Genomic DNA, 72089 nt, shown 5'->3' with positions numbered 1-72089 from the left:
TTAATAGGACATTATGTAATTATTATGAAATAATAATTCAATAATCTCATTAAACTAATTCGATCTTAATTATTTTTTTCTCAAACTCTTATTTCAATTTTGTGTTTGGGAAGCCCCAAGTGTATACATTATAAAAATTTGGTATTTATTAGGAAATATTTAAAATTGAGGGAGAAATTGCCAAATAATTATATAAATACATGCATGAGTTGAAAATAAAGCTGACTCTATTCATAATTTATTTTACAACTAATCCTTTTTTAAAAACTAAAAGAATTCCTTTTTTCCTCCCTTTTTTCTGTAATTATAATATTTTAATTTCAAATTATGTATTTATATTTATGTTATAGTATTAATTTATTTTTAATATATAGAACCCAATGTAAATAATATAAAGATATATAGATTTTTTTTTAGTTTATTTAAAAAATAATAAAAGTGTCACATTGTAAATTAAAAAATGTTCTTTGATGCATTTCAAAATAGTAATAGCGGTTACATTTTTTTAACTGCGTTTAAAAGAATATTTAATAAGTACTATAAGTTAATTATAAAACAAGAAATATTTCCTAGAAATTAGGTTTTCATAATTACGATGGTTAGTTATTAATTATTAAACGATTAGCTTATTACAATATGTTAGAATATGAAATTCAAAGCAAAATAGAAAAAATCATGCATGAATCGTATAAAATTTGTATCATCTCTTTTTAGAACTATCTTTTATGAACGAAGAAAATATATATATATATATATAATTTATACGAGTCTAAAATTACAGTCACCGCGCATCGCGCGGGAGATACACTAGTATACATATAAAAGTAAAAGAACTTGCTTTTCTTAAATACAAAATATAGGAAAAAAATTATTTGGGGTGAAAAATAGTTACAAATAGCACTATAAAAATCTCAATAAAAGCGAACATGTTACATATTAAAATCTTAATACACGGACACATAGCAGAACTTTGTTTGTAGATGTTACTATATGCTAATTGGACTTTTAATCATTTTAATTCCAGGGGCAATTTCGAAAAAGAGAGAATAAGAGAAGCTCTCTCGGAAAATATTGTGTTTATTTCGCAAAAAGAGAAGGAATAATTGATTTATTTTGTTGCCTTGTAATGATTAATATTACCAGAATCGTATGCACATCTCTCAATCTGATTCACTGAATTAAAGGTCATGAAAAAAGCAAACTGACATTCAACTGTTTAACTGTTCATCACATTTGGACTAACTGATTACTCTATACCTCGCGTTGACTCGTCTACGGATCTAACCTTCGCATTTTATTACCCCAATAAAATAATTTCCACATATCTATGTTTTAGTAGTATATACTTACTTGCATATATAAATATATATATATATATATATATATATATATATATATATATATATATATATACATACTTACATCCCGTCATCCGTCCTTAAAATATGGAGTATTTTTTTTTTCGTTTATTTCCAAAACATGCATCTTTCTAATTTAAAAACAATTATACTTACTCAGTTACTCTTACTACTATAATTGTAAAATTCGTTCTCCAATAAATAAATACATAATTAAATTTCATTAAAATTTATGCCGCCTTCCTTTAACAAAATGTTACAGGGACGGGGAAGTACTATTAAAAAGATATAAAAATAAAAATAAAAAAAGATAAAAAATTCATTTTTAACTTAAAATTCTGTTTTCCCTAAATTCATTGGAATTAGTCTTAATTTATTCACAATTAAAATTTAAAACTCTTTATAGCCGTAAATTTTAGTTAAAATATAGTCAATTAACTATTAATAAGGATAAAATTGTAATAATAACTATTATATATATCTTAGTTATAACTTTTTTATCTTTAAAATAATAAAATAATTGTTTTATTAGTTCATTCGTTCTCTATATTACAACCAGGTTAGTTGTATACATCAACTAATTACAGTTTTTTTAGAGCATCGACTGATAGCATTAATAGTATACAAACAATATATATGTGATGCGCGAAGAGGATGCAAGCTTTTGATAATAGGGTTAATGGTTGAAAATACCCTTTTTTATAGATAAAACCTAAAATGTACCCACCTATTTTAAAACATACAAAATGTATCCACTTTAGACAATTTTGCCCTTCAGCTATTTCCACCCTTTGTTTTGCTATGACCAAGAATTCTCTTTAATTCATTATATGCATTAAAATTGGGGTTGAATGGTATATAGGCTGGAAACTTTCCTCGTGCCCGATAGATTACCTGGTAATCTGGGTCTGGACTGTGAGACAACGCCACGTACCTTTAAGCAAAAAACAGTATTAAAGATCCTTGTTTAAAATGGTATCAGAGCGGGTTTTTATAGAGGAATTATATAATTTTTAGTTTATTTTATTATTAACCCATGTGGGAGGAGACTCCAATTTAAGTTTATGGATCCGGACGAGTGTCCGAGATGTGTACACTACAGGAACTCTCTCCAAAATTTGGAGATAGAAACCAGTCGCTTCATAAGCGATCTCAAATGGAACAATCGAGTCCTCGTTACCAACCTACGACGAGGAGCAGATATCGAGCTTATTCGCGATATCATCGCGAGTATCCAATTCTATCATGAGCATCTCATGAGAATGGCCACTGCCAGAACGGCCATTGAACGAAGGAGAGACGTGGCCCATCAGTCACACAATTGATGGAACCAAAAAACAAAGCAGAAGTAGTCTATCCGGGCTACCAAAAGATCGAGCCAAGCTCTTCCAACAACGTCAACTAGCGGGAGATTCAGAAAACGGTGGAATATTACGGCAACAAGCTGTACGATCTACCAATGGAGCTAAGCAGAATATCACTCAAACAAGAGGAAATATTAACCCTCTTGCGTGATATCCAGAGAAGAATGGAGGAGATCGAAAGGCGAAAACCATGTTCCGGAAAAATTCGGAATCAATGGTCCAAAGACCCGACGTCTACATCTCTATTCGATGCAACACCCAAAGAGTTGCAGCCGGAGGACATAATCCGAATCATGAAAGGCAAATATCATGGATAACCTTGACAGGATCGGATTAGAAGATCTACAAGAGTTAGCAGAATCTTTTGCTAACCTCAATATGGTTGATCTAAAGATGAACCAAGGAGATGAAGGCCCCAAAATTGAGCCTCAAAAAGAAGAATCGTCAGGAAAAGGGTCAGCCCAAGACGATGCAAGCCAGTTCCAGCGAACCCGACGACAGAGGCCTCAGATGCAGAATACTCCGGTGGGAAAGGTCACACTGGAACCAGTCCATCCATATGGATTGATCCTCAACCTTGACGAAGCCAGCTTCAAAGAATGGGAGGGTCTCATCGACGAATGGGCTTCATCACTAAAAGTCGTAATTGCTACAATTGATTACGACAAAAAGGAATTTGCCAGAGTCTTCGAAGCCAGTTTGGCAGGCATGGCAAAACAATACTGGGACAAACTTGAGATCCTAGTAAGAGAAGAAATGTTTAGTAGTACATCCATGTATGACATCATCAAGGAGATTACTAAGCAGATTAAAATCCATTTCTTGGGAATGGGTTTTTTCGAAGGATCCGCGGAGGAGAAGCGCAAGAAATATCAACAGGCACTTCACAATCTGAGATTGATGGTGCTGGAGCCAAAAGCTCTCGATGAATTTCTGCGCCTTTATACCCTATATGTCCATATGGGGGAAGTGGAAGATCAGACGGCCATGGACCTCTTTTTCCCAAAGTTTCCAAGTCCATGGAGAGAAATGCTCATCAAGGAGTATGTCTCACCCGGAGGATATCCCCTCGACAGCGCTTCAAGGAGGATGTCTTATGTTCACAAAAAGCTGTCCGAATGGTGCCAGAAGGCAGCGGACCAGAGGAATCTCAAGAGATTGAGGAGACTCAACAAGAAATCTCCATTGATGTGCGACAACATTGATCTTCCAACAGAGATTGGTGCTGAGTTGCTGTATCAAAAGAGGAGCCGGAAGAAACATAGGTACCAACCCTATGAAAGAAAGTCCAGAAGGAGTTCTTGGAAGCCAAGAACCATGTGGACGAGACAAAAGGCACGCTCCTACAAGTCAGGCCAACGGAGCGGACCATCCAGAAACCGATTCTCAAATCAAAAGAGAATCCCGGCGAGAAAAACTTTCAGGCGCACTCAGGCCAAAGCAAATGAAAGTTTCAAAGATTGCAATTGCTGGACATGCGGTGCAAAGGGGCATATCTCTACAAATTGCCCAGACAACAAGATGAGGAAATTCGAATCCACGCCGGATATCGAAGACGCCATCTACCACCAGGATTTGATACCCGTGTATCAATTCGAAAATATATCCTCTGATGAGAGTATATATGAGCAAGAGGAAATCTTTAGTTCTGAAGATTCGGAGATGTCCGATGGAACAACCGGAGCCGAGTCAGACTAAAGAAGAGCACGAGGTTCACCACACCCAGCAGGAGGATCAGAATGGATTTACTAGCCATTTCCTGATTCCACAAAAAGAAGTGGTGAAGCAGCTCGTGAAAAAACTCAAGAAGGAAACCGAAGAGGTTCAAACCTACCAAGGGTTTTCTAATGGAAGATTGAATCGAGTTTTAAATAGCTTGATTCCAACCAAGAGGAAGCATCATGTCTATTTTGGCGTCACAAGCCAAGAAACGGCGCTTCCAATTGAGATCACAAGTAACCAGGTGGAAATTCAGCTGGTTCCGGCCGAAGATATTAGGCAGGATCTCAAGAAAATGAAGCCAGAAGTCGCAAGTACGATGAAATGGATTCATATTGGAGCAATTCAATTGGTACTCAAATCTTCCCTTTTCCCAGGGACAGACCAACCAATTGACGTCGCACTTTGCGATAAAAGGGTCAGAGATGCCAGAGAATCAGTTATTGGAGCTTTTTCGGGCAATCTCTATGCCAAGAAGATTATAACCGAGTTCTACCCACAGATCGCTTATAATCTACAAGATTCATCCTTCAGCCGAGCTCTGACTCTCTATCAGGACTACAAAAAGAAGGAGTACATGACAGATGGAAATAGGCCATACTCACTGACTTATCAAGTCTCGTATGCCTTATCAAATTCCCATCATACGGAGTTATTTCTGGGAAAGGAATTTATTGAAATTCCAGAAATATTCAAAGAAGTTGCCAAGGCAGCCCTTCCAAACCGAGTGGAAATTCCCCAAGTCAGGGAAATCGACATCGATGTGGGAGACAAACCGGTGCTTAGCCATACCCAGAGTCTCAGACTGGGAACACCCAGGCTATCATTTCAAGGAAATAGGCTAACTTCAGGGCCTATAACAAGAAGTTTCTCTCACTCCTATGAGAGAAAGGCGATCCAGGAAACACCAGTCCCAGACATGAGGGTCAAATTCAAATGTCCCGAAGGATGGAGACAGGTTTCCACAAGAATTGATACAACAAGTATGGAAAATAAGTTTCCTTGCAGTATGTTGTATTATCTGGCGAATCCAGGCGACAACCGATACATCGGAACTCTGGAGGTTGGAGGTTTTGAAATTCAGACCGAAGGCCAAGCCGGACAAGAAGTAGACGTCCTGATCTTAGGACGCAATTTCCTTGACAAATATAAACCATGGTCATGGAAATCAGGAGGAATGGAGATCACCATTGGACGCCAAAGAGTGACGATCCAATGACCAGCCCATTCTCGATATACATCTCTGTAGGGATGTTATACGAGAAATACAAAGCAGAATATTTTGCTGCTTATGTGGATTCAGGAGCAGGAATCTGTACAGCAAAGCGAGGAGTCTTTCCAACAGAAGTGGAAGAAGATCTACCTCGAATTGCAGGAAGGGATTTCTCCAAGAAGATTTTACTCTTATCAAAGGGAGTAAAACAGACGGAAATATTGATCGGCGGAGCAGGTCAGACACCTTGGTACATGGTCAAGACTCCACCAATTTATTTCCATGATACCGGAGCAGATATATTATTCGGAAATAATTTTTTGCAAAGCTTCAAGCGATACATACAAGACAATGAAGCCAGGAGGCTAGTGTTCACAACCCATTGTGATCACAAGATCATTGTGCAAAGGCTCAATAGAGCTTTTCATCGCTCGATGCCAATCAACTTTCGCAGCAAGCGTGGTGATGATGGCAGACTCCGGAGACCTCAAATGAAGGATCAAAGGAGATTCGGAGAAGTTTTGCTCAAATGCAGAACTGAGGGATTCCCAAATCTCTCTGAGGAAGAAACTCAAATCCTCAAAGTATCCCTGATATCACACAAAGATATCAGAGAAGAAGAACAGGTGTCCATAGCCGACGTCAAAAGGAGAATCCAGAAGTGTTACCACGAGGATCCTTTGGCATGGTGGGACAAGAACCAGCTCAGAGCAACCTTGAAAGTTAAAACTGGAAAGGAGTATGAGTTCGTAAGATTCAAACCTATCCTGATGAACCCTCAAGATCAACAGGATATGATGAGTATAATCAAGGAACACCTTGATTTAAAGCTGATTGAAGAAGGAAGATCACCCTACAGCAGTCCGGGATTTCTGGTGAGAAATCATGGGGAGATCAAGCGAGGAAAGCCAAGATTAGTCATTAATTATAAAGGGATTAATGACATTCTTGAGTTTGACGGATACTTTATCCCAAGCAGAGAACACCTCATCAACTGCATCAGAAGTGCAAAGGTATTCTCAAAGTTTGATTGCAAATCAGGTTTCTACCAGATTCGCATGGAGGAAGGAAGTAAGAAGTTCACAGCCTTCTCTACTCCACAAGGACATTATGTCTGGAATGTCATGCCAATGGGGTTGGCCAACGCGCCTCAGATATTCCAAAGAAAGATGGATAATCTCTTCAAAGATTATTCTTCGTTTATGTTTGTTTACATTGATGACATTCTTATTGCATCAAAAAACATTCATGAACATGTCAGACATCTGGAGATCTTCGCGGATGTTTGCCAACAAGAAGGACTAGTGCTGTCAGAAAAGAAGGCAGTCATAGCCACCCAGAAGATGGAGTTTCTGGGGATCGAGATCGATGAATCTGGAATTATTCTACAAGATCATATTGTAGAAAAAGTCCAGGGATTCCCGGAGGATCTCAAGGAGAAAAAACAGCTCCAAAGCTTTCTCGGAGTTGTCAACTTTGCAGGGATGTTTATCAAAAATCTTGCAGAGCACCGGAAAATCTTCAGTCCTTTACTGAAGAATGATGTTCCATTCATTTGGAAGGAGGAACATCGGGAGGGTATGAAAAAGTTGAAAGAGATTTGTAAAAATCTCCCGAAACTTTCAATACCACAAGACGAGGATGACTTGGTCCTCTACACCGACGCGAGTGATTTCTGGTGGGCAGCAGTGCTTACAAAGATCACCCCTTTTGGAGAAGAACCTTGCAGATACTGTAGCGGTCTTTTCTCCGACGACGAAGCTGTGCGATGGCACATCAACGAAAAGGAATTCTTTGCAGTGCGAAAGGCGTTTAAAAAATGGCCGCTTTTCTTACTTGCTAAGAAATTTGTTTTGAAAGTAGATAACACTAACGTTAAAGCTTTCTTAACAAAAAAGATTGAATCTAAGCCTGAAAAATCTAGATTGCTTAGATGGCAAGCCGAATGTCAATATTATGATTATGATATTGTCGTTTTGAAATCTGATCAGAATGTTCTTGCAGATTTCCTTACAAGGGATGGAGCTCCCTGAAGTGGAGGCCATCGAGGCAATACAGGGGCAGCTCTTTGCAAGTCTAGAGCTACTACAACAAGAATGGCAGAAGTGTGTACTACACACTAAACAAGCTGGAAAGATACAAGCGGCTAACGAAGCCCAAGTATCCAACCAAATCGATGATTGCTTCATGAAGATGTTCAATCTTCAGGAAGTACTCAGCAAGCCGCTCTTGCGCGTTGTCCGTGAAAACCGGGCTAAAGCAATGCTTTCCGTACAGGGCGGATTACCTGTAGCAGGGGATTCAAGTACCCCTAGCACAAGTCCTGAGAGAATGGCTTTACAGCCGGACGCTCGAGGAAAAGATGTTGTTAAGGGGTCACTCCCTGAATCAACATGTCAACCCACTACCTCTGGGGTAAAAGAGGGAGAGATCAATCTTAGGCCGAGGACTGGCCAACTTAAGATTGATACTAATTTTGTTGATATTTCTCCTTCTTGGCAGATTTATCAAGACAGATGGGAGAAACTCATCACGAGAAAGGGCATTAATCCGGGAAATTGCCGGGTTGATGTTGCAGGGAGATACCCTAGGATCTGGACAACTCCGGGAGCTAATCCAGACCACATCAAAGAATGGTATGAGTTTGGGGCTTTAGCCTCAGTTTATACCACTGCTCCAGCCTTCAACGAAATCAAGGGTCTACCCAAATGGATCCAGAGAACGGTGTTTGAAGCCTGGGAGAACAACGAGTCCCTTAAACGGGGAGACGTTCTGGAACTGTACTTCTTCAGCGCAGCACCAGAACCAGTCGGAAAAGGAGTCTATGAAGCTTTTCATTTCATTAAGCTTCGGAGACCAGATACAGGAGCCTTGAACCGGATCAAAGTTCCTGATTTTCATGTCCCAATCGCCTCAACATTTACGGAGGAACAAATCTCCACGAGACGAGCATGGGGTCTTTGGGTCTGTCTCACAGAGATGGACAAAATGAAGTCCAGATTTAAATTCTTTCAGAGTTCAGATCTGGGAACGTTCCTGGTAAACACGATGACAGGAACAACAACCGAGTTTGCCGAAAAATCTTTCGAGAAAAAGAGGCAAACGATATGGGACAACAAGATGGCGGGGAGCAAAGAGACTCGTCGCAAATTCTGCAACATGGCTCATTCGGGCCAATGGATCGAGAAAATCTGCGATCAATGTTCGTCGCAGAAGGAGCCAGAATTTGGAAAAGGTTTCTTCCCGAAACCTGACAGAAGGAGGTTCCGGTCTGATGAGCACGACAAGCATCAGACTCCAAAGGGGAGGACCCCTCGGGCACCAAAAAAGTAAGGTGGCCGACAAATCAAAGTGAATCATGTGATTCACAGCAAGGATCGCACCCACAAAAGAAACGACAAAAGTGGGTGGAAGAACAGGAGGACCACTCACCAAAAGCTCCAGGACAAAAGTGAGTGGAGAAAGAAAGCAGCCGGCCCCAACCAGCATTATCACAAAGCGATAAAGCAAGGGCCCAGCACATGTGACAACACCAACAAGTGTCGGCAATAATGGCCAACAAAAGAAGGTGGCTGTCAATTTCAAGCAAGCTGGCCACGAAGATAGCATCCGAGGCCAACTACCAAGCAATAATAGAGGGTATCAGACCTCTATAAAATCACAAGTGCTGGAGAGAAGAAGGATCATCCGAAAATCACCACATCTTCACACACCACTTCCTCTCTCTAGAAAATTATCTTTGTAATTTTTATTTTTTGTTTTCAAATTTTTTTATTTTATTTTAGTTTCCTTTTTATTTTATGTACACAAGTATTAGCTACTATGAGTAGCTAAACAAGTTAGTCTCCTCCCTTGGGGAGTTTTTATGAAATAAAATTAATTATTATATAATTCCTCTATAAACGCTTTGTTTTTGTCCAACTATTCCGGGTTGAGTAAAAATATTTTCTTTTCATTTTTCAACAAAAATATTTGGCGTCGAGACACAGTGAAGGAGGGAAACTGATTCCTGAAGGTGACCATTCGGCGAAAGCCGGAACACAGTGAAGGAAGAAGGTTGCAACCATCACTTGCGAGTGTGTGGTTGGACGAAGGCCGAGGAGGCAAGAAGTCCGTAAAACGCGATAAAAGCTCCTGAAGGTGACCAATCGACAAAAGGTATACTGTTGATTTATGATTTGAATTATTTCGAAGTGTTACGGAAGCATGTTGGGCCTGTTTACTGTTTAAAAACATAAATGATTATAATGAATTTTAGAGAATCATTTGTTCAAAGGTTGAAGTGTATATTGCTCGACGCAATCGACGTGCTCGTTTGTTTGTTGGCGAGCAATACACCAGAATGTGCATAGGGGTATTATCGTCTTAAATGGGTAGATTTTATATGTTTGGTAAAGGGTGGGTACATTTTTGTTTTTGTCTTTGAAAAGGGGTACTTTCCATTTTGCCTCTTGATAATATTTAGTTTTCGAACTGTAGTTAATACTATTGTAATGTTTAACTTTTGGTTCAACCGATCAACATCACCGACGGCGAGGGATTACCGGCAGTGTTTTAGTGCCGTCGCTGATGACATCACTGACGAGAGAATTACCGCGCCGCCGGTAACGCCGTCGGCACAGTACTTTCCGGCAGCTTTCGGGGGATTATCGACGGCAAATGCCGTCGGTAAAGTCCGTATTTTTTGTAGTATTCTCTGCAAAAAGTTGAAGCTCTTAATTAGCAAATGAGACCCTCTGTCCCAAATGTAGTGTGTACCATTGTATACCACTCTTAATTTCTTTATAATTTTAAATTATTTGTTATTCAATTTTAATTTATTATGCTTTAATATAATATAAAAATAATTAACAAGGGTTCACTCATCCAATTAGGGTTTATAATTATTTTTTATATTTATTTGAATTAATAATAGATTATTTGGGTTCATTAATTCAAAGTTAGGATATATAATTTTTTAGATTCCAATTTTTAGTGATAAATATTAATTAGACTTCATAATATATAATAATTTTTATTTTTATAAAAAATAATTATAAAATAAATAAATTAAGAGTATAAGTTATTTTGAAGCTTATAAGCTCCTTCAAAGTGTTTGGCAAAATATATTGCTAAAGAGCTTATAAGCTGTAAAATTAAGCTATAAGAACTTATATATAAGCTCCCCAAAAAATAAGTTCTTATACTCCAACTTATTTTTTCATTTTCATATAAGCAACAACTCATTTTACAAAAATAACTCAACTATGATTTTTTATTTTCATTATATATCATTCTAATTAATTTAATCTATTTTCCATTTTCTCACTCTCTAACTAAAAATTCTATTTCTAGCTTATAAGCTCAATTATCCAAACACTTTGACAACTTATAAGATCTTCAAAAAAAATACATCTTATAAGCTCTTGAAACATCTTATAAGCTCTAAGAGCTTTGGAGCTAATTATAAGCTCTTTAAAATAGGGTTAGCCAAACACCCTCTAAATGACTTCAATATGTGTAAATTTGTTATATTCTAGTGGGTATTGGTGTGAGTGGAGTTTGCGTCCCACTATAAATACGTGGAGGAAAATAAAGTGTTATGTGGACCCTACTGCTATAAATAGAAGTACGGAGGGAAATAAACTATTATGTGGGATATGATATTGTGGACGGACTAAAATGACAAAAGTGGAAACGATATCATTGACGGAGGGAGTACAATTTATTGATATTTATAAATTTAAAATAGAAAAAATGAACAAAATAGGAAAAAATATATTTTAAATTCTGAAATAACATAGATGACAATTTTTTAACCGTCATATATATACATATGGTACTTAAATATGACAAATTTTTGCCCAAAGTTGAGGTTGAAAAGTGTCAAGTATATATATATATATATATATATATATATATATATATATATACACACGCCATGAAAGCCTACATGCATGATGGTTACAAAATATCAAATATAATATCAAGAACCGTCATATTTTATATTATATGCGATGGTAAGAAAGCGTCAATAAAAAATAGTAAGAGTGTCATGTATTATATAATATTTGATGGTTTCAAATCGTCTAATACACATGTATAATCGTCAAGAAAAGTGAGTATACACGATGATTTATAATCGTCATCTGTACTAAGAACTATACACGATATCATTATATTTGACGATTCGTGAAAGATATAAATGACGGTTAAAATCCATTGTATATGAGCGAATTTGTTGTACTGTGAATTTCCAACTAATTTATCTTTCATTCTGGAGAGAGAGAGAGAGAGCGCGCGCTAGTCAAATTATGCGGACTGCATGAAAAAGAATAGGCTGCATTATGTTTTGGTGTTTTATTTTGTGTTTCAGTTTCAAGTTTCAATAATTTTGACCATTTTTTTTATAATTTAAACTTATTAATATTTCAGCATAATTTGGAGCTAATTAATTAGGATATATTAATTCAATTAGAACTTAATTATATTTATTTTGAAAATTTAAAATTAATTATAATTTGAAATTAGGGTACATATAATTAATTTTTGTAAAAATTTCAATAATATTCAATGATAAGTATCCATTAATAATAAAGTGAGTGACATAATAAACTATACACGTGACATGTATATATATAAGATCCGATTCATTTATATATAAACTTAGTGCATGGAAAAGAATGGGTATAGTATAAGATATGTTCTCTCTCTGTTTTCCCGGTCCCCAGTGCTTATATATATAGGTGAGCCCTCTCGACATTGTATCAGAATCAGACACACAATCTGATACTATTATCGATCAAGTTTATTTGAGAGAGAGAGAGAGATATCAATCGTAATCATCATCATCATCATCATAAATCCGAGGCCAATTCTGGAGAATCTCTCTCCCATCACTTTCTAAAATTTTCTTTGTTCCACTTCCAAAGCAAGCAGAGAAAAACATGGCAGCCTTTTCATCAACATCATTTCACCACCACCATCCTTTTCTCCTCGACTCTCTTTTCCACCCAAACGCAACCACCATTGATGCTATTGCCAACAACAATCATCTCTCCTCTCACAACTTCAATCCTTCTTTTCTCCCAAACATGGATAACAATTCCTCTTCCATTGTGACTGATCATAAGCATGAAAGCAATGACCAAATCACTCAAAACTTCGTCACTCCCATGGACAATAAGAAGAGGAAATGCAAATCCCGCTCTTCTGCAAATTCTGCTCAATCCAAGGTTACTATTTATATTTCTCCTTTTTTCCATTTCCTCTTTTACACTAATATTCTGAATAAATTATTTTTTGCAATATTCTAGGATAAGAGAGAAGTGAAGGGAAAGAAGCAGAAGAAAATAAAAGATGATGAAGAAAAGAAGAATAACTCCAAAGAAATTAAAGCTGCAGAAGCAGCAGGCTACATACATGTAAGGGCTAGGAGGGGCCAAGCTACTGATAGTCACAGTCTTGCTGAGAGGGTATATACTTTCTATTTTTTTTCAAAACTATTCATTTTACTCAATTATAATGTTATTTTAATTTATTTGGAAAAATTATACTACATGTTTCTCACTGTGTGTGTGTGCCAGGTAAGGAGAGAGAGAATAAGTGAAAGAATGAAGCTGCTACAGACTCTTGTTCCTGGTTGTGACAAGGTGACTATATTGTTCAAGTTCAAGAATTTAATTTGTCTCAATATTATTGGCTAGTTTGGTTTGCTTTGGGAACAATATTAATATTAATTTTGTATGTTTAGATGTGTTTTGGTGACAGCTTCATGTGGTTTTGTGTGACATACAGGTAACTGGGAAGGCCCTCATGTTGGACGAAATTATTAATTATGTTCAATCCCTCCAAAATCAAGTTGAGGTGCTTATTTATTTTTATTTTTTTAATTTCCCCGTGAATTTCTGAGAATTAATTAATGCATTACCATCCTAACTATGAATTTCCTTTCCTACAGTTTCTCTCAATGAAGCTTGCTTCTGTGAATCCCATGTTCTATGACTTTGGGGTGGACTTGGAATCATTCATGGTTAGGCCTGATCAGGTACAGATAAAGATTTTCTTTAATCAAGAACTACTGAGTTTATTTTACTTTTTATAATAGTAATATTTTTTTTTTTACTTTTGTTTGTCACAGTTGTTGCTAATTAAATCTAAATCTGAAAATTAAATTTGCATGCAGGATCTTAGTGACTTGCCATCCCCAACAAGCCCACATGCAGAATCATTAATGGTTGCCAACAACTATAATTTTCTTGAAAATCCTCTTCTGTTTCAACAAGCTCAACTTCCATGTGTCCTCCCATACCCACAGGTAAATTATATTTTCTTTCCTTTTCTCTTTCAAAATCATTGATCTTTTACTTGTATCATAATTAATTTTTGACGTACATATATATATTTGTATATTTTAATGTAAGATGGACAAATTATATCATATTCAGGGAAGCAGACAGACCTTGTGGGAAGTGGATGAGCATAGACAAAAAAATTTCAATCAGTCAGGATTCAACAACAGCCTGTTTTCATTCCATTAATATAAACTCCAGCATCTAGCCCTACACCATCTGGTTAGCACTCATTCACTGTCTCTAAATATTATTAATGATTTGTTAATTAAGTAAAAAAATTGAAATTATACAGTGGATTTGAAAGATTTTATTAATAATGAACTAAACATTTAGTATGTCTTTTCTACTTGCTATTGAGCTACTTTTTTTTTGCTTTACCTTTTCAAAGAATCATGCTTAATTACCATTGGTAAAGAATAGAAATTAATTACTCACTAACGGTTTGCCATTTTGACTTGAACTTAATCTGCAGATTAATTAACATAACACAAAACCGATTAAGAGTTTTTATTTATTGAATATATGAAAGGTGACACGAAAACATGACTTGCCCTTAATTTGGATCTTATTAATTCATCTTTCTATGTTAACCGTGTGGTTTAAATGAGTCCAAATATATTTTTTATAAATAAAAATATCATCCTCATTCCGTTCAATAGAAATCAATCTAGTTTGTAGATCTTGATTAGTGGATGGTGAAAATTGATTTCAAATAGAGTTGTGTTTTTATTAACAAAATAATGCCTTCGTTGTGATATTATGCTTTTTTAAACAAAAATGATGATTTCTATGTTTTTATGCCTTTCAAGCATAGTACTATGTTTTATACAATTACAATCATGTTATATAGAATAATATTGATTTTTACCGAATCTCAACTCTATTTATATATTATACAATTAATTTTCCAAGCTAGTCGTGGTTAATAATAAGAATGGGCATAAATTATAATCTTTTAGTTTAATATTTCTTTAATCATGCTAAATTTAAAGAATTGTACTCCATATTGTTTAATTATTTTACTCGATATAACAACTTGTTTTGTCTCCCATGAATATTTTCAGGTACGTTATAAGAATTTGATTGATCGAGGAAAAATACAGTGGCAAATGAAAGCAAATGCTCATAATATTTCTAATTAAAGAAGGGGAAAAAATCAAGTCGCATTGATAGATTTGATGAGTATCAAAAAGGGCTAAAAAAGTCGGTGGATATAATCTATGGACAGATTATATGATCTTTATCAGATCCCTTTATTCCTCTTCAGAATTTGACTCTCAATTATGGCCGCACATTTTCCCGTGCTTGTAAATTTAGGCACAAATTATGTAAAGGGAAATTAAGATTAATTAATTAGCATTTCTATGCGTTGAGGATATATTGTATTGAATGTTGTGAACTAGCATTTGCAATTTCATTATATCTTATTCTTACTATTACTATACCGACATTTCTTCTGTTATTTCAGTTAATTCTACAGTTGACTTACTTTCTTGTCCATGTCGACTAACTGATTTAACCTTTTAACTATGATTTGATATTTTACTATACTACAACTGACATCATGACTTGATAGGTTATATCTGAGAGGTTTTTTTTTAATAATATAATAAATAAAAAAAACCCTCACTTTTAGTTTATTTTGTAGCGTTGCCACTTACCATACTTATAATCTAGTGATAAGCTCTCAATTTGATGAAACATGCACGACACGAGTCCTAATTCTGGTGCATTTTTGTTTAATTAAATTTAATTTGAGATTTATAATCCATGGCCATTGAATAGTAGCATATATAAAGTAAATCTTCCTATTATTACTAGCTAGCAGCTAATGTATTGATATTTCTTGTCGGAAAGCGACTTCACCATTCATTTTTATCGTTTGCCTTTTATTTATTTATTTTGTATTCGAGACGCCGCTGGAAATCAAATTGAGTGTAGATTTTGAAATAAAATTAATTGAAACTTTCTTTTCAAAGGTCAAGGGGGGAAAAAAGGATTTTTGACCATAGAGTAATGTAATTTAATTTTCTTTGCACTTTCCAATTGATAGTATAGAAACTTTCGGTATATCTCACTTACTGTTATAAACTAGAGAGAAGCGAGAGAATATAGTAGAGAATACAAATATCGTTATCATGAAGTTCACAACACACCCATATTTATAGGTGTTAAACCAAGTGTGAACGTCCGGTGTGAACGTTCACACACGTCCGGTGTGAACGTTCATACACGTCCGGTGTGAACGGAGGACAGTCAACTCCGGTGGCTTGAAGATATCAAGTGTTATTCTCCCTCTAGGTTTCTTGGTCAACACACATAAGATATATCTAGAAGATATATTTACAACACTTCCCCTTGATTGACCAATCCCTAAAAAATGTTGCCTCATTAAAACCTTGCTAGGAAAACCCAATGGGACAAAACCTAGTCGAAGGAAAAAGAGTACAACTGCTTCCCCTGAACTTGAGATCATTGAATATCTTTGAGTCGACGTATGCCGATCTCGTGTACCAACTTTCTGAATGTCGATGTTGGTAATGCCTTGGTGAATAAGTCCGCCAGATTTTCACTTGAGCGAATTTGTTGCACGTCGATATCGTAACCCTTTTGAAGGTTGTGTGTGTAGAAGAGCTTTTGGAAAAATATGTTTCGTCCTATCTCCTTTGATGTATCCTTCCTTGAGTTGCGCGATGCAATCAGCATTGTCTTCATATAAAACAGTTGGTTTGGCCTTTGATGAAGCTAACCCGCACGACTCTTGGATATGACTCGTCACATTTCTCAACCATACACATTCTCGACTTGTTTCGTGGATTGCAAGGATTTCAGAATGATTTGAGGATGTTGCAGTCAAGGTTTGTTTCACAGACTTCCATGATATAGCAGTTCCACCACATGTGAAAATATATCCAGTTTGTGACTTAGCTTCATGTGGATCGGATAAAAATCCTGCATCCGAATACCCCACTAGAGTATTATCAGAATTTTCTTGATAATATAATCCAAGGTCAATGGTACCCTTTAGATAACGTAGAATGTGCTTAACACCATTCCAATGTCTCAAAGTGGGTGCAGAGCTAAATCTTTCTAGAAGATTAACAGAAAAAGCTATATCTGGTCTAGTATTATTAGCCAGATAAGTCAATGCTCCAATTGCACTTAGATATGGTACTTCAGGACCAAGTATCGTTTCACCCTCTTCAATTGGTCGAAATGGATCTTTCTTAGTATCAAGAGATCTAACGACCATTGGTGATGCTAATGGATGTGCATTATCCATATAGAAGCGTTTAACACTTTTTCTGTATATGTGGATTGATGGATAAACGTACCTCCACGGATACGTTCCATTTGCAAACCAAGACAAAACTTTGTCTTTCCCACATCTTTCATCTCAAATTCTTTCTTCAAATATTCAGCAGTTTTATTGAGCTCTTCAGGAGTCCCAATTAAATTTAAATCATCAACATAAACTGCTATGATTGCAAATCCACTTTCGGTTTTCTTAATGAAAACACAAGGGCGGATATCATCATTCTTGTATCCTTCTTTCAAAAGATACTCGCTCAGTCTATTGTACCACATACGACCAGACTGTTTCAACCTATACAACGATTTTTGCAGTTTAATTGAATACATGCTTTTGGGTTTTGACTGCAATCCTTCAGGCATTTTAAATCCTTCGGGAATTTTCATAAATATGTCATTATCTAATGACCCATATAGATAAGCAGTCATTACATCCATAAGGCGCATATCAAGCCTTTGTGACACAGCCAGACTAATCAAAAATCTAAAAGTAATAGCGTCCATTACTGGAGAGTATGTTTCCTCATAATCAATTCCTGGTTTTTGTGAGAAACCTTGTGCTACGAGTCTTGCTCTATATCTCGTAACTTCATTTTTCTCGTTTCTCTTTCTAACAAAAATCCATCTATATCCAACAGGGATTTTAGATTCCGGAGTTAAGGCTATAGGCCCAAATACTTTCCGGTTATCACAGGAATTTAATTCCCTTTCTATAGCTTCTTTCCACTTTGGCCAATCAAGTCTATGTTTGCATTCTGCAACAGACTTTAGTTGAGGATCCTCATTTAAAACATGAAGAGCTATATGAAAGGCAAATATATCATCAACAATGATATTTTCTCTCTCTAGTATCTGATGTAAATAATTTATTGAGATCTCATGATTTTCAGATACTTGTAATTCTTCAGGAATTACATCACTTTCATTTGATTGATTAGTCGTTTTCGTCATTGTTTGGTTTCCATCTTGCCCCTTTCTTTTTCTAGGCATAGAATCTTTGGAACCAACTGGTCGACCACGTTTTTGACGAATTTTGGACTCATTTGCTGCCAAAGCTATTTGTCCTTCAGGGACATCAATTTTAGCTGGAGTATTTGCAGCATGTATGTGAGATTGTGTCACTTTTCTTGTATCTACAAAAGCATCAGGAATTTGATTTGCAATCTTTTGCAAATGAATGATCTTTTCAATTTCTTGTTCACATTGATTTGTTCTAGAATCAAAATGTGATAAGTTTTTCTCATTCCAAGAGATTTCCTTGTGCTTTTCTGGATGTAGATTTATTCCTCCTAATGTTGGAAATGTCATTTCATCTAAATGACAATCTGCAAAACGTGCAGTAAATAAATCACCTGTTAAAGGTTCTATATACCTTATAATCGATGGTGAATCAAATCCAACATATATCCCAAGTCTTCGTTGGGGACCCATTTTTGTACGTTGTGGGAGTGCAATTGTGACTTGAACCGCGCAACCAAAAGTTCGTAAGTGAGAAACATCAGGTTCTCGGCCAAATATAATTTGCATTGGGGAGTATTCATGATTTGCTGATGGCCTTAGTCGAACTAATGTTGCAGCATGTAATATGGCATGACCCCAAACAGTAGTTGGTAGTTTTGATTTCATAAGTAATGGTCTAGCAATAATTTGAAGACGTTTAATAAATGATTCCGCTAAACCATTTTGAGTATGGACATGAGCTACTGGATGTTCAATCTCAATTCCAATAGCCATACAATAGTTATCAAATGCTTGAGATGTAAACTCACCAGCATTATCAAGACGAATTCTTTTAATTGAATTGTCTGGGAATTGAGCTCTTAATTTTATGATTTGAGCAAGTAGTCTAGCAAATGTTGCATTTCTAGTAGAAAGCAAGCATACATGGGACCATCTATAAAAGGCATTAATTAATACCATAAATTATCGAAAAGGTCCACAAGGTGGATGTATAGGTCCATAAATGTCTCCTTCAATTCTTTCTAAGAAATATGGAGATTTAGTATTATCCTTCGTATATGAAGGTCTAATGACTAACTTGCCTTGCGCACAAGCATCACATGAGAATTCATTTGTAGAAAGAACCTTTTGATTCTTTATGTTGTGCCCATATGAATTATTGATTATTCGGCGCATCATAGTCGCTCCAGGATGTCCAAACCTATCATGACAAAGCTTAAAGCTTTTTGTATCATTGAACTTTACGTTCATGAAATGGTTTGTCTCAATTGCTTTTATGAATGTGTAATACATTCCAGAAGGTAGTGTTGCTAATTTTTCTTTTGTCAGCTTATAGCCTGAAACAAAAGAATTTATGCAAAGATATTCATTTCTACCTTTCACATAATTGTCTCGATGTGGTATCCATTATTTCGGATATCCTTGAAACTTAGTAAGTTACTTACTAAAGTGCAGGGCATTTTCAATATCTAATTTAGTATCATTTGGCAAAATGATACAAGCTCTTCCGGAGCCTTCAATGATTTTTGATGCACCTGATATTATGTTAACATTATTCTCATCTAATGTCAACTTAAGGAAATACTTCTTCTTTTGAAGAATAATATGTGTATTTATTTACCAAGACAAATATCACAAGATTTCATATGATATTAATATATATATATATATATTCATGCCTTGTTAAAAACCTCTCCGTAAAAACCCCATGGGAAAAATTTGGTAGAGGAAAATAGTACAAGACATATATATTTACTCATATATTACACTAGTTGCCTCGTTAAAAACCTTAACTAAGAAAACCTCGTAGGAAAAAAACTTAGTAAGGGAAAAAGAGTACAACCATTTGGCCTTTAGGGCCGTTTGACCTTCAAGGTCTAATTTTCAAAAGCATATAATATGGATTGCTCTTGAAGAGTATGTAATATCCTTCATGGAATATTGATTGTGCTACATCGGGAGCAACAATATGAATCAAATAGATAAAGATTCAAGGATATGTTATCCAAATATTTAATTTACTTGCTCTTAGAGCATGTAATATTCTTCAGGAATATTACTTGTGCTACTTTAATAGCATCAATTTAAGATCTTGAATGTAATATTCTTCAGGAATACTACTTGTGCTATTTGAATAGCATCAATGAGTTTTTCAAGATTATTTTAAAAAAATACGTTGTATATATATAATATACAAAGTATATATCCACTATGAATTAAAAAATTTCCCAATACATGATAATATCAATAGTGATTCAAGTAGTAGAACATTGAAGTTTACTGATTATATAAAATAATACGAAACAAGAATTGCCACGTAGTAGTAAATCATATTCAAGATTTTGTAGAATAAGATCCAATCAAATATTGCACTCTTAACAAACAAAATAAATTAAAACTCAATTATATATGTTTGTCATCTCACCGAAAGGGTGCACAAAAATATTGAGATTAAATCTATTGGCATCATATCTTTTTAACATAATCGGGCGAATCTATTATGTCTCCAATTATCAAAATAGTCTTCTATTTTGCGTGAACTTTTCATATTTTTCTTTATTATTTTTCTAAAATCTACTATTTCACATTGACTTTTTATACCACATCAAATACAAGTTTACATAAAATGACATATTCCGTCTAAGTACAGATCAAAAATTTACTTTATATCCTCCAAATTCCAATCAAAATTCACTTTTGTTTGGTGGAATGATTAAGATCAATATCATTCGAAATGCATCACTAATTTAATATGCTCAAACAAATGCTATTTTAATAGCATCAAAATATAACTTTTAGGATTATTTGTATTTCTTCAAGAATAACGAAAATTATATCATTCGTAATAAACAAATATAACATATTTGCATCAAACCACAAATATAAGGGGAATTTGCACAAATTTCAATAACAATCTCTTTTATGCAAAGCATATATGTTACTATGATTCCGTTTTCTGGTTATTTCCAAGCCAATTTATTGATATAAACATATTAAACAGTATAATATTCTAATACTTCAAAGTTTCTTTCGTCTGGATTTAGATGATTACTAAAATTATACGGATTGAAATTCAGATGAAAAGAAAATTAGTCGTACCTTATTGGAAAGACACAATTCTTTCCTAGGGCATACCTCCAATCCTTTTACGATCGAAGGAAGATGAGAGGATTAGAGCATCGTGCTGATAACGTGTTATAAACTAGAGAGAAGCGAGAGAATATAGTAGAGAATACAAATATCGTTATCATGAAGTTCACAACACACCCATATTTATAGGTGTTAAACCAAGTGTGAACGTCCGGTGTGAACGTTCACACACGTCCGGTGTGAACGTTCATACACGTCCGGTGTGAACGGAGGACAGTCAACTCCGGTGGCTTGAAGATGTCAAGTGTTATTCTCCCTCTAGGTTTCTTGGTCAACACACATAAGATATATCTAGAAGATATATTTACAACACTTACCAATTTTTATTTATCACGAAAAATAGTCTCATTTCACTTTTTCAACAATCACATCATCTATTTTCTCCTATATTTACCTATAAATTAATGGTACCTTTATTCCAATTTGTACATAATAATATTAACATTATCCCTACAAATTGTACATTTATTTCATTAACAACAGTTTTATTAAAATTCATATCTAGCATATAATAAAACTCTTTTCGTAGACCGAAAGAGTACATAACAAATTAATTTTAATGAATCTATTTCTCCATTTTATAGGATTGATTATATACCGTTAGATTATGTTAATTGAGTGGATGAAATTGTTTCTCCTTTCTAACAAAATTTACATTTCTTTATTAAACCTTTTCCTATATATACATACATATATATATATATATATATAATGAGAATGATCCTTAAAATTATGAGATTAAATCTAAAACGTCATATATTAAAATTCTACAGTTAAAATTAATTATGTGAATTGAGATTAATGAACAAGATAATAAAACACACGAACAACATTTAAATTTGCATGGGATTTGAATTCTAAAATGGGCGAAACTTCACCATAATTATTTAATACAACAATATTCTCACTTAATTTGATTCTGAAAAGGGCCAGATTAACGAACAAGGTAATAAAACGTACGAACTTGATTATGCACGGGTTTAAATTTTTATTGACTCTATTCATTAAATATATTTTTCGTAGATCTTAAATCTAGACCGTAAATTTAATGGTTCTATAATTATAAATCATCTCATTTTTTAAGATAATGTATACCCACTCTATCCAATATTTATATATTGGGTGAAATTGTGTCTAATAAAAGACTTCGAAATTATGAAGAAACATGATGTCTTCAAAACCTGATCCAAATGGGATTTTGGGCAAGAAGAATTAAATTAAATATTCAGCTCCAAGTTCTTGGAAAAAAAAAGAGTAATGTTTGGTTGCATTCATGTGGAGGCATGGCATGTGGCATTTATTAAGAAATTTCTCTATTTTTAATTATTACTTATCACTTATAATCTAAATTCATAAATGTCACCCTATGTATCTATCTACAAGTCTAATCTAACCCATGAAGTACTACTTAACAGATAACAGATAACCCTTTGAATTATGATTTGTTTAATCAAATAGGAGCCTCCTTTAATTATATTTGACCCCAAGCTTTGATTATTGGCCTATCTTGCTCCTTCATCTGCTAACACTTTAATTTAGTCCAATCGACTTTGCCAAAAAGAGAAAGAAAAGACAATCGGTGACATGGCCCACAAATTCTATTTTATTCATATTTAATTTTGGACACTAAATTATGTAAATTTGTACCGGCTGCTTGCTCCAGAAGTGGACACTTTCATCTTTATGTCCATATATATGTGTTCCACAAATTTATATAAATGTCAGACTACATGCACAATAATTTTGTAAAAAAAGATTTACAAATTAGGTATATTGTATAATTAGTTAGGTTGATATACGAGTTTCTTGTACGTAATTAGACTAAAGATATATAGCTAGATTGGGACTTTATAAATTCAACAAATTTGAGAATAGTCGTCAAAGTTAAATTTGATTATTTTTTACAAGATATATTGAATCGAAATAATTTCTCTGATAAAATGAGGAATTTGTCTGTTTTCTTGTTTCGATTTTTATAGAAAGACATGGGATGACTCAATCAAAACCTAGTCGTCCAACCGCCACCAAACATGACAAAATGCAGAATTATATAATTTTAAAGAAAATTGAAGTGGATAAGGCACGTTGAGCTTTATCCATATGTAATTGCACACCATACCAACAGATTAATGGCGAAATAGGGCTCCAATTCTTGTAATATTTTCTTTACTTTAATTGAAGGTTAATAAGTCCAACAATACTCTAAGAAAAAGTTAGCAAATTGTTTGCAATATCTATATAATAAGCTCTTTAAAAAGTATATGTTCTCTTAAATTTTATAAGAGATTTAATATGCATGGTCCTTTGATTTGTCGGAAATAAATTATATTGTTTCAAATACGAAGTCGGTGTACTAGTAAAATAAATTAAATTGTTTTATTTGTCTACAAAAAAAAACCCATAAAGATGCAGACAATTTTGTGAACATAACCCTTCTAAAAGTCTAAAAATAAACTCTCAACATAAAAACTGTATGGAAATAATGTCGGTTATTAAAAGATGCGATTCAATAATACATGATCTGCGACTGTTAGGTAAATACGCACTTGCCACAGTAAAATATGATGGACTTTAATTTTGTTTTTGTTATCCTCTGTTGCTATTAATTAGTTTGTGATGACACACTTTATGTCGAGGGACTTGAACTGCAAATAGCAGAGTTTGAAGGCCATGCATGCAATTAATCAAAAGGCAGCTCCTAATCTGTTATAACTGAATGTAGAGAAGATTCATTTGCATGCTCTGGATATATTGAGCTGTTGGTGTTTAATGGTTATGATTATCTCACTCGGTGATATATATATATGTAAGTTGTATTTTAGTGTAGTTTCATCATCTTTTACGTGAATTATGTTCAGAGAGGAAAGGTGTGGAGAGATTGAGAGATTAGAACAGTAGTTGCACTTCATGGGCAATTTGTTTTGCTTGATCTTGTATTTGTATGTTTTCTTAGCAAATTCACATCAATTGACTTCCCGTGGATGTAGGCCTTATGGCTGAACCACAATTCTTGTGTTCCTTTATTATCTTTCTTTGATTTTCGTTTGTTTTTGGTTATTGTGTTGTTGCGTTTTGTTGCTTCTCTTGCCGAGTTCTTGAGTGTCTTGCACATTTTGATCTCAAATTTACATTTGGGCCATTTGTGGGAATTGAAGAATTTGAGGACGAACAAATCTGAACATGAATGACGACCAGGGGCGGATGCAGAGTGGGGCGGTGGGGGTACGACTGTACCCCCAAATTTTTTTAAGTAATACTATTATGTGTTATAACAAAAATCTCGTGTATTATGTATTCCATAAAGTTCTCCAACAGTAGGTGAGAGAAAATTTCTTTAATTTTATTTTGATTTTGGTGGGCCTCAATTCTACTTTAAAATGACGGCCGAATTGGGTTATATTGGGAATAGGCCAGAATGGTTAATTAATAGAAATATTTCAAAAAAAATGAATAAAAATAATATTACTAACTAAATTAAAACTACAAAACTATCACTTGCCTGAGTCCACGTGATAAATTAGATAATTATATAATATTTTTTATTTTTGTAATTTTGAACAATATTTTGAAATGTACTATTTTTAATATTAAAGTATCGTTTATATTTATGTTTATTAGATTATTTTTTGAGAAAAATTTTGAGGTAGCCAAAATGAAGCATAAAACACAAATTTTGGCCACTAATTGAAAATACTTAAATTTTGTCATTTTTTTGTGATTTCGGACGATTTTACCCTTAAGGGGCGGACCGGGTATCGGGTCGCGTGCGGGTAGGGTTTAGGGTCGCGGGCGGGTTATAGGGTTTGAACAAAACTAATTATTTACCATTTGTGCACCAATTTTTCACCGCCATTTACCGTTCTCTCTCGGCCCTTTTACCCTAAACCGCCCTCAACCACGCCGCCGGAAATCTCGTGGAAAACCGCCGTGAACTACTGTCAACCGTCGTCAACCACCCACCTTCATCTTCTCCACCTGCATATTATCCGTTTATCCACTCAAATCCACTCCAAAAAATGACCAAGCGCAAGGCTTCACAAACCGGCTCGACCTCCAAGCGCCAGCGCGCTGCAGAATCCGGCGAGGAAAAAGCCGGATCTAGAGTTCCTGGAAGCGTCATAGATATTTGCAAAGAAATCAATGCAGATGAGAGTTCCGGATCTGAGGAACAACAATCACCGATCCGGGTGGTGACTCTTCCAACCACGGCCGAAGAAGCCGGCGAGAAAGACGAAGCCGCCGAGGAAGAAGATTCTGGAGAGGAAGAAGAAGCCATCGAGGAAGAAGAATCCGGAGAGGAAGAAGAAGCCGGCGAGGAAGAAGAATCCGGAGCGGAAGAAGAAGCCAGCGAGGAAGAAAACTCCGAAGAGTCCGCCGGTGAAGATGAGGATGATTTGTCAACTACAGTAATTCCTTGAAAACCCTAATTTACTTGATGATTTGCATGTTGGAATTACTCAGTTTTTTTGGGATTTCCTCTCGGCACTTATGGCACTATTAGTGCCATAAGTACCAAGAGAAACATTGATTACTCTGGTTTATTTTGGATTACTTGGTTTATTTTGGATTACTTGGCTTCATTTTGGGATTTCCGTTTGTAGATCTGACGCTTATAACCATTTAACCTGTCCTCTTAGGCTTAGTTGAAGCTGTTAACATTTTTATATATTGACATGTTTCATTGTTCATTTGAATTATGTAATGTTGACCTTTTATAGGTGTTTGTCATTGTTGGAATCTGTTATTGTTGGGATTTCCGTTTGTAGATCTGATGAAATCTGTCATTTTACTTGATGTGTTTTTAATTTAGATTTCCTTTGGCACTTATGGCACTATTAGTGCCATAAGTGCCAACTGTGTATTTAAGATCTCATTATAATACATTTCATTCATTTTGGCATGCTTTTATTTTCGGAATGAAGGTACAATGGAAATACCTACGAAAAGGTATGGAGCAAATAAAACACAAGGTCAACATTACGGGCAAGGAGAACATTATTGAAATCATAAACGATGTTTTAAAGGGTGACAATGTATACCGTGAGCTGCAAGAGTCTGTTTTCAGCGATTTCCTAAAACTGCCATCCCGCATATCACGATCAGGCCAATGCCTGCATTTCATGATATCAAGACAGATAGCAGGACAATCAAATCCGGATGAGACGGCGTTGTTTTTTATCGTGGATGACTATGTGACGAGGTTTTCCAGGATTGAGTTTTTTTTTTATGACAGGATTGAAATTTGGGTCAAGCAACTTTAACCCCTATGCAGATCACATCATACTTGAGAATTCTTTTTATCAGAGAGTTCTTGGCGGTAGGGAAATTTCCCCCAACAAATTGAGGGAGATGTTTATGACCCGAGGTTTGGGTGAGCATAAAGCGGACTACGTTAAGGCAGCAAAGATGCTACTAGTGACGGATCTGATATTTGGCTATGATGGTACGAATTCCAGAATTCCGGATTGGCTCTGGGTGCTTTTGGAGGACACAACAGCATGGGAGGAATTCCCATGGGGCAGCATGTCATTTCAGATGACAATTCATGCAATCAACAAGGTGAGAAGCACTCCAGCAGCAAATGCATCATATCATCTAACCGGGAACACTCTTGCCTTCTTGGTAAGTATCATTAAATATTGTTCAATTCACATTGTTTTCCCAATAAAAACTAAATTACCTCATTTGATTCTGTGTTGTCAGGCTTGGATGTATTGTGCTCTCCCAAAGCTGGGAAAGGATATCGGAGAAAGAAAACCCTCAAAAGTATTCCCTCGGATGCTGAGGTTCACCTACACTAACAATCGCAGGAAACCGGAAGCTGGCGAACAGGTAAAAATACTTAATAAGTGCCATGTTGTTCTGCTCCTGTTGGCACTTATGGCACTATTAGTGCTATAAGTGCCAAAGGAAATCCAAAAAAACATGAAGTAAAATGGTCCTTGTGCAGGTTCATTTTTCACTGAAACCAACAGAAGAGGAAAAGCAACATAAACACTGAGCATCTATTGAAGAAGAAGGAACACCATTCATTTTGCAGTACAGTCCCACTGCGGATGGCAGCAAGAAGAGAGCAAAGAAAATGGCCGCGAGGTATGAGGGGGTCAGAATGATTCAAGAACAAAGGATAGAGAGCGAAGGAGAAGGAAGAAACCAGCAACAGCAAGAGCATCAACAACAGCAACATCAACAACAACAGCAGGGAGAGGCTGTGATGACATTCACAGCCTCGGAAATGAAGCAATTTATTGAAAAAGTGGGAGAAAGCGCAGCAAAGAGAGCGCGCATTGAATTTGTTGAACATTTCAATCGGGAAGAGCTGATAAATGACATAGCTGACTGCGTCGTTAGCAAATTGCGTCAAAGACAGCAATATAGGCCACCACAAGAGGTTAAAATTTCTTAGTGCTTAATATTGTATTCCTCACACTAATCATTGTTTTCAAACCAGGTTGCAAGCACAGCAGAATGGATGGCGCACTGTGAAACTGAGGAGAGATTTTACCGCCAAGTATGGGGAACACCGGCTTCTATGCCAACACCAACACCAACACCCACACCACCAGCAATGCAGACATTGAAGCCGGAATATCAGCCGCAGCGGCAGCACTAGCAACCGCACAACATGAAGCAGGAACATCTGCAGCAGTGGCAGCAGCAACAGCATCCCCGCCTCAACAATTGGGGCAAATCAGACCAACCAGGATGAGGATGCCATCTGCAGCATGTAAAAGTCCATTCCGGCGTGATGATGTCAGAGGAACAAATTTTCTTAGGTACCTGAGGAGCAAAGAAGCTGAACAGTAAGTAATTAAGTAGCATTGAATAGATTTGCCTAATGTATGCCTAATGTATCATCATTCCAATTAACATTCTCATATGCATTGATATGTCCAGGAGGAATGTGGGTTTGCCATATCTGGTGGACAAAAATTGGTTTGGTCTGATAAAGAAGACTACCGAAAAGCTAGACAGTCAAAGCATAGACTCTTACCTTGCCGTGCTAGCAGCAAAACCAGAGTTGGCTGGTTTTGAAGGAATTGAATTCCCTGCAAACATTGCCATCACAGGCACAATGTTCTCGGTAATTACTTAATAATTTCTTATTGTAATATATATATATTTCATAATAATATGCTCATCTTGGCACTTATGGCACTATTAGTGCCATAAGTGCCTTGAGGAACATCGATTACTTGGTTACATTTTGGATTTCGGTTGGCACTTATGGCACTAATAGTACCATAAGTGCCTTGAGGAACATCGATTACTTGGTTACATTTTGGATTTCGGTTGGCACTTATGGCACTAATAGTGCCATAAGTGCCAAGAGGAACGATTACTTGTTACATTTTGGATTTTGGTTGGCACTTATGGCACTAATAGTGCCATAAGTGCCAAGAGAAACGATTACTTGTTACATTTTGGATTTCGGTTGGCACTTATGGCACTATTAGTGCCATAAGTGCCAACTGAAATTACAATATAAAGCATATAACAACTCAAATATAATAATGCACAGGCTACCATAGACCAAGTATGGAATGAATTACATGGAAAAGATCCGAAAGGCACAACATATGACCCAAAAAGCGAAGAGATCATACAAGAGGAACAAATGAAGAGGCTATGCTTGTTTGCAGTGGGGAAAGAGCCACGATGGGGGGAGTATGTCAAGAAATGGAACGATGTTGAGAAGGTTAGTGTGTCAATACCCAAGTGAGTTAAGTGTAAGTCGTATTGTTTATTTTTTTGACTAATGTATGTTATTTAATGTCAGCTCATCATGATTGTTCACTTCAACGATCACTGGGCCACCTGTTTGGTGAATTTCACGGACCATGAGTTGACGATATATGACTCCAATCAGCACAAGTTCGATGATATCCATCTCGATATACGTCAATGTGCTTTCTTGCCAATCTGCAGGATTATACCACAGATCCTCAAGAAGATTGGCTATTATGAGAAGCGCAATGTGGATGGGAAATACACAGAATGGATATATTCCTACCCATACGATGGATCGAACAATCTGAAACAACTGGATAGCGTAAGTTGTGGGGTTCTGTTTATTAAGTATGTCGAGATGATGCTTACTGGAAAGTTCGTTGAAAAGAACATGAGCAAGGCGGGGCTTAAAACATTCCGTGAAAAGATAGCAGAAAGCATCTACAAATTCAGCACGGATGCAAGTACCTTTGAGCCCTTGGAAGATGAAGATGAACAAGAGGATGCCGGTGAAGGCGAAGATGACGGTGAAGGCGTTGCGGCAGCCAATCTTCGTGAATGAACAATCAGTTTATATTTGTAAAACAATCAGTTAGTTTATTTTGATTGTCAATCAGTTTAGGCTTGATAAAGAACTTGGTGATCAGTTAGTTTATTTTGATTATGTGATATATATGGTATGTTTTAGTCAGAACCCTAAAGGTTTGGATTGTCAAGTACATAGCAGGTTTGGCACTTATGGCACTATTAGTGCCAGAAGTGCTTAAGGATATCCAAAATAAGTGCTTGCGGAAACGCAAAATAAAACAAAGTAAAATGGCCCTCTTGGCACTTATAGCACTAATAAAGGATATCCCAAAAAACATAAGTGTTTTCGGAAATAAAATACAAAATAAAATGACCCTCTTGGCACTTATGGCACTATTAGTGCCATAAGTGCTAAAGGATATTCCAAAACTCAATGGTTCTCTTGGCACTTATGACACTAATAGTGTCACAAGTGTCTTCGGAAAACATAAACAAGTAAAATGGCCCAAATGGCACTTATGGCACTAATAGTGCCATAAGTGCCAAGTGGGACTTGCAAGCATCTGACAGATTCGATAACAGATTCCAACAATGACAAACACCTATAAAAGGTCAACATTATATAATTCAAATGAACAATGAAACATGTCAATATATAAAAATTTTAAAAGCTTCAACTAAGCCTAAGAGGACAGGTTACACGGTTATGATCGTCAGATCTACAAAGGCTGCATCGTCTCTTTTTTGTACCACTAACACATGACTCACTGCTGCTGACTTCTTCCTGCACTGTAAGTTTCATGACTGCAGTGCACGTAGATTGATAATGTCCTTTCTCATGGCATCGAGAACAAAAACGACGGCTCGATGAGCCGGAACCACCACTCTTCATCATCTTCTCACGCGGCCTCCCAGATTGTTGAACATCACCTGGTGTTAGCACAACCCTCGAAGCAATATCCTCGGGAATGCGCCAATCTTCAGGATTCGGTAGTGGCATCACCTCGCCAGAATATATTTCACGGAGAGTAGCAGTTGAAAAGTAATTATTCACATAAGACGACGGGTTCTGGTTCACCTTTCTGCATCAAAAGAAGAATCAAATAAATTTCATTATTGTAAATATAATGAATAAACAAGCATAAAGATCGTGCAGAACTATATGGCACTTATGGCACTAATAGTGCCATAAGTGTCATTCGTGCAGCAAAAATGCACTTAATCACATGGCCATAAAAAACAGAAATAAATCAAATAACAAACAAAGAATCAATACTGACCCTATTGCAGTTGCAGCATGAGGACATGGTATCCTTTGGAACTGGAACACAAGACACGTGCATGTGTGACTGCCAAGATCAACAACATAACTCTTGTTATCAGATGTAACCTCAAACTTTGTTGGATTGATTGGCTGGACAGACATCCTCAATCCCAAATCAACTGATTTAGCCAATCTCATAGATGCCCAATCTGTCAGCTCGAGAGGTCTTTCCATAGCAAGAACCCGTCGTTCATAGAACCAAGTTCCAATCCTTGATCGGATAGTCTCCAAAAGGGTGCAAACAGGCAACCTTCTAGACCATCGGAGACAATTGTTCAAACTCTCAGCAGGATTAGAGGTCATGAGCATATAGCGACGGACCGGGCAGTGTGAACGAGCCCATCTACTTGGACCAATGTTCATCAACTTCTCATGTGCACGAGGTTTAACAGACTTCAAATTCTCCATGTGTTGCTCAAAATCCTCAATCTTGTACGCCCTTGCAGCTAACTTGAAAAGAGTAACAACATGACTTCCCCAATGCTTTAGATTGCTCTGTATGTGAAAGGAACAAAGTGCCTGCGGGGTTCCTGGAAAGATATGCTCTATTGCTTTTCTGATACTCACATGCTGATCAGAAACAAACAGTAACTCATCACGGACACCAAAAGTATGCCGTAGCCGCTTAAGAAACCAAATCCACGATGCATCACGCTCTTTATCCGCAATCCCAAAAGCTAAAGGCAATATCTGTTCATTTGCATCTTTTGCAACAGCAACAAACAAGATACCTTTGTATTTGCCCTTCAAATGAGTGCCATCAATAACTATCATAGGACGACACGACTTAAAGGCTTTAATACAAGCAGAAAGAGCAATAAAAGCATACTCGAACACATTATTTTCATTAGTCTGTACATCTACCACAGAACCAGGATTTGCCTGCTGTAGCATGTGTAAGTACTTCGGCATGATGTGAAAGGAAGTATCCGGGTCACCATACGTCATCTTCAAAGCCAAGTTCCTCGCAGCAAGTGCAGTGCTATACATGACAGAAATACCATATTTATGCTGTAACAATGCCTGAATAGTTCTTGGTGTAAGGGTAACACCTTTAGCCATCACATCGGGAAGGAAATACGATGCCAACACCTTAGAAGACACTTTTGGGGCAGCATGGTACCTCAGGTCAATTGCGCAGTCATGAGGAACAAATTCAGTAATAGTCCACATTTTTCCCAAAGCCTTCCCACGAATCACAAACGGGCAACCACCTCCAAATTTGCAAACAACATAGTATCTAGACAGTGAGGAACGAACTGTAGTGAACGATGCATGGTTAATAAGATGATAAACACCACAAGCTACAACCATCTTATCCTTGCTTTGAAAAATACCACCAACAGAGAATGTATCGCTGCTCGAATCATCCTCCTCTATGCCTAGTTCTTGAAAAGGGACCGAAGCTTGATAAGCAGCACCTGGGATAACCCACTGACTAGTAGGGTGATGATAATTTCCTATCTCTTCATCAGAATCATCACGCGGTGGCATATTCTGACAATCTCTACCACAGTAGTCATCAAAATCCTCATCATCATCAGACCCATAATCACCTTGCCCAACTAAACGATCATCACCCTCATCCTCCTCATCAACATCATCAGCAACTTCACAACAATTCTCAAGACCATTCATCTGATTGTCACTAGAATTAAAATTGCTAGAAGCTGAAACTTCAACAACAGGATTATGTAAAACATGCTTCGCCAAATCATTACTTCTAAGAGAAACAGTCACATGTAAAATCGGCATTTGAACAGAATTCAACAAATGTGACAGTTCAAAATCATCAGTAATCTTCATCCTCATCACCTCACATCCAGGAGACTGAAACAATGCATCAATTTCATACATATAGACAGTCCTATTCTTCATTAAACGAAGTTCAATCTTACCAAGTAGATCAATGAATGTTATACCATTAGACGGTATAGGCATATATTCCCTCCGTCCACCCTCATAAACATTGTTAACCCAAGTTCCTCCATGAGCAATAATAATAGATGTTGCACCCATCTACATAAAACAAGGCAGTGTATGGTCATTAGTACAATTTCATACAGCACAAATATTGTAAATGTGATAAATAAACAAGCATACAAACAAGAAAAATAAAACCAAGTGATCTGGTCCTCTTAGCACTTATGGCACTAATAGTGCCATAAGTGCCTACGCAGATCCAAAATACAGAAATAACAGCAATCAAATCTAAATCCCTAAATGGAACATCTAAACCCTAAATGGATAATCTAAACCCTAAATGGAACATCTAAACCCTAATTGGATAATCTAAACCCTAATTGGAACATCTAAACCCCCCTAATTGGATAATCTAAACCGTAAATGGATCTGCATAGGCACTTATGGCACTAATAGTGCCATAAGTGCCTACGCAGATCCAAAATACAGACATAACAGCAATCAAATTTAAATCCCTAAATGGAACATCTAAACCCTAAATGGATAATCTAAACCCTAAATGGATAATCTAAACCCTAAATGGAACATCTAAACCCTAATTGGAACATCTAAACCCCCCTAATTGGATAATCTAAACCGTAAATGGATCTGCATAGGCACTTATGGCACTAATAGTGCCATAAGTGCCTACGCAGATCCAAAATACAGACATAACAGCAATAAAATCTAAATCCCTAAATGGAACATTTAAACCCTAAATGGATAATCTAAACCCTAAATGGAACATGTAAACCCTAATTGGATAATCTAAACCCTAATTGGAACATCTAAACCCCCATAATTGGATAATCTAAACCGTAAATGGATCTGCATAGGCACTTATGGCACTAATAGTGCCATAAGTGCCTACGCAGATCCAAAATACAGACATAACAACAATCAAATCTAAATCCCTAAATGGAACATCTAAACCCTAAATGGATAATCTAAACCCTAAATGGAACATCTAAACCCTAATTGGAACATCTAAACCCCCCTAATTGGATAATCTAAACCGTAAATGGATCTGCATAGGCACTTATGGCACTAATAGTGCCATAAGTGCCTACGCAGATCCAAAATACAGACATAACAGCAATCAAATCTAAATCCCTAAATGGAACATCTAAACCCTAAATGGATAATCTAAACCCTAAATGGAACATCTAAACCCTAATTGGATAATCTAAACCCTAATTGGAACATCTAAACCCCCCTAATTGGATAATCTAAACCGTAAATGGATCTGCATAGGCACTTATGGCACTAATAGTGCCATAAGTGCCTACGCAGATCCAAAATACAGACATAACAGCAATCAAATCTAAATCCCTAAATGGAACATCTAAACCCTAAATGGATAATCTAAACCTTAATTGGCCAAATGACTGCACCACCCAGCTACATGATATCAGAACACAATTGTATGGCACTAATAGTGCCATAAGTGCCTACCATTGACAGCTACACATACAAAAACAACAGCAATATAATATACGTGCCAAATCTCGTACAAAAATACAGAAATCACAGAAATAGAAGAACTAGAAGAAATCATAATGTGAATAAGATGAAACAGATCAAACAAACAAAAAACTAACAATCTCATACCAAATCTCGTCGGATCACTGCAGATTTGTCGAAAGTGGTGAGAGAGGAGGAAGATGAAGAGGAGAGGATAATCGTCTCTCTAGTCTCTTCGTCGGCGCCGGCGAGAGAGAGATAGATGCGGAGAGGACAATCAGAGAGAGAATTCAGATACGTCGAGGGCGGTGAGAGAGAGCTGGAGGAGGAGAGGACAAATCGTCTCTCTAATCTCTTCGTCGGGGAAAATCACAACGAGAGAGGTGGAGAATTGCCTTCATTCATCATCATCGCAGAAACAATATGGCGCAGATAGAGGTGAGAGAGGTGGATCGCAGGCGAGATAGAGAATCACAGCAAGAGAGGTGGAGAATTGGCTTCATTCATCATCATCGCAGAAACAATATGGCGCAGATAGAGGTGAAAGAGGTGGATCGCAGGCGAGAGAGAGAGAGAGAGAGAGATCACGTGTATGTGCTGATCTCTGCATGGGTTAATCCCTGGAGAAACCTGAATCTCCATGAATCCGGATCCGGGTCAAACGAAGGTATTAGATTAATTGGGTTAAGGGGTATATTAGGTAAGACACATAAAAAATGGCTAAATATTGTTATTTATCATTTGGTGGACAAAATTTAAGTTTCATTCATCAATAGGGCCATCCGGCCCTATTGTTTCTTATTTTTTCGTACCTCCGATTTAAAAATCCTGGATCCGCTACTGATGACGACTACCAAGTATGATACTGAGAAGTTCACGAGTAAGAATGATTTTGAACTTTGGAGGATTAAAATGAAAGCTATTTTGATCCAGCTAGCAAGGGTTAGCAGATGCACTGAAAGATGAGAATAATCTACCTGATATGATTAGCAAAGAGAGAAGGCTGGAATTGTTGGAGAAGGCTCACAACACCATCATCTTGTGCCTTGGTGATAAGGTTCAAGCCTGAAATGGAGTTCTCCATATTATGAAAGACTGTGGTTATCATGAAAGGAATAAAAAATAAGAGCCTATATTATCTAGAAGTTGAGACCATTATTGGAGCGGCATATGTTAGCTTCGTAGATGAGTCAAAGATATGACATGCAATGCTTGGTCATGTGAAGAATGCATTTTAGGCAAAAGTATACCCTTATATAATTCGAGTAAAATGGTTGCAACTCATGTTTTGGATTATGTTCACTGTGATCTCTAGGGCCCTTCAAGAATAGAGATAATATGTTGAGGCAGATATTATATGGCATTAATAGATGATTACTTAAGAAAGCTCTTAGTGTATATTTTGAAGGCTAAGTCTGAAACCTTTCAAAGGTTTTTTGAATTGCCTAGTGTTGTAGGGAAAGAGAAACGTACAAAGCTGAAGTGCCTTAGAACTGATAATGGCTTGGAGTTTTTTTCAGATGAATTCCAGAAGTTCTGCAAGGAGAAAGATACTAAAAGGTACCTGACAATGCCAGGAAATCCACATCAAAATGGGCTTGTGGAGAGAATGAATAGGACTATAAATTATACTCCAATCGTCCTGCTAAAAATGGCTTGTTTTCCATTTTAGTTTATTTTGCTAAAAGTTATCCAACCTATAAAAGACAATAACTCTCGGAAAGATGTGAGTCCTATCATTTTTATTCAATTTACATTTTATTCTTAATCTACGTGTAAAAAAAAAAGAGTTAGAACTTTTTAGCAGGACAGAAAGAGTAATAAATATTATTAGTCAATTATACGGGTATATCCGTTAGTTTTACTAGTTTACCCGATACTCAAATACCCATAAAACTCCTTAGCTTTAACTGAGTTGTTAACCAGCGAATGTGGTTAATTGGTAACTGAATATCGAACGGTATTGGGTAGGTTTGCAGGTAATCGAATATCTGACACCATTTAAATACCCCCACCAAAGTCCTTAATAATTTCTATCATTTAAGCTATTTATATTTGATGGAATGATATTTTAGTAACGAGGATAAAAATACTTAATCATATATCTTATCAATCATGAAAAATAGACGTCTCTCTAAAGTATGTACAATTACTAGTTGTGAATAACTTAATGAGAGTTGAAAACATGAAACTAGTAAAGTATATATAAAGATGATCTGATCCGATTATATTATAATTAGACATTGAGGATGTTTGACTGAGCTTAATTATAAGCTCTTTCAAATAACTTATAAATTTTTCAAAAATGTTTGACAAAGCTCTTAAATTGCTTATAAGTTGTGAAAATAAGCTTCAACACCTTATAAGTTCCAAAAAATAAGTTCTTCAACCCTATCTTATTTTTTCATGATTTTATAAGCAACAATTAATTTATAAAAATAATCATATTATAATTTATTATTTCGATATATATACTTCACATTTCGTCATTTTTCTTTCTCTCACTCAAAATTCTCTCCCTCCCCTTATAAGCTTAGTTATCTAAACGTTTTGGCAACTTATAAGTTATTAGAGCATCCACAGTGGGGATGACTTGATAGCTGACTTGATAGAGGGGGGGACCACATTGGGTCAAGGAGGCTGCAGTGGGATGACATGATAGCTGACCTGATTTTTTTAGTTTTGATTTTTGTATTTTTCATTTAATTTTAATTGTACAAATTTAAATAACACAATTTACTTCAAATTTAAATTGCATTAATTTTAAAATCCTAAAAATTACATAAAAAAATTACATAAATCTTAAAAATTTAAAGACATATCCTAAAATAACTATTCCGGCTCTAGATGTCCGAAATGTGCCCAAATATGCTCAATCAAATCACGTTGAAGCTGAGCATGTATCTGTCTATTTCGAAGAATTGCATCTCTTTGCACGTATTTCTCGAAGCAAACCGGTGTTACTCGAGCACTCTCGGACGAGTCACTGCTAGACACCCCGTGTCCTGCGTCGTCATCTCTCCAATGGGCAGCTCTTTCACCTTCGTTCTCAACAATCATGTTGTGGAGAATGATGCAACACATCATGATTTCCTTGAGATTGTCGAAGTACCAACCTCGCGCCGAACTTTGAATGATTCCCCGTCGAGCTTGAAGCACTCCAAAAGCACGTTCGACATCCTTTCGTGCCGATTCTTGCATCTTCTTGAACCTTGCCTCCTTTGGATTGGTCGCCATCGGCGAACTCTTGACGAAGCAGCGCCACTACAGATATATGTCGTCGCACAAGTAGTAGCTCATTTGGTAGTAGTGTCGGTTGGCCTCAAAGATCACTGGCGCCGCCGTTCCATCCAACACGTCAGAGAATAGAGGCGGCTGGTTCAGAACGTTGATGTCGTTGTTCAAACCAGCGACACCGAAGAAGGCAAGCCAAATCCACAAATCGTGGGATGCAACGGCCTCCAAGATCAAGGTGGGCTCCCCTTGATCACCGTGTGTATATGCGCCGTACCACGCCTTTGGGCAATTCTTCCATGCCAATGCATACAATAAGGACTCTCGAGCATCCCGGGAAATCCATGTCGCGCCTCGTGCATCTGAAGAAGGCGTTGGACTTGGATGTCCGCTTGCGTCAGACGTCGAAGATACTCGCCTGAGTAAGCCCAGATGACAGCCTTGCAGAATCTCTTGAGGCATAGACGCCCCGTCATGTCGGCGACCTTGAGATACTCGTCGAAAGTATCCGCACCGACGCCGGTGGCTAATTGGCGGATAGCTGCCGTGCATTTCTATAAAGACGTGAGAGAGTCCTGACCTCGTGCATCATGGCTCATCTGGAAATAAGTATCTTCACCTTGAACAACTCTTTCTGCATTCGAAAACGACATCGAAAAAATGTAGGCCCGTACGTCGGATTGTCATTGAAGTAGTCTTGCATAAGACGTAAATGAGCAGCCTCGCGATCACGGTGGACGTATTTTCGGTGATGAACAACACGTTCCGGCGCCGGTTGGGAGTACATTTGAGCAAGCAATTGTTTTTGCTCCTGTATCTCATCGATGATCGCCTGCGCTACCTCGTCGGAGGAAGACGACGAATTATCATCGAATCATTTCATTTTTTGAAGATTTATAGAAAGTAAAAAATAAAAAATAAAAAATAAAAAATAAAAAATGAAGAAAAAAGGAGAAAACGACATTGAATCCATTGGGAAAAAAAGAAAAAGGGAGAAAACGGCTATATTACCGTTAAATTTTGAAATTTATTTATATATATATATAGGGAGAGGGTCATGTGAGAATGTCATATTTTTGTGACACCTAAGAGTTGATCCTAGCCCTTTATTTTGTGAATCTAATGGCTGTGAGATAATTACATGATGAGCCTATATATGAGGTGTTAAGGGTATTGTTGTATTTCATCAATTTTTATAATCCGTTACTTTCCTATAATCATGCTATCATGATATCTTTTATTTAAGGCAATTAAGATTTTATATGTCACGTATAATTGTGTATATTTTTTTCATGTTTTACATTGGAACATTAAATGCAAATATTCGTCATCTGATTTTGTTAATAGCTCAATGTTTAATTATGCCATTATTCATATATATGTTGTTCGTGCGAATACAATGTCACATGAATATTGTCTTGTTCAATGTATGTTGTTCGTGCGAACATAATGTCACATTCATGTGTGTTGTTCATTAACACATTGTTCATGTATGTTTTCACATGAATAAAACGAATGAACATTTATTCGATCATTACCTTAGTTTGTGGTTTGAAAAATTTTGACCTTAACTTTTATTCATGATTGTATTAAATTATGAACAAACATTTTTCAATCAAGAACATGTTTTTTGTTCATGTATATTTTTCATATATTCAACAATATATTATGTCATGTTTCGAATTTCATTCACTCATTGTGTTATTACAAATTTAGAACATGGCACATCATTTATAAAACCTTAAAAAAAATTACTTATCAAGTAATTGATATTGTTGAACAACGGTGCATAACCAAATTTTTGCACATATTTTTTCATAAGCATATGTAAGCAAAGTAGAACAATGAAAATGAATAAACTTCAATTTTAATTACCAAATGTAATCATGAGTCTGTGCTCTATTGAAATATGGCATAAAACATAATATTTGTTGAAAGTCTATAACTTGTTCATATTCCTGAATTGTCTCATCCAAGAAAGACATAGTTAGTATTGAAGTTACTACTCTTGCATAACTCGCGATAATGTGTAGATCTCCAACTCCCCAGTTTCATAGTTGAAATGATCAATTAAGTACCCAATAAATCATTCGTCCTGATATCTCTCTAATGGTAATAATGTCGAATTCCATCCTCTTCACATACTCCTTCTGTGCATTGTTCATCAAAGACAGGTTGTCATAGTAAAAGACAACCATGAAAAAATCCATCACAGATTCAACCATTTCATATTCATATTAAAGTTCAAACATGAACAAGGCTAATTCATATTCACGATATACTCATAGTATATTCGAGATACGAACAAAATAATTTTATTTTCACACTCATTTTATTCATATCTGAATTTAGTCATGAACAAATACACCTCACATTCAAACCCATTATATTCATAGCATCACATGAACAACCAAATCTACACATGAACAACATCACTTATATTAACAATCACAATGTTCATATCCAGATTCACAATATTAACAACCCCAACACATAAGAATCCCAAATAGGAAAATGTCGTATTGTTCAAAACGTTCAATGTTCATGAATAAAAAAATTACCCTAACAAAACTAAATTAGCCTTGAACTTTGGATCCATGCATAGTTCACGATAATGCACATATGTGGACTACATGACATTTTCTTTGACACAGTTGTAGTCACAAAATAGAATCGATGTACAAGGTTGTAATCTCATAGCTCTCTTCCACGTGAATCCAGATGTGGTCTTCATATTCAGGCGAATTGTTCAATGCTCTATAAGTTGAAAACTATACCTTCAATCTCGAATTCCAGCCGAACGAGGCAGATGACCATGAACAAGAAAGGTTGCTTCAATGGAGGTTTCTCTAATGGAGCCTAAAATGAGGAGACGTAAATGTGTAAAAAAAAGTGATTGCATAGGATATTCAATGCGGGATTTGAGGGATCAATCTAATCATTTAATTCTCTTTCCATATTAGTTAGTTTTGAGGTTCCAAAATTACCCTTCTTAATTTTATTCGGCAGAAATACTATAAAAATGAGGCATATGTTAAGCTACAAGATTTTTAATTATAACCGTAGGATCTTCTAAAATTAATGGTGTAGGATGGTTCTTAGGTGTCACTAATTTTGAGATTCTCACTAGATACTAACCCTCTATATATATATATATATATATTGGTGCGTGTAATACACGCGGCTGCAAAAAGGGAGATCAGGCCAAGCCTAATAAATTAGGCTAGACTCGAGTAGGAGGGGGCTGCAGTGGGCGACCCGATCTCGGGTCCCCACTGTGGGTGCTCTTAGAGTTTGTAAATTGTCTAAAATAAGCTTAGCCAAATACCTCTAAATTTGAGCATGAACAAACCTGAAGTTGCAAGAAATCCCATGAGTTATGTTGTTGTGTGGAAGAAGAGAAGACAAAGTTCGTTTTCTCTCCATTCTCTCGTCTTTTTCTTGCAATAATTCCATCTACCTTGTCATTTTCCAACATATTTAGATCCATCTACAACACATTCAGTCACATCCTGAAGCCGTATTTTTTTTGACCCACTGAACACACACACACACACGAATATATATGTTTTACTGATCCGTAAAACATAGAAAATAGTAGCATGTAGTAATAAATGAAAACACAAATAAAAGTTGATACTATAATACGCAGAGCAGAAATGATTTGATCTTGTATGGTGTCGGCCTAGGGCTGAGGACTGCAACCTAGGGTGGAGGCTGATGGGACCAATTGCTATGTTGAATTCAATTGACTTGTCTCCTTAAATTTGTGATTACTTATAAAATAAGGTGTGGGTTGTCCTAATCCCTACTTGCTTCTTTGTCTTCTTAATATTTCTTTCATCGAAATGGTCCCTTCCTATATACTAATGATATGGACTGGCATACGAAAGTATTCCATTCCATTCCATTCAACCAATATTTCTTTATTCAAATACAACATTCCATTCCATTCAACCAATATTTCTTTATTCAAATACAACATTTTTATTATTAAGCGTGACATAGGGTTATTTTTGGGGTACTTTTAGACTGGTCCTCTTAAATCAGGTATGAAGGGAAATAAGTGAGAGATTAATAACAGTTGGAAATTGGAATATGGTCTCTAGAGGCTATATATAAGGACCACTCCCATTAATACCATTTCAGAGATTACCATACACATGCTCACAAACATTTCAATTTCTTCTACCACAAAAGACAAAATCCACTTTCAACGTCAATCTGAATTCCCAATGCTCAATTCAAATTCTAAATTAACACACCACACTTTGGAATTCTTAAAATGCCTACAATTTCCTTTGTATAATTATGGGGCATGAACCTTTAGCTCGTGTTTGATTCATGTGATCTCAACTTTAATATAATAAAAATTTAGCCCGCGTAAAAAATGTTTAATAATTAATGGCCGGCATAAAAAATCAGGGTTATAAACTATATTTATTGCTACGAATATCTATATATCATGTGGCAATGAAGAATCAATGTTTCGGTGGCTTGTGAGTTGTGATCAACATCTCTACCAGTTACTCTCACACTGACACTGTTGCCAATATGGATAAATGAAAAATTGGCAAATATCTATCTCCTGCACAATGCAACAAATTCTGCTCACTGATAAAATACTAAGTTATTCATAACATGTGCAATGTTGTCCGAGAATGAGTAAAATCACAGAGCAGTTTGCATCACTCTGTTCCATTCTATATTCCACATCTCTAGGGCTGCATTTACACCATACTGTCAATTTGCCAACTTGCAGAGATGGAACATTTCCCATCTGTTTCGCAACATGTCGACTGCATATTCATGTAATCTAGCAAACAAATCAAATGTTAACAGTATCTACTTTGGTTCTATCTTTCACTACAAAACCTGATGTTTGATGTTAACATCCCAACATTAAGATGACAAATCGAAAGCTTCAGAGAAAAGTGGCTTATTTTCATTCCAATTAACTTATTTCTTGCTGATAAATACATTCAATAACATCCATCAAAACACAACTTCAGACAACAGAAGTTTGGGGGACAAGTAACCCGATACAGTTCTAGGATTCTCAAGTTCGGCAAGCAATTACAGAAAAAGAATAGGTGGGGAGTGTTTTACAGGCAGCATATGCTTCTGAAGGAAGAAAAGAATCGGGCAGTATACCATATTATACAAGGACAGAATGTCTTTATTATGACCAATAAAACAACACAAGGGATTGCAAAAAGGGACAGTGACACTTCAGTGTCTCACCTTAAATAAGATTAATGGTGAATGAGACGTAAGGATGAGCATCTGCTTCGCCTGCTGCAAGGCCGCCCATTCCTCCCTCGTCCTCAGTTTTCCAGAATGTGCTGCAGTAACACATAGAAGATAATGATGAAACAAAAGTATTGTGGAATATTTTACTATCCAATCTCAAAAGGTCCAGGGACCATAAAAGATGTAGCCTTCAGAAGGAATTGTTTGACTTGGTTAAACAGAAACAATGGATCTGCTTTGGATGGATAGGTGACAAGCTATTCCTAACTATTTAACAATAACTGCTATACATTCATATAACATGCAGAGCTTTAAAAATTTTCCTTAAGGTGACAGGAAATAAATCTATCCCATCCTAGAAAACTAGACAGCTTCAGCAAAATCTAGTTGGAGTTACAGTCCAACATGGTCCCATTTTTTCTCAAAAAAAGACTGCAAAAGTTTCATGAGATGTAGGAAGAGATAAAAAGCAAATCAAGGTAGTACCTGTTTGAATTGCTACACATTCCCTCAAGAATGGAGCGAACTTTCTTCTCACTTTTTACTGGAGGTGACAGTACAACAGACTGAGAGAGAAAGAGATTGTTAGTAAGAGGTTTCTATATAGTCATGTGACCAAAAAAAAAAGCGACAGAAATAAGACAGTATAACTACCAGAAAAGATGGTGGCAGGCCATATCGGAGAATGCTTTCACTAAAAACTCTTACAGCACAGAAATGCATCCAGGAACTAAAAACCTGTAATAGAATGAATCAAATCCAAATTCAAATGGAAACATACAGAACAAACTGTTGAATAGGCCATTGATTCAGAGAACAGCTAGTGAAGTTATACTCCACAAATTACTAATAATTGCCACCAAAATATTACAATCCTAGAAGGTACAATTGGTTATCAAATTGATTCCATGATAAGAAGGTGAAAGTGAAATAGATTAAAGGAAAAGGATAACCTCTAGTAGGCTCAGTCTATCATAAAATATTAGAAATACAGTAGATCAAAGAATTTAAGTTCCACATCACAACAGACACATGAATGATCTCTCAGTATTCTGATGGAGTTTACTTTCTAGTGCTATTTGATTATTGGTACACTTTGGCTCTGAAGGAAAGTAGATGGGGTGTTGATTTCGACAAAGGTGTGATATGTTCTAAAAGTGGAGATGAAATGAATTTGGTGGCTGCTGTTAACACTGTAGATACAAGGGAACAAATGATTATGACAGACTGTAATGTCTCACAAATTTCAATATTTCAAAAGAATCTTCAATTGAAAGTCTGTTTCAATGATGAAATATAATTTGCAGTCATACAAGTGCTCGGCTTTTACTTATAAGTACAAGATGTTGAATGAAGCTAAACCAATTTGCAACTGAATGAAAAAAGACAAAGCCAGTAACTATTGGTATCAATCTAAAGGAATAAAGATAAGGAAATAAGCCACTCCAACATCCATGGAATGGATCTGAGGCACATTAGAACCAGACTAAACTTAAGTCTCTAACAATTTCAGATAATTCGTCCCCAGCCTTCCCAAGGAAGGCATGTTCGATCATATAAGAAACCATATCTAATTCCACAGACAATTTTCTATTGTTTCCATCTAAGTCATTGAGACTCGGAGAACATAATTCACCTAGTACCACACATATACATCTGAGGAAATTAATTTCAGCAAATTATAGAAGGGGGAATAAAGACCTCTCCGTAACTAGTATAGCACCATTGCAAAAGAGAGCTTCTCATTGTCTCCTGGTCTTGCATCAGTTTTTCAAGCTCCTGCTTCCGACTGTCTTGTGTCTCAGTATTATATTCAAAATCGCGAATCTATATCACAATATTAGTGAAGGGCAAAAGAACATATTAGTGAAGGGTCTTATTAAAGATAGAGCTTTGGAGGAAAAGTACAAATTTTAGCATAACTAGTGCAATAGTTGCAAGGTATAATATAAAACCCCACATAGAGAGTGAACAAACAGAAAAAGAAACGGGGTTTACCATTACTTACCTGGAAACTTCTTTCACGTGCCTTGGTTCTAAAATTGTCAGCATCACGACTGAATAATGTCACAGTGTAAAGAGCATATTCATTATCCTCATGTAGCTTCTTCGAAGATCTGGGAACCTAAACAAAAAGTTTAATCAAGAGGTGTTATTTTCCAAATAAGAACTGAATATATATCGAAGGCAACTAAATAAGCTTTTAAATGCCAACAAGCGATGTGCCAGATTTTATGTTTGATGAGATGCTTCTTTATTCCTTGGCACTTAGTTACACAAGTAATGGAAAAAAGACATTTGGGCATTCTACTGCAGTCTAGATGAATAATGAGAACATCTCCCATCTAGTAAATAGAGTAATTACCACATATGTTGTCAGTGTCTCGTAGCTTGATAACCAGTCTTTCTGAGAATACTTTGAAACAACTGCGAGAAGGGTAGTCAAGTGTTCCGAACTAACAACGTCTTCTGGTTTCACTAAATTTGAAAGATCACGAACAGCTAAACTGCATTTAGAAACCATTTGAATCAATTGAAGCAGTGAGTTAGAATACATTCATAATTGAACAAAGTGATGCTTTAGAATGCTATTATCACCAAGAATCTTCAACATGACTGCATACAAGCAACTGTGTGTGCGTGCGTGCATGCACGCACATGTGTATGTGAGAAAGAGAGAGAAGACCATTCTCGTTGCCAGCAGAATGCCAATACACATGCAAACCAAATCTCCAACCACAAAGTTCTCTCTTTACCAATAATTATCTAATGATTATTCTGGAAGCAATATTTTTCTTTAAAAATTTGTGACTAAATCTTCACAAGTAGAAAAACCTACAATGCCAACTGTATGTTGCATCTAACATTTATGGAGAAGGGTGATTTCCCAAAAAAGTATGAGGAAACTCTCATTGATGGACTTCTAGATTTCACAAAGATATTTCAAGTCTCAAGTGATTTTGTAAAGATAGAAATAGAAGGATATCCAGAAGAACACCTTCCAGAAGTCAATCATGATGACTGAATTAATAGTATGTAGATCATAGATAGAAATATAATAACTTTATTGGGTTTTTTTCCCTTTCTGAGAATTGTAGTTAGATTTGGATTAATTTCAAAGTGTAAAGGATTTATACCAAGCAACTACAGCCATAGCTTTTGGAGCCACTACAGCTAAAAAGAAGACATTTCATCACCTGTATTAGTTATATTAATATATTTTTTTTTATAGCTGTTATTAACTTTTTCTTAAGCAAACTGGTTATTTAGGAGTGTTAAAACTTCTTTGGTAAATGGCTCTTCAATACATCAAAGCAACTTTATCCCCGCTTCTTTTTTATAGATATAATCCATTTCGTGAGAGAGACACGAAGCAATTCACACCTAACAGCCACCGAATTGAGCAAACATGCATTCATTTCAAAAGCCGTACAACTACCAAGACAGTCATTCACTTGGATACTAAAACCCTGATAGAGTTCATAGCAAATGCACTAAACAGCAAATGGACTTCCCAAGTTTTATTTCACAACTTGTGTCAGCATGGCTTGCATTACGTACAATGGTACAAGTGATTATGTTTCTCACTCATGAAAAGCAAGGAGTACCAGAACTCACAACATTCGATCAAGACACCAGAAAAAACTGAATTATCATACTAAACTAATAGTTATATGGATTTCAGACCTTTAGGCATACAACAGCTTTTAGGTATTTACCTTAAATCATACAAAACATAATCATTTATTTCATTCTTAAACTTACCATAGTACAAGCCCTAGATATATCAAAGCTTAAATTACACACATACCTTCCAGCCTGCTTTCTGTTAATGGCATTCAGTTGGCTGCGCACATTGCTATATTCAGAGACACGAACCTGTGAAGGAAATCAACCAGCTTAACAAGCATGCTAATGGATCCAAGCCCAGATATGTAAGACATGCACGATAGATATTGTTTTCATAAGAAACAAAAAGGGTGGTTGAGCACAGTAGTATTGCACATTTGCGCTCATAGAAATAACTTTGCCATCAAATCTAGTGACAGAACATCTATTGATTTTGAGAGATTTATTTGACATGGCATATTGAAATCCACAATAACAAAATTATTTAGACCTATTGTCCATAATGTCCTTTACCAGGTAACTGACATAATCATCCTGGCACCTGGCATGTACATCAGTATCGGAATACTAAGATCACAATTGCTTTATTGTTTCACACTACAACGTGACATTTTATTATACATTTGAAAATTTATCAAGTGTTTGTATCAAAAAATTATTAACAAGGCAAACTATTGGCAGGTTTTAATCATCACTGTCTGTCTAATGATATTATATCTCTAAAGCTGCTTAGGACTCTCCTGTGCCAGAAAACAATAGGGTCAGAGGGATTTTAGCTAGATAGAATTTAATCATGAAACTGAAGAGGCTTCAAAGGATACCAAATAGTTCCACCTCATATAGGTAAAGAAGTGCAAAGTGCAACCACTAGCAGCAGGACCATCTGCATACTTTATTATACAAGTTAAAGAAAAATTGTGTCATGCTAAACAACTAATGCAGACCTGGGTCAGAAGAAAACTAATTGCCTAATTTGGAGCATTTCTAAATGAAAACAATCGCAGGTCCCATCACATGAATCCAGCAGGTCACAGAGATTCATTCATGAACTCTAGAGACCAGAATTTTTCTAGAGGAAAGATGAAAAGGAATCCAAGCAGATAAAAAAGAAATCTGTTCTACAACGAGATTATAGCATCTTCATGAAGTCAATCATGACTATCATAAAACAAAATCTGACAGAGCACTTCATTCATGAATTGAAAAATAAACCAATAATTTTCCTGTGCACATTTGAAAAGGCCTCCAGTCATAAAGCTTTTTCAGTCTTATCATTATAATTTAAAGGGTTAAGGTGCAGATAGGCCCCTCAAGTGAAGGCCCTTAGAGCATTTCAGTCCTCTTACTAACTGTGTGTGCAAATTGGCCCTCGAACTCAAAAAAATGGTGCAGATCCCCCCCTCTGACTTAACACTGTTATGGGCCGTTAGTCAGAGGGGGCAATCTGCACCGTTTTTTTGGAGTTCAGGGGCTAATCTGCACATTTTCCCTTTTTGGAGTTCGGGGGCTAATCTGCACACCGTTCATTAAAAAAAATCACATCTCATCTTCTCTGACCAACTTTTCCGGCGTCAATCGCCGTCAGATGAGGAAAATCACGAAATCAAGTTCCCAAGCCCCAAATCGGGAATTCCAAATCGGCGTCATTGCTCCCGAAAATCACATAATCGAAATGGAAACTCGAATTCTCCCTCGAACGTCACCGCCCCCCAATTGCAGAATCACCCCCAACGAATCGAACTTCGCCTCGCTGTAGGCGGTGATCGTGACCCCAATCGAGATCGAGATCATGTTGGCCATGGTCTCTGATTTGAAGGTGTCCTTCTTCAACAACACGCCGATAGTGTAGATGGCGACGGGCATCGTCGGCCTTTATCACCGGATTTCGCCGGATTTGAGAGAAAGAGGCGACTCCTTATCGAGAAAAGTTAGGCGACTCCTCATCGAGAAAAGCCAGGCGGCGGGTTCACCGGATATTGCGGCGGCGATTTTCGACGAAATGGGAGAATTAGGGCTCGTCCTTGACGCTAAGCATGTGCAGTCGAGCGAGCTCCGAGGTTTAAGGCCCAAGAGAGAAAGAAAGGGGCAGCGCCCTCCGCCGGCCTCGCCGGAGCTTGAATCAGCGACAACGACGATCAAATTTTGAGCGAGAGAGATGAATTAATTAAAAAGTTAAAAGGTGCAGATTAGCCCCTGAACTCCGAAAAAATGGTGCAGATCGCCCCCTTGACTAACGGCCCATAACGGTGTTAAGTCAGAGGGGCCGATCTGCACCGTTTTTTTGAGTTCGGGGGCCAATTTGCACACACAGTTAGTAAGGGGACTGAAACGCTCTAAGGGCCTCCACTTGAGGGGCCTATCTGCACCTTAACCCTAATTTAAAATGATCCATTACTGACACAGGAAACTGACTAGAAGCATCTTCCTTGATGATATTTCAGGTGATTTGGAAGATGTATTCACTTAGTTTCATTGTAAGACTGAGGAATGACCGAATGAGCATGAAAGATATGCCTTTCAACCATGGGTATGGTAAAAGTATATTTCTAAATACTCAGGAACCTAGCACATCTGAACATTTTAATGGGTGATAATCATGTCATAGAAGGAAATGCTAGGCAACTCTAATACCAGAAAGGCAGAATAGGCCACTTTTTGAGGTTGAGATGTTTTACTGGAAGAAATGTCATTGACATGAATTGATCAAAGAAAAAATAAAATGATTTTTGTAGCACAGCGTCAAATAACCCCGGCTACAATGCATTACAATTGGCCAGCATTAATTTAGGTTGCTGGGGCCAACATAAGTTACACAGCCAAAACCCCGGCTACAATGCATTACAATTGGCCAGCATTAATTTAGGTTGCTGGGGCCAACATAAGTTACACAGCCAAAGAAGCATATGGGAGATGAGGGAGGTCAGCTCCTATAAACATAACTGGGGCTTGTAGTCTCGCACTAGCTAAATCAAAATGAGTGTTAAGGGGATAAAAGGAGAACATACATAACATTCACATCTTAAATTTTAGTCAAAATCTCTCTTCTTTTCACTCTAGGTACATTATACATGCTTGGCACCTCTTGTTGAACTATTATGGATCTAACCAGGGAACTAGTGCACTAGAAAGTAACCGAGCAACTTTGGTGGTTTGCTCCCAATCAGCAAGTCATGGGTTAGTCAGATGACACAACTAATCTCTGCAACATCTATAGTACCTCCAATTCCAAAGCTCCTTTGCTACGCGTGACAAAATCCATATTGAAAATAAAATATTAAAAGGATTACTATACTAGATCATATGAAGTTATAAACAATCAATGCATGTTGGTATCGACTTAAAAGAGTGAGTGTACCTTGAGATCATCCTCAATCTTGGCAATTTGAACATGAATTCCGTCCACAATCTCCTTCAGCGGTGACATTGTGGGATACTTTGCCTCATCCCACATGAATCTGCAGAAAGTATAAACTTTATCCAAATCCATACATACGTTAACAAACTTCAACGCATAAAGAAAGACTCAATATATGCATCTAATTTTGCCTGGTAAGATAAGAGTCCACAGGAACCCCGTCCACAGTAAGCGAGCTACTAACAACTCCCGAGACCCTCTCCAATTCCTCAATCTGACGCCGGATTTTGTGCGACACTCCTTCAATGAAGTTGTTCGCCTGCCAAAAGAAGAAATCATACTCTAATAAAACAACAAGAAAACAATTTCAACAAAATCAGCCAAGTTTTCCGAACAACTCGCCTTCGATAGGTCGTCGCTGAGAGCCAAAAGCAAATCCAGGGTGCCAACGCGTAGATTTGGAATGTTGAACTGAAGAATTCAAGCAAAAAACAAATAAAAACAACACAATTGGCGAATCAGGATTGGCAAAAAAGACGCTTTGCGGAAGAGATCTGAAACGAATAACAAAGCGTAGAGTGCATCAACAATACTCTGTATAGAGAGGTGTCGAAGGCTTGTTTGGAGATGGATTCCTGAAGACGACTCCATACGGACGAGGAGGAGCCGCCTTGACCGACGGGGAGAGACGCCACCCAGTAACGTGTCGCCATTGCCGCCGATTACAGATTGATCGAGCGATTCGATCGAATATTCTCAGAGAGATGTTTACCGATATTTTGGTGAGGATTAAGAAGATAACAATAATGGCGTCGGAGGTGATGATTGATGTTGGTTTAGTAGATTTGCTCCTGCTTCCACTGATTCCTCTTCGTCTTATAACGAATCACTATCTAACCATTAACCTGTTTGCTTATTCATATGCCTTTTTCCGATCTCCTTCAGCTCACTTTTTGCTTTCTCTTGTTATCGCAATTAAGTCCTTCATATTGTGATTATTCCTACATACTACCCCAAAAAATCACAAATTTTCGCAAACAGCGTCATAACTGATGAGTCTTTGTAAACTTTTGCACATATATTAATAATTCAAATTAAGTTTTTTTTTTTTTAATTATTAGTATTACCTAAAAAAATGAAAAATCACACTTACATTCTAACTCTCAAGATCACTCGAACCATTAGTTAGAAGAGAATGACTATTTATATTTAATGAAATAATTATTATTATTAATGATACCACATCCATGGTTAAGTTAGATTCAATTTTGACATATTTATAATGTTAGAAAAAAAATATAATAATATTTAAATATATATTTATTTTACAATTTTCAATTTTTGTGTACAAAACTATAATACATTAAAATTTGTATATTTAGACGTCATTTATTATGAAATCGTATTATATAGTCCAAAATCAAGACGTGATAAGATAATAATTGATATTCTTACCCAAATATTAAATTACTCATCTTCTCACATTCTTGCTCGCAGTCCAATCAATTAAACGATAATTTAAATATGTGGAAGTATTGCATATATTTTATGTATTTAAATCTATCAATTATATAATGGAATACATTTTTGAGAGCCCACAGCCATTCTCTATCCTACGTGGCGCTCTAAAAAATCTCCATTTTATGCTCTTTGAAATCTACTATTCACGCCTATTATCTCCTCTCTTAGTATTGTACCGTTTAGTTATGTATTTATTTATTTAAGGCAATCTTAATCACTAATTAAGATTTTCAAAAGTCAAAAGTCATAACATCTGCTCTTAATCATTAATCTACGTTACTTACTCAAAACTCATCTTCTAAAAAATTCTTCTCCAAAACCATACAATCAGCCGATTGTATCATCTTCTCAAAAGTTATAGTATCATCTTCTCAAAATTCTTTTCGAAAGTTCATACAATCAGCCGAGCCGTTTCTTTTCTCAAATTGACAACTGCAAATCCTCTATCCTCTATCCTCTATCCTCTATATAATACGAAAATATGCCTAACCTACGTGGCAATCCTTAAATCTCAGCATTTCTACAATTCTCCATTCTCCTTCATCTCCCAATTTTCCTTTCCCATTCCCTTTTAACATCTCTGTAATCTCAGTCTTCATTGTTGTCTCAGCATTTAATCTCAGTCTAATCAGCCTTTCCATTATCAATAATCAATATTCATCAATGCCGATCAATAATCAACCTTGATTATGGCCCACGTTTTCAACTATAAATCATGATTTCAAAGATTTATTTTTTACCTCCCCACACTTGTATCCAGTCCGACGCATGTACGAACAATCAAACACAGGATCTTCGGTTCATCGATATTCGATTTTTGCTACTAAATTTTTGGTCTTGCTGCTAAATTGTTGGTTGTATTTCATGGCGTGAGACTGTCGGTGAGGGAACTTTCATTGTGTTTGGGTTTATTATTCGAATTTGCCATTGCATACCATAGTTGTTAATCTTTATTTTTTTGCTTGTGATATTATTTATCTGAACATCAAAGTACATCCCAGCATCAATTGAAGGAAGAAATAGCCATGAAGTAATTGGCGGTGGATGAAACCTACCACCTACAATAAAGAAGAATACATCTGAACCTAAAAAAAGTGTAAAGTCATTGTATATATGGTGATGTGTAGCCATATTTCTCTCTCTATATGTGTTGTTGATGGTGTTCAGGCTGTTCAGCACCAGCCCCGTTCCGGACTTTTCATGGGCCCTAGGCAGAATGAGAAAAAAAGAGACCCCTTTAACTGCATACAATTGTGTGTTTGTGGACCATCTTTTTTAAAGGAATAAGATTAGAGTCTTTGGGCTTGTACTGCAAATTTTTTATTGATTGGGGCCCAATATATGACTAAAAAGTCTTATTTATATAAACTAATAACAATAAAAATAAAAAAATTGGGGCCCCATTTGGCCCTGAGCCCTAGGCGGTCGCACCCCTCGCCTATGCCCAGGGCCGGCCCTGTTCAGCACAACAATTTAGTAGTACATCCATCATATTCATGCATATACTTGTGTTGTATTTTTCACAGCTGCCATTTTCATTTGATGGGGTAATCCCTATTCAACTGAGCACATATTTGCTGTTTCGATTATCTTGAAGCAACATATTTGTGTTTGTGTTTATGTCTGCAAATCTTATGGTAGAGAGAGACAGAAAGAAAGAGGAATCCAGCAGAACATATTTCAGTACCAAAATGAATTTCAAAATTGATTGACTATCCATCCCCAATCGTTTAAATTAAAATATACTTTTCATTTCTCCTGATAAGGCTGTACTCCATTAATGATATTTTTACTTCATTTTTAATTATATTATCGAATTCATGATTTATATTTTTAATGATATTAATGATATTTTTACTTTACTTAAAAGGTTCATAATAAATATTTTATATTTTAAATACATGATTTGAAATTATATAAAATATGTGAGAAAAGAAAATTTTGCGAGAGAAATATATGGGAAAATAGAGAATTTGTTTGTTTGTTTGTCAAATTATAAAATTAATAGGCTTTATTTATAAAGAATTTTGTGTATGAATTCTAATATTATACATTTCAAATCTATCTAAATACTCTCTTCATCCATTAAGATTGTGATCACTTTTAATTACATGGATTTTAATAAGTATTGGCTTTATTTATAAAGAGTTTTTTATATGAATTCTAATATATATATGCATTTCAAATCTATCTAAATACTCCCCTTATCTACTAAGAATGTGATCACTTTTAATGACACAAATTTTAATAAATATTAAACGAGTGCATTATAAGTGGAGAAATAAATTGAGAAGGTGTGGTAAGGAATTTGTGATGGGATAGTGTTTAAAAGTAAAAAAAAAAAACATACACTATTATTAAGGAAATGATGAAGTATAAATTGAACGCACCTATAAAATGGTGTCATTTGGCAACAAATGAGTTGATGATCATTTGGAAATTTATCTGTTTTCTTTTTCTTTTTAGTTTATTGTATCTGTGATCGAATATGTTATAGTTTAATACTCCCTCCGTCCCATAAAGCATGACACAATTCTTTTTGGCACGAAAATTAAGAAATTAGTATTTTGTATGTTAAGTGTGGTAGGTAAAAATGTGAATAAATGATAAATATTTTGTCATTTTTAGAAACTGTTTTCTATGTCATGCTTCGTGGGACGAAATGAGTAATAATAATAATAATAATAATAATAATAATAATAATAATAATAATAATAATAATAATAATAATAATAATTCTATGTGGCATCACTACATTTTTTCATTTTTATTTATCTTAATAATTCTCCAAAGATCTCCATATTTACTTATTCTCATTTATGTAAATCTTATCATTCCACATTGATCTTTTATGAGATTTCACCAAAACAAAACCTATATAAAAGAATGCTCATACTCTTCAAACCAAAATTCCACGTTTAATTGGTGGAGTGATTGAGATTAATACTTTGACAAAATAAATTATTTCTTCAATTTGATTTGTATAATTTTTCATACAAAATTTGAATTTATTTATTTTGATGAAATTTGCACATATGAATTTTTATTGTTGAGCATAATTCATCAATTTTCTTTTTGTTTTTTCTTTTAGTTTAATAATAATAATAATAATAATAATAATAATAATAATAATAATAATAATAATAATAATAATAATAATAATAATAATAATAATAATAATAATAGTAATAATAATAAAATACATCTTCGATATTTATTCATTCTCATATATCTAAGTCATATCATCACATATTAATCTTTTATGAGATTTCACCAAAACAAAATCTATATAAAAGGATGCTCCTACTTCTCTAACCGAACATTCACATTTAGTTAATAGAGTGATTGAGATTAATACAATTTAAATTGCACGATTAGTTTAATTTCATTAAATTCATTTGGTTAAATAAAAAGTTAATTTAATCTTTTTTTAAAAAAAAATAAATAGTTGTGACTAGATAAATCAATTCTTCAATTTAATTTGGCCAAAAAATAAGATTTTTTTGACCATTCTTTAAAATGAATTTTGTATTCCAAATAATTTTAATGAAAATTTACCAAATGGAATATTAAATAAGATGATATGATTGGAATCCCAAATTAATTTTCTTAAACTTCAGACGAGATGATTCTCATAACTGAGTTATAATATTTCAAACTTCAAACGAGATGATTCTTACAAGTCAGTTACGCCTTTCATGCTGAAGACAAGATGATGCACGAAACTCAATTATGATCTTTCAAGTTCCATGTGTGAGATGATGTACAAAACTATTTCATGATCAGCTCTATATAAGATGATGTTTAGAGCATTCACAATGGTGAGCCCACCTTGACTCACAATTGTGGTCCCCACCACTATTGCACCCACTCTCCACAATGGGAGAGCCCACCCTTGACTCTCTAAAACAAATATATCTTCCTAATTATAATTTGCCACGTGGATAATAGGGGAGTGGCTTGCATGTGCCCTTCCCTTTTCACCATTGCACCCGGAGCGGAGGGGGTGTTCCGAGTTCGCGCACCGAGGGTGCAGCATTGGTGGGGGCTCACAAAAAGGGGGCTCGCACCCACTATTGAGCCTCCCATTGTTGATGCTCTAAGTCAGTTACAGTCAAAAGTTTGACTCATAAGTCATACTCCATCCGTCCGTCAAAAGTGGGGCATTTTAGTTGGGCACGAGATTTAATAAAATTTGTGATGATTTTGATGTAGTGGAGAAAAGGTCCAACCACTGTATGAAATGTGTGGTTGAGATTGAATTTGTGATGATTTTTTTTGTAAATAAAGAGTGTTTATAAGGTTAAAAAATTAAAGTGAATGGTGGGACCATTTCTTTAAAAGGAAAGTGGTACACTCTTTGCGACGCCCGATATAGTAATTGTGCCTCACTTTTGGCGGACGGAGGAAGTATATAGAATTTCAAGGTACAAACAAGATTATGCTCAAAAGTCCGATGCTAAAAAGTCAGATATCATCCTTCGTACTCTAAATGAGTGGTCTTACAGGGTTAAAATGATATGATGCTCAGAAGACAGATGTGATCAATAATTAATTCTTAACATTTAGTTGATATAAGTGATTGAGATTAATATAAGTTAAAATATACTCCCTCCGTCTCAGATAAGATGATACATTTCTTTTCGGCACGAGATTTAAGGAGTTGTAGATTAGTGTTTTAAGTGTGTAGTATAAAAGTGATAAAGTAGGAGATAGAAAGTAATAAAGCGATAAAGTACGAGAGATAATGTAATAAGGGATTGATTAATTAGTTGTAATTCTGCAATTAAAATCCTTTATTTTTTTTTTTCATATTTAGAAATATAGCATCTTCGTTGAGACGGAAGGAATATTATATTTAATATAAAAATAATTTCATTATATAAAAAATATATACAATAATAAAATTACAACATAAAATGGTATCCCGTCGAATTTCGACGGGTTACAAACTAGTATACATAATACAAATGGCACACAATGTAAAAGTTATACCATATCTCGTCGGCAATGATTTAGTGATAAAATGAGTACCCATGAAGTTAAATGTATCAAATTTGAATGTCATAAATATCTTTTATAAATATAAGTCTATCATACATAATTTTTCAAGTGTGATTCATTGACTATCGAATAAAAATAAAAATATATTTAGTACAAACGAAAAAAATAACAATATGCAAGTTTCATCGAATGAAAAAAGTACCATAAAATCATTATTAATTCCTATGTTAAGGAAATTAAGACAAACCTATTATAATCCTAAAAAATTGAAAAATTAAAGTTTAGCTCAAGTGGCAAAGTTAAAGTATCAAAAGAGTTTCATTTGTAAGAGGTCTTGAATTCAATTTCATATACATGATGATAATCTTTCCACCTATGTGTAGGCATAATGCGAGTTGCTTAACCTTTGTGTGGGTTAATTTTTTACCCACATACAGTTAGATACCTCTTTTAATTATTATTATAAAAAAAATAAAGGAGGCCACATTCTTATGAAAATGTTTTGGGTGCTATCAAAATTATACAAAAGTACATGGGTTATATAGAAAAATAAATAATCTTAAATTTAACCGACTTTCTAATTGCATTCTCTCGTTGATTTCATAAGGCACGATACTTTGTGTATCGTTGCAAATATATTAGTACGGGCTCCCGTGCGATGCACGAGCTATAATATATATAATTATTTATTTTTAAAATTTTAAATTATACTCCTCCGTCCTATTATCAGTAGCTCAAAACTTTTCAGCACGAGAATTAAAAAGAAAGTGTAAATTGGTTAAAAATAGTGGGACCTACACTTTTTAAAAGGTTAAATCTTTCTATTTATAAAAACATGTCACTTATAGTGGGACGATCCAAAATGAAATACAAGCCACTTTTAGTGGAATAAAGCGAGTATACAAATATTAAATATCATTATTTATGAGTTACATTTTCTTTTTAGAGAAATTTATGAGTTAAATTAATTGGTAACAAATAAATTGTATAAATTTAAAGGGTAAATATCACTTTAAACCCCAAACCATTTTCGCACTATCAATTATATCCTAAACTATCAAAAATAATTTTTTAAACTTTGAACTATCAATTTTATATCAATTATACTCTGCATTCATTTTATACCCTTTGAATTTTTAATTAATAAGGCATATAATTACTTCGTTTTATATAATGTAGGTAAAAAAAAATACAATTTTAAATACATCATGGCACTCGCGAACCACGTCAAATTTTTCGAAGCCAAAAAAATGGATGAATAGTAAAACTTGGGCTCTTAAAAGTTCCAAATGTATTATTATTATTTTCGCAGTTCAAAATAACCAAAAACTAATTAAAATTTTCGGAGTACTAAAGTTCATATTTAAATAACCAAAAATTAATTAAAAATCATGAAAAAATGAATAATATAAAAAAATAGAATATAACAACAAATATGTTTATGTAAATAAATAATATGTACACATAATAAAATAAATATATATAATATTTTAAATTCTAATTTTATGATATATATAACTATTTTTTTTTTATTTACAAATTCATATTAAAATTAATACAAATTTCATGTTCCTTAATTGCATTAAAAATTACTATAATTTAAAAATATTTAAATTTAAAGTAATTAAAATTAAACTATCATGTAATTTTTTTTTGAAATGAAATAAAATGACATCTACTTTTTTTTATCAATAAATGAAAATAAAATGAAAAAAGAGTATGATGTTCAATATTAGATAAATGTGAAAGAACAAAAATTAATTTTGACACTTGGAACAATCGTAACTTTTTATTTCAAATTCATTTTTTATAATTTTTTCATCGAATTAAATATTTTTCGTAATATTTGGTTTAACATTCATACTGAATATTTTTTTCATGAATCAAAGCTAACGATTTTTTTTAAAAGAATTAAAGTTAAAAAAAAATAAGAGAAAAAATTTAGAGGTAAAAAACTCCTCTCTTTTTTTATATAAATATATTGTTCTAAATTCTAATAATGTATTTGCTAATTTTTCTAATACTATTAAGCAAGCTAACATTTCCATTATTTTATTTAATTCCAGCCCAATTTCTTTTAAATAACATTAATCCTTATTGTGAGGCCTAAGATTAAGTTAATTAAAAACATCCGACAGTCATATTTTAAAATAAGTCCACAGAATGAGCCCAAACCTTATCCCTCTTGTTCTTCAGTCACGCACAAATCTTTCCCCCATTCTCGATCCTTCCCCATGTTGAAAACTTAATGAAATATCTCAATCCTAGTTTTGATGATACCAAAATTAATAAATTTCACTTGTAATAGACTAGAATTGTTCGAACTCAAGTGTTAGAGTTCTTTTTCTAGTTTAGTTGTTGTTCTGAAGACTGAAGTCGGAGGACTGAAGACTGAAGACTGAAGTTGCCGACTGATATGACGATTAAGATAAAGTCAAATACTGATATTTGACTAACCAGTCCAAGAATCAGTTACGACTGATTACTTAATGCGAGCCACGTGGATTCATCGGACTGATACTAAAGTCAAGTATCAGTTAAACATTCTTCCTCGGACTGAAGCTCCAAAGCTTAAAGGAAGCCACGCACTCCAGAAGTACAACCGCATTAAATGCAGAGATCTCAGGATCGTCCTTTCTCTGCAGAGGCCCTTCATTTTTTGGTGATTACATTTTCAGAGATGTCCTATCTCCTGCTCTTCAAAGTAGCCGTTCTCACCAAACAAAGGAACCTCGAAGATTGAAGCCTCTATCCAAGTTCAAATTACTCTCTAACGGAAGAATTCTTGAAGACCATTTCAGCCAACGGATCTATTCAAGACATCTCCTATAAATAGAGCTCGAGGATCACTTCAGTCTTCACCGATTCAACTACATAAGCTGAAATGCTGCCGAATTCGTCACTCAGCATTCAAAGCCATTCCAAAGTTTGAATTGAAGAAGAGAATCACAAAGTAAAAAATCAGCTACTGCTGATTACATACATTCTCTTAGAACTTAGGCAAATATTATATATTCAAAGCCTAGGTATAACTGATTACAGAGAACATTTCTTTTGTAATCTAGTTGGCAAGTTTTCGAACCTCTTTTCAACCGACCGAATTGAGAGTTTGAGTTGTAAGGAGTTTAGACCAGTGTTTTGACTCCAAGAGATCTTAGTCTTTGCGGAAAGGCATAGTTTTGTCTCAATGAAAGCTAAGAGTGAGAAATTCAACCCAATGTGTTGGTACTGAAGATAGGATCTTCAGTTGTCTAGGTTTGCTGTGCACCCGTAAGCACATGCCCAGTGAAGTTGTCAGTCTGATCAACTGACCGTGGGTGTAGGAAGTATTTTTCAAACCACGTAAAAATCTCTGTGTTGTTTACAGCTTTCAGTTTTTATCTTCTTACTTGTGTACAAACCTTCTCCAACTGAAAACTGATTAACTGCAAAGAGAAACTTAATTTCTGACAACGTGATTAATTTCATAGGTTATTTCGAAACAAAAGTTTTCCGCTGCGTGTGTTATTAGTCTAACTGATTAATCTTCGGATAGTCAATAAGATTCATAACATCTCTCTGTTCAACAAACTTGACTGAAGCTTTACGTGTATCAGTTAAAGTCTCAGACTTAACTGATAACTCCTTACTGAAGAGTATTCAATATCAGTCATCAACCTAAACTTTACTAAACTCATTTCTCTAAAAAGGTTGTGTCAGTTTGTGTTTCAAGTTTCATTTTCAAAAATAGCCTATAGGTGTATTCCCCCCCTTCCATACACCTATTCAAGACCCTCCGGACCTAACACCCCTTTCTCTCTCTCTTGATTCTCGCAGGTAGCCACGCCGCCGCCATACACACCTCCCTCTGTTTCACTCTCTCACTCACTTTTATTTGTCTCCCTTCTATCAAAAACCCACACACCAAATAGGAAACCCTCATTAATAAATTTAGGCGCGCCATGACACTGCTGACTGTTGTTACAATAGCACGGCGCCGCCGCCGGCTCTATTTTCCCCATTGATTGTGCCACCTCAATTGAATCAGTACAACCCCTGCTCTCATTTTCTTTGGCGGACATCAATTCAAGTTGTTCCTTCAAACTGAGACGTGGCATTACCTTCTATTCAAGTTTTCATTTTTTTTTTCATCTTCTCTTCTTAATAGAATAAAAGGTATTTATTGAAGACAATTTCGCTTGATATTTTATTTTTCCGGTGAAGATACTGAATGAATTTTGTTAGTTTGATTGTTGAAATCCATGTTTCCGAGTAAAATTGTTGTTGAAATTACGTCTGAACTTTTGGAATTGTTACCTAAATCACGTTTGTATATGCCTGAATTTCTTCCCCTGCTTTGATTTCTGGCTAATCAGAAAAAGAAGAATAGAGATGCAGGTTAAATGGTTTTGGGTTTTCTTTTGCAAGGATGATGGACTGGGTTTTGAACAATTGAAAAGAAAATTGTTGTTGGTTTCCATCAATTCTTCGATTGAGGAGAAAATTTGAGATAAAGTAAAAAGAGTCTAATGCATTTTACATATATGAATATGAAAGATGAGAACGTACGAGAAAAAATATGACAAAATTTAAAATTAAATGAAGAGAACATGTGAGAAAGAAAATCTAACGGTAAAAAGTTTTCGTTAGAAACTGGTGTTTCATATATATATAGGGCCAGCCCCTATGTGTTTGAAGTGGGACAATGGCCCAGCCCCAAATTTTTAGGGGCTCCAAAATATAGGCCCAATGTTAAATATTATACCTTAATAAAAAAAGAAAAAAAAAAATCCTAACTACAACCAGCGATCAACAGCATCAAAATAAAAAGAAAATTATTTTCCTTTTTTTTCTATTAAGTCACTGTCACCAGCAGTAGCAAAAAAAAAAAAAATTCCTAACAGAACATAACACATACAGAACGGAACGGCTCTCTCTTCTCTTTCGCTTCTCTACTCTCTCTCTCTCGAGTCTCGACTCTCTTCTCTCAATTCTCTCACTCTCTCGAGTCTCGACTCTCTTCTCTCAATTCTCTCACTGTGCGGCTCTCAAACTCAATATCACAAATAAAAAGAATATCGTCTATAACAAATAAAGAAGGGCCCCTTTTCTTCTTTTCGCCTAGGGCCCCTGAAATGTTATATATAGATTTTATTTCCTAATCCAGATCCAAATAACTAAAGAAACATAAAACTCTGATTTGGTTCATTCTCGTTCAAATTGGGCGAAATAATATTGGAGAAATTGCAGATTTTAGATGAGGCTGTTGCAGCTGGCCTTTTTGGTTGCTTTAGCCTCTGGGATTGGAGCTCTTCTGGTTTACATAACTGGTGTTTCCAATTTTGGTAATCCTCATGCAAGTTTTGGTTAGTTTCAGTTTGCGTTCGAATTTCGATCTGTATGCAATTGTGTGTGAGAATGTGTGTGCAGATGGGCCGCCTCGTCTTTCCAGTGATGATCTGGAGGCATTGAGATCTTTACAGAGTCATTTCGGCAAGTGTGTGGTCAGTTCCGTGTTGTTTTTGCTCTTTTATTTATATCTGAAGTGAATAAGTTCAAGTACTCGTTATATTGTATTCTAAGCATAGGATTTTCTGCTGTTAATTGACCTTTTCCTAGGGGTAACCTTTCCCTGCATAAATTTCCTAGTGGTGGTAGATGCCAACTTGGCAGTAATTTTTCCTAGTGAAGGACAAAACACAAGCACATCTTCATCTCTTGAATTTCTGGTGACAAAGGATACCGTGGAATCACCAATGTTAATGGGACTCTTCAGCTTAGATATACATTATAATTGCTTCAATATTTGTCTGGCTCGGTTGGTTAGATTATCCTGAACTATTAGATGTGGTTTTAATTTGAAAATCGTGCTGCCTAAATTATCGCTTCCCTCATTAGATTTCTACAGTAATTATGTTTGAGCTTATACTTGGTACTCCCTCCGTCCATGAAAGAACTTCCTAGGAGGGAGTGGCACGGGTTTTAAGAAAAAATATTGTTGAGTGTATTGAGAGTGGATAAAAGGTAGTTGAGTGTATTGAGAGTGGTGAAAATGTATTATAATTAATATTGAGAGTTGTGAAAAGTGAAAGTAAGAGGATTATAAGTGGTGGGGTATAGTCCGAAAATAGGTAGGAAGTTCTTTTGTGGACGTCCCAAAAAGGAAAGATAGGAAGTTCTTTCGTGGACGGAGGGAGTATTATATAGTTCATCTGACGCATTTGATACCTTGCAGAGTGAAAATGGATTAGGTTTACAAGCTGTAAGGGGTAGGGATGATTGTGAGGTTTCAATGCAGTTCCCCAGGGACACTGTCCCGAAATGGGTACGCTTTCAGTAAATGCTGTATCTTGTTGTCATTGTTTGCTTCAAAATATTTTTAAATTGCATGTTTTCTCACCACAATTTTTCAAAAGCCTGTAAGTGAATATTTTCTGCTCCTAGGTGCATTTTGTTGTGCTTTCTTACTGATACTGTTGTTAAACATTTTGAATAGAAAGATCCCAAATCGGGAGAACTTGAAGGCTTGACTTTTGATTTCAATCTCTGTGAAGCAGTAGCTACATGGGAGCAGGTTAGTGTCATTGTCGCTGTAAGATTTATATAGAATACTCCTGTTCTGTTAGTTAACAGAATGAAACAGCTACTTGTCTCTAAATACGCAGCTTGTGTAACTTTAATATCATTCCATCACTACGAGATAATAAGCTTGTATCTACAATAAACTTTATCAACATCTTTCTTTCTGTAGAAGAATAATCTTCACTTACTAGCTCTTTGATCCGTATTCTATTTTGGAAACTATCTTGTGCCATAGTTGATTTATGTTTAGTGAGGGACTTTTGCAGGTGCGAAATAGTACTGCTGTTCTGACTCGAGAATACATTGATGCTTTGCCAAATGGATGGAGAGAATATGCTTGGCGGAGGATCAACAAGGGAGCGCTACTGTGAGTAGTTTTGATAGATAAGTCCTGCATAATAATCTAATACATAAGCTGCAATTCCACATATGAGGCCCGAATAATTACTACTGTTGCAGCTCATATGTGTTGGCAGTTGCATGTCTACTGAGCTATTGATTATGATGTTTGTGGTGACTAATGGCTTGGAAGATCTCGTTGAAATTTGAAACCTCCAAAATTCTGAAAAATGCCATCCTTGTTCTCTTTTACTGCAAGCTTGCTTGTATGTTTTGTTTATCCCGTTTTGTATATATCTTGCTAATATGTAATTAGAACTTCAGTTTGTATTATGGATGGTATCAACTTATCTTAGTCAGCTCATGCAACATGAAAGGTTTATTTCGCCTATCCTTGTATATATTTTTTGGTGAAGCTTTAAAAATTTGGCTGTGGAAAAAACTTCTGGATCCATCTTTGCTACAGATATGTAGACAAATGCTGATTTTTCTCAAAATAGGGGTGTATGGACCAGATTTTGATTTTCTTTGCTGCAGGAACCAATGTGAGAATAAAACTCTGTGCATGGAGAAACTCTCACTGGTGCTTCCGGACAATCCTCCTTATACACCAAGGCAATTTAGCCGATGTGCTGTCATTGGTAACTCAGGTGATCTTCTAAGAACCAAGTTTGGAGAAGAAATAGATAGCTATGATGCTGTTTTCAGAGAGAACGGAGCGCCTATAGAGGTTTGTATGCTGTGTAACAGTTTTATATTACCTAGATTAGCCTTTCTCTTGCCTATAAATTTCTCTTTTATGCAGAATTTTACAGAATATGTTGGTACAAGAAGCACGTTTCGCCTCCTCAACAGGGGTTCTGCCAAAGCTCTTGATAAAGTCGCAGAATTGTATGGTATGAACACATTTCACATCTTGTAAACCTAATCTCATAAGCAAGCATACTAATGGTCTTAAACCTACAGACAAGGGAAAGGAGGTCTTGATCGTCAAAACAACAATCCACGATATCATGAACAAGATGATCCGGGTGTGTACTATTTTCCTTCTAGTATGTTATGTTTTTGTTCTATGGGATCAGCATTTTCCTTCTGCCTACAGAATATGTTTTCCCCATCTAGTTGCAAGTAACTGTTGTTTTCCCTCAGATCTCTCGTTCTGAGTTTTTCTATCATTTGCCAATTGTGTTTCCCTTCAAATAAGAATTCATTTCAGAAATATAAACAGTTAAACATGCTATATGTTTACTTTTAAGTTTACCTTTTTTGGTTTTTGTAGGAAGTTCCCATACTAAATCCAGTTTATCTGATGCTAGGAGCATCTTTTGGTTCAGCTGCAAAAGGCACCGGACTAAAGGCTCTTGAATTCGCTCTCTCCATTTGTGACACTGTTGATATGTATGGTTTTACCGTTGATCCTGGCTATAAAGAATGGTAGGTATATTGGAAAATGTTGCTGAATGAGTCACATTGTTGTGTAATGCTTACCTAATTATGCGCCCTTGGTTCATCTCAGGACTAGGTATTTTTCAGAATCTCGACAAGGACATACCCCTCTGCAGGGTCGGGCATACTATCAAATGATGGAATGTCTTGGAGTAAGTCTTGTCGATATGTATGAATGATCATCAGACTTAATCGATCAAAAATTTATACTTTACACATATGCCTTCACCAAGTTTCAGTACTAAATTCGGTACTTATATTTTGACAGCTTATAAAAATCCACTCTCCAATGCGATCTGATCGAAATCGGATTGTGAAGTCGGTACCAAGCCGCATCTTAATTACAGCAGCCCGAATCGCATCAGAGAAGTTGTTGAGGTATTTCTTGTTAACTAATGGCAATCTGGATACCTCTGGTTTTTTATGTTTCATCTAATTAATTTGCATAGCAAAAATCATGTGCGTTCAAGTTATTAGTGTTATATCAGAACTCTATTTGTCTCGTAGGAGGGTTGGAGCTGGATCTTCAGATCCCTTAGCCACATGCTCCATCATTGCAAAGCAAATCAGGGGCAAGTCAGCGCAAAAATCCAGCTCAAGAAAAGCTGCTGTCGAGCATCAAAAATATGTGAAAGGTACGAGAATGTATCCTCTGGAGCACCACCCTAGGCATGGCCAGCTCTGCACAGTTCCGTCCAGGTAAAACTTACGAAGAGAATTGCACACAGCTTTTCAACATTATTGATCGAGAGAAGAAGAAAAAAAAAAGGTCATTTTTTGTAGCTTTTAAAATGATCCCTTGTTCTGTGATGGTTTAACCCCAAGCGGCTTGTCGTGCCTGAGACGCGATTATCCGCACTAACAGATTTGAATAGACGGAAGAGATTTCATGTCTGTATAATCTTGTTCAGATAGGACTCATCAAACAACATGATTTTGCTCTGTTTTGGTCTTGTTTTCTGCTCAATACCTTGAATATTATTCGTTGTAGAAAAGCCATTTGATTCATCATGCCTTGTGTTGTAATTTTGATTTTTGACATTCATATTTGAGTACGTGAATAGAATGCTGTTGGGTTAATATTGACAGAAAATTTTAATCTCGTCACAATATATTGTTAGATCAGTTATGTTGTTGTAATTGTATTACTGAATCCAGTAATACTATCCTTTCTTCAAAAAGATAACAGTACTATTACTGAATTATCGTGTCTGCGACACTAGACTTTTTATATACTAATATAATTCAATATTCATTTAATTGATGTTAGATACATTTTTTTTTTGAAAGGGATGTTAGATACAATTATAGTCGAGACTTGTTATGGGTTGATTTGTAGAGTTGGGAAGGCATATAGGGCATGTTTGTTTGCCAGGAAAGTAATGTGAATTGGGATTGTTATTCCCAGGAAAATGATTCCGTGGAAAATGAATCTATTAGGATTCATTTTCCAGTGTTTGGAAATACCAAAAATATTTATTAGTATTCTGGATTTGTATCATTAAATAAATATAATTAATCAATATATATAAGAATTAAATTATAATTTAATCTTTATAATAAATTTCTCTATAATTTTTTTAGTAACAACAAAGTACATTATTAAGGTTAATTATATGATTTATAATTCTAAATTAAATTCAAATTTTCTTACATAATAATAATAATAATAATAATAATAATAATAATAATAATAATAATAATAATAATAATAATAATAATAATAATAATAATAATAATAATAAAGTGTGATTCATAGCTCTAAAATTTAATCAAGATTTGTTTATAATAATAATAATAATAATAATAATAATAATAATAATAATAATAATAATAATAATAATAATAATAATAATAATGTACATAAAGTATGATTTTTGTAGTTTTAAAAAATTAAATTAAGATTTTCTTAATAAAGTATGATCATAGTTCTAAGAATTAAATTATAATTTGCTTAAAATAAATTATGAACTAATTAAATAATAATAATAATAATAATAATATAAAGTTGATACATAGTTACGATAATTACATTATAATTTGCTTAAAATAGATTATGAACTAATTAAATAATAATAATAATAATAATAATAATAATAATAATAATAATAATAATAATAATAATAATAATAATAATAATAATAATAGAAACATTAAATTCCAACTAAATAAAAATTATAATTTACATTTTATTATAAAATAATACAAATAAATAAGAATCCTGAGAATGAGGAAAAAGAATACCTAAGAAAAGCTAGGGAATAAGAATCCTGGAAAGTTGCACTACTTTCCTTGTTTCCAGGATTCTTATTACTTTCCTGGACTCATAAAAATTTAACCAAACACAGAAATTTAATATTTTGGAATCAGATTACTTTCCTAGGCCAGAATCCGTGCCAAACAAACATGCCCATAGAGCCAAGTAGGTGCGGAGCTTGGGGTGGGCTGCAGGGGGTCTGTGCGCCCCCCTGCGATTTTAAAAATACGTACTAAGATATTTTCGTAATTTTATATTAAAAATAAAAAATATATATATAATTTTATTTACATCATTATCTTGTTGAGTTATTTTATACTGTAATTGATATGTAAGTTTTAGAGTTAAGACGTTTAGAATAAGTAAACACATAATTAATTTATGCATATCATGCTTGGATTTGATTCTAGAGATTTATTTTTTTAATTTAATATTAAAAGTTAGTTTGCCTTACAAAGTTTCATAGGATTTTGGAAAATAAAATCACGGACTATTTTGAATTTGTAATTTTAACGCCTTTTGAGTGTGGTGAATTAAATCACTATTTTTTCAAGTTTTGCAATTTCACCCCCAATTTTTTTCGATCGCTAGAGTGTTGAATTGAAGCTTACGTGGATTAGTAAAGACGACGACGTTTTTGTGAGGCCTAAACGACATCGTTTCGTACCATTTCAATTAAAAATTTCTCCAAATTAGAAAGAGAATGTATCCTATATTTGCACTATATATAATATTCAATATTTAATAATTTTATTGCAAAATACATCGCAACATGAATATGAGCTTGAAAATATGTTAAAATGTGTTTTTTGTAATTTAAATAATATTACAATTGTGTTATTGATTATCATTTATTTTTAATTTAATTTAATTTTTACCTTTTTTTGCAAAAAATTTTGAACCCCCGAATCGAAAGTCCGGCTCCGCCCTAGAGCCAAGCCAACTTAGTTGGAGTAACAATGATACTGATTAAATTTAAGATTTTGTGTCCCCCACGTACAAAAATTGTTTTTGTAGTTGTAAACACAAATTTTTTTGTATTTCAATTTGATAAAATACAAACGCGTTACAAAGATAATTTGATAGATTTGAAGATAGATTTATGCGGGTTGCAATCTCTAGTTAATCCTCTGATTCTTCTCTTCCATTTGATTCTTGAACAAGCTCGAAGGTTCTTGGAATACTTGATTTGATGACGCCAATCCAAGGGACTTAAGTCGTGATTTTGGATTGAACGTTGAACTTGATTTGATTTGAGAACATTCTTAAAATTTTGTAAGAACGCCTTGAAGCTTTCAAACTTGATTTGATTTGATTTGAAGAACGTCCTTAGAATTTGTAAGAACGCCTTGAAGCTTTGGGACTTGGTTGATTTGATTTGAGGAAGATCGTTCTTGGAATTTGTAAGAACGCCTTGAAGCTTTGGGATTTGGTTGATTTGATTTGAGGAAGATCGTTCTTGGAATTTGTAAGAACGCCTTGATCACTTGAAGATTTGAAGATACTTGAATACTTGAAGATTTTGAAGGATACTTGAAGATTTGAATGCTCAAATACTTGAAGATTCGAAGGATACTTGAAGATTTGAATACTCAAACGATTGAAGATTTGAAGGAGACTTGAACGTTAGATAGAATTCTTCAAGATACTTGAATACTTGGAAGAATACTTGAACTCTCCAATTCTCCGCCTCTTCTACTTGTGATACTAGAGAGAATTCTTTGTGCTCTTCGATCTTCCACTCCTTCACGTTGTTCTAATGAGCACCCCAACACCTCTATTTATAGATTTTAGAGATGGGCTTCGTGGGCTTTATGGGCTTTGGGCCTTCATGCATGGGCCTTAGGGCTTTAGGTGTCCATAAGCCCATTAATTCATTTATGTTAAATATTAATTATATATCTATTTAATTTAGGAATAAAATCCCATTTAATAAAATAGAAAATATAATTGAATATTTAATTCATGAATTTACACGTGGCACGATTTAATTCGACGACAATTTAATTGTCTACAAATTGCCCCATCGAGACTTGTTTATGGACGAAACGTCTTTGGTAATAGACGAGTCTCGAAATATATCTTGATAGTTTAAACTCTTATCACGGAAATCTTGATTTTGAATTTTGTAAATAGTTTATACTCGTATTTAGGAGTTCTTCATTTTCTTTGAATTTATAAATAGTTTATACTCGTATTTAGGAGTTCTTCATTTGATTTTGAAATTTTAAATAGTTTATACTCGTATTTAGGAGTTCTTTAATTTCTTTGAATTTCGTAAATAGTTTATACTCGTATTTAGGAGTTCTTGAATTTCTTTGAATTTCGTAAATAGTTTATACTCGTATTTAGGAGTTCTTGAATTTCTTTGAATTTCGTAAATAGTTTATACTCGTATTTAGGAGTTCTTCATTTGATTTTGAAATTTTAAATAGTTTATACTCGTATTTAGGAGTTCTTGAATTTCTTTGAATTTCGTAAATAGTTTATACTCGTATTTAGGAGTGTTTGAATTTCTTTGGATTTATAAATAGTTTATACTCGTATTTAGGAGTTCTTGACTTGAAACCCTTTTTTTTTTTTTTAATAATCAAAGGTGGTCGAATACTCTTAATTCGTGCCCCTTTAAACGAACTTCAATTTATGGGCCGATCAAGAGAAGTCTGAGCTTAATTATTCTCCAACTTTAAATAGTCAAAGCAATTAATTACAAGCCCAACTCCACACGTTTTTCTTAATTAACCAAATAGGTAATCTTCGGCCCACTTCCTCCAATGAATGGGATTATATATAACTTCAAGCCCATTACTCTTAATTTATTTAAGCTCATATGACTTTCTTTCTTTCTTTTGCATGGCCCATTTAGGCTCCCTGTATTGAAACAACAGCAAATGAGAACTCCCTTTTTCGAATGACATTGCTCATTTTTGCTGTGTTCCTCCAAACGTATTAAATGAATCTTAGGACCACATCCCTTTTAAGCTTTAACAGCTTGTTTTGAAGGGCCTTTCATAGCTGGAAGAATAGCTGGAACTCCACTCTTCGTACACTGGCAGCTATGTTTAGAGATTTGGTAGCTAGGATTTTTGGTGAGAAGTTTGCTTATAAATACAGACAATGTTGCCACTCTTCCTCATTCACCAATTCCCTTAGCAGTAGCAAATACTCCTTTACTAAAAAACATGCAAAGTTGCAAACTTGCATTTGCTCAATTTTCTTGAAATCTTACAAAGCAGATGCAGAGAAAGCTATGTATACCTTCCTTCATGGCAGTTTTGGAACCCCTGGCCCTCGGATTCGAAGCTTGTTTTGCCCAGTCGAAGTTCTTGATCCCCCGTATCTACGTCTCAAGGCTCAATGGCTTATCAAGAAGCTCGTCCTCAGCAGCAAACCTGCCTGATCCACGGCTCATCTTGCCAAACGAGCCAACTGTTGATAGGCTCTTGAAGCTGCTGCTTCCCTCACTCAAATTGCGCGACCTCTAAGACTTGCGTGGCTTTGAGGAGTTTGAGGTCACGCTCAATATCATTCTCGACTCTGAGCTTAATCACGACAAGCTTGACTATGTTGCTCCTGCAGAAGGGGCAAACCGGCACAGTATCGGTGGTGGAAAAGGCGTGAGTTTCGGGACGGCGAAGGAGCCATATCGGCAACGACGGGGCTGTGCTCCATCGAGGTACGTTTCTATGCAGTCTCGCCTTCAGTTTTGCACAGTCGTTGGCTTCTTTTAGCGGGCGCGGCAGCTGCTGTAACGGGCTTGGAGCGCGGTGGCGGTATTTGGCTTCGGCTTTGCAGCAGTCTCCAGCTTCTTCTCAGCGGGCGGCGGAGTTGCAGGCGTTGGTTTGGACAGCGATTTCTTCATCTTCTTAGCCTTGAGGTCGGCGCCGTTAACGAACAATTATCCTTTCTCTCGTTTTGAGAAATTTGCTGTTGTCTGCATTCTAGACGTTTGAACGAAGTCAGCCGAGTTGCGGCGCTGCGATCTCGGAGCTGCGGCGGAGGCCAAGTACTGCTGATCTATACCGCCGTTGAAAGGATTTTGAGGATCCGACGGCTGATAGACAGCGCCGCCGTTGAGATCCAAGGTGAACTCCGTCATGCTCGTAGTCCTCGTCATCGGCGGGCGAGCTCTCTTTCCCAACATCATGTCTGCTCTAGAAACTTCCTCTCACAGATGCAAATGAACTCAATTTCCACTTCTCTCTACCTTGATTTATGTTTCTTATGCACATAGAATCGAGGCTATTTGAGAGAGAGAGAGAGGGAGAGAGAGAGAGAGGAGTGAGAGAGATGGCGAGAGGGGATGGGCTGTGAGGAGGCGCGGCCCTCCGGCGGCTGTTTCCACCGGGGAAGAAGGTCGGCGGCTGCGATATTGGGTGGTCGAACGGCGAATTCTCGCTGGAGAAGAAAAGAAGGGGAGTGCGAGTTACGGATTTGATTTTGTGAGAAGAAAATGGGGATTTCCTTGGGAGAAGTATGGGGATTGGTTTTGGGAGGGTGCAGACAGTATTGAGAGAGAGGTGTTTGGTTTTAGTGAGAGAATGTAAGGGGAGATGGGCCTTTCTTTTAATGAAAAAGGAGTGGGCCGATTTTTTTTTTTTTTTTGACCAAATCTTGAATTCACCTTTTATTAATACAAGTAAATTTCTAAGTCTGATTTTTTTTCTTTTTCTTTTTCTTGTAGTTGGTGGCCGCAAGAACTTAATGATGGTGATCTTCAAAAGACTGATGCTTTATTCATCGCTGTGTTCAAGATGGGCATGGTCTCATTAACCAACTTCACGGCAGATTTTGCCCCAAACGAGATGCTTTGAGTATTTGCAAAGTTCGAAATCTATTGTCATTTTTTCTTTCTTGACGTCTCCACCGACCTGACTGAAGACCATGTCCGGAGAGTTCATCCAGAAATCTGGCAGCAGCCCATATAAGACCTTATTTGAGTGATGTAAACTTTGCACTTCAGGTGGCTCAACTGGCTTTTAATCAGATTTCGGGTGCGCTCGGATCTGGGCCATTGCGAGTCCAACCTTTGAAGATTGCTGGTTACATTTTCTCTTTGCGCGCATTTGAG

At 35.5% G+C, this 72089-nt stretch overlaps 6 protein-coding genes and 1 long non-coding RNA gene across 9 annotated transcripts; 6 read left to right on the top strand and 1 right to left on the bottom strand.

Moving 5' to 3' along the window:
• The first annotated feature begins 12316 nt into the window (after positions 1–12316).
• On the top strand, positions 12317–15431 carry LOC131020209 (transcription factor BC1-like). The gene is made up of 8 exons (XM_057948905.1): positions 12317–12868; positions 12950–13108; positions 13220–13285; positions 13431–13499; positions 13594–13680; positions 13819–13950; positions 14081–14206; positions 15052–15431. Exons 1-7 carry the CDS (start codon positions 12581–12583, stop codon positions 14171–14173), a joined length of 894 nt encoding a protein of 297 aa, XP_057804888.1. The 5' UTR covers positions 12317–12580; the 3' UTR covers positions 14174–14206; positions 15052–15431.
• Positions 15432–26345: 10914 nt separating this feature from the next.
• LOC131023559 (uncharacterized) lies at positions 26346–27410 on the top strand. The gene is made up of 3 exons (XM_057953103.1): positions 26346–27031; positions 27113–27241; positions 27360–27410. Exons 1-3 carry the CDS (start codon positions 26636–26638, stop codon positions 27408–27410), a joined length of 576 nt encoding a protein of 191 aa, XP_057809086.1. The 5' UTR covers positions 26346–26635.
• LOC131023558 (uncharacterized) lies at positions 27389–28022 on the top strand. Its single transcript, XM_057953102.1, has 2 exons — positions 27389–27800; positions 27861–28022. Exons 1-2 carry the CDS (start codon positions 27492–27494, stop codon positions 28020–28022), a joined length of 471 nt encoding a protein of 156 aa, XP_057809085.1. The 5' UTR covers positions 27389–27491.
• Positions 28023–28298: 276 nt separating this feature from the next.
• LOC131023556 (uncharacterized) lies at positions 28299–30025 on the top strand. Its single transcript, XM_057953101.1, has 3 exons — positions 28299–28493; positions 28932–29108; positions 29190–30025. Exons 1-3 carry the CDS (start codon positions 28299–28301, stop codon positions 29700–29702), a joined length of 885 nt encoding a protein of 294 aa, XP_057809084.1. The 3' UTR covers positions 29703–30025.
• Positions 30026–42073: 12048 nt separating this feature from the next.
• On the bottom strand, positions 42074–50878 carry LOC131020206 (V-type proton ATPase subunit C-like). Of its 2 annotated transcripts, none has more exons than XM_057948903.1 (12): positions 50484–50878; positions 50293–50361; positions 50082–50209; positions 49891–49990; positions 46717–46784; positions 45271–45412; positions 44914–45030; positions 44607–44732; positions 43560–43643; positions 43392–43471; positions 42897–42997; positions 42074–42468 (listed from the first exon to the last, which is right to left on the bottom strand). In XM_057948903.1, the coding sequence occupies exons 1-11, from the start codon at positions 50601–50603 to the stop codon at positions 42898–42900; spliced, it is 1134 nt and encodes a 377-aa protein (XP_057804886.1). In that variant the 5' UTR covers positions 50604–50878; the 3' UTR covers positions 42074–42468; position 42897. The 2 variants fall into 2 exon arrangements, with proteins under 2 accessions (XP_057804886.1, XP_057804887.1); XM_057948904.1 differs by having other exon boundaries at positions 42074–42240.
• Positions 48008–50000, top strand: LOC131020207 (uncharacterized). The gene is made up of 2 exons (XR_009100636.1): positions 48008–49323; positions 49399–50000. It is a non-coding gene; the product is annotated as an uncharacterized LOC131020207 (long non-coding RNA).
• A 10413-nt stretch (positions 50879–61291) lies between the features above and the next one.
• On the top strand, positions 61292–65854 carry LOC131020205 (sialyltransferase-like protein 2). Of its 2 annotated transcripts, XM_057948901.1 has the most exons (12): positions 61292–61739; positions 61825–61898; positions 62630–62719; positions 62891–62968; positions 63243–63343; positions 63853–64045; positions 64121–64211; positions 64282–64346; positions 64595–64749; positions 64832–64913; positions 65030–65139; positions 65269–65854. In XM_057948901.1, the coding sequence occupies exons 1-12, from the start codon at positions 61652–61654 to the stop codon at positions 65462–65464; spliced, it is 1323 nt and encodes a 440-aa protein (XP_057804884.1). In that variant the 5' UTR covers positions 61292–61651; the 3' UTR covers positions 65465–65854. The 2 variants fall into 2 exon arrangements, with proteins under 2 accessions (XP_057804884.1, XP_057804885.1); XM_057948902.1 differs by lacking the exon at positions 61292–61739 and having other exon boundaries at positions 61882–61898; positions 62895–62968.
• Positions 65855–72089: the final 6235 nt, after the last annotated feature.

Source organism: Salvia miltiorrhiza, chromosome 4 (assembly GCF_028751815.1).
Source record: "Salvia miltiorrhiza cultivar Shanhuang (shh) chromosome 4, IMPLAD_Smil_shh, whole genome shotgun sequence".
Taxonomy (NCBI): domain Eukaryota; kingdom Viridiplantae; phylum Streptophyta; class Magnoliopsida; order Lamiales; family Lamiaceae; genus Salvia; species Salvia miltiorrhiza.
Note: the sequence above shows the minus strand (reverse complement) of the source record. Positions and strands in the feature narration are given on the sequence as shown.

Coding starts and splice junctions, on each gene's coding strand:
- LOC131023558 (XM_057953102.1), top strand. CDS start 27,492: ATGGCCGCGAGGTATGAGGGGGTCAGAATGATTCAAGAACAAAGGATA. Junction 27,801..27,860: donor AATATAGGCCACCACAAGAG/GTTAAAATTTCT, acceptor TTTTCAAACCAG/GTTGCAAGCACAGCAGAATG.
- LOC131020206 (XM_057948903.1), bottom strand. CDS start 50,603: ATGGCGACACGTTACTGGGTGGCGTCTCTCCCCGTCGGTCAAGGCGGC. Junction 50,210..50,292: donor TCAGCGACGACCTATCGAAG/GCGAGTTGTTCG, acceptor TTCTTTTGGCAG/GCGAACAACTTCATTGAAGG. Junction 43,644..44,606: donor GCTATACTAGTTACGGAGAG/GTCTTTATTCCC, acceptor ATTCTATTACAG/GTTTTTAGTTCCTGGATGCA.
- LOC131023559 (XM_057953103.1), top strand. CDS start 26,636: ATGACAGGATTGAAATTTGGGTCAAGCAACTTTAACCCCTATGCAGAT. Junction 27,032..27,112: donor GGAACACTCTTGCCTTCTTG/GTAAGTATCATT, acceptor CTGTGTTGTCAG/GCTTGGATGTATTGTGCTCT. Junction 27,242..27,359: donor AACCGGAAGCTGGCGAACAG/GTAAAAATACTT, acceptor GTCCTTGTGCAG/GTTCATTTTTCACTGAAACC.
- LOC131020205 (XM_057948901.1), top strand. CDS start 61,652: ATGAGGCTGTTGCAGCTGGCCTTTTTGGTTGCTTTAGCCTCTGGGATT. Junction 63,344..63,852: donor ATCAACAAGGGAGCGCTACT/GTGAGTAGTTTT, acceptor TCTTTGCTGCAG/GAACCAATGTGAGAATAAAA. Junction 65,140..65,268: donor GCATCAGAGAAGTTGTTGAG/GTATTTCTTGTT, acceptor TTTGTCTCGTAG/GAGGGTTGGAGCTGGATCTT.
- LOC131020209 (XM_057948905.1), top strand. CDS start 12,581: ATGGCAGCCTTTTCATCAACATCATTTCACCACCACCATCCTTTTCTC. Junction 13,500..13,593: donor CCCTCCAAAATCAAGTTGAG/GTGCTTATTTAT, acceptor CCTTTCCTACAG/TTTCTCTCAATGAAGCTTGC. Junction 13,681..13,818: donor TCATGGTTAGGCCTGATCAG/GTACAGATAAAG, acceptor ATTTGCATGCAG/GATCTTAGTGACTTGCCATC.
- LOC131023556 (XM_057953101.1), top strand. CDS start 28,299: ATGTCCAGGAGGAATGTGGGTTTGCCATATCTGGTGGACAAAAATTGG. Junction 28,494..28,931: donor TCACAGGCACAATGTTCTCG/GTAATTACTTAA, acceptor AATAATGCACAG/GCTACCATAGACCAAGTATG. Junction 29,109..29,189: donor AATGGAACGATGTTGAGAAG/GTTAGTGTGTCA, acceptor ATTTAATGTCAG/CTCATCATGATTGTTCACTT.